This window comes from Eublepharis macularius, chromosome 15 (genome assembly GCF_028583425.1).
Source record: "Eublepharis macularius isolate TG4126 chromosome 15, MPM_Emac_v1.0, whole genome shotgun sequence".
NCBI classification, from domain to species: domain Eukaryota; kingdom Metazoa; phylum Chordata; class Lepidosauria; order Squamata; family Eublepharidae; genus Eublepharis; species Eublepharis macularius.
The window spans coordinates 51,673,149-51,744,496 of NC_072804.1; the positions used below are offsets into that span (position 1 = coordinate 51,673,149).

Below are 71,348 nucleotides of genomic sequence, written 5' to 3' on the forward strand. Positions count from 1 at the left end.
CTTGTTGGATCTTTGAGGACTTTTCCCATTTGTGGTTCCACCTGCAACAGGAAAAAGACAAAGATTAGATGTAGTCTTTGGATACTTACCAAATAGCAGCTGTGTTTTCCTTAAAGCTCCCTTCTTCTGCACTCCTGCAGAGAAATATGTGGAAAGATAGTCCATTCTTCTTATTTATAATTGGACTTATATTTATTGTGTTATACTGAATGTACAACTCTGGCCGACCATTCATATTTCTGTAATTGCTGTTTATTGTGGAGTGTGGATGTATTGTAAGATGTTTTGTAAGAACTTTTAAAGATATTTATATATTCTATATGTATATTAGCACTTAGTCAATTTGCACTTTAAATATATTTACATTGAATTTATACTTATATTTATTCTAACATCTCTTTAATATCCATGGTTGTGGTTTTCCACCTTTAGTTTGAGTTCCGATTCCAAGGGAGCCTCTATAGTTTGGATTTAGCCTCCTGGTGGGGACTGGAGATCTCCTGGAATTACAACTGATCTCCAGGCGACAGATCAGTTCCCCTGGAGAAAATGGCTGCTATGAAGGGTGGGCTTTATGGTATCCTGCTGAAATCCCTCCCCTCCACAAACCCCACCCTTCCCAGACTCCACCCCCAAACTTCCAGGTATTTCCCAAACGTGAGTTGACAACATTACTTTCAGGGAAGTCTCTCCCACCATTACTGCTTTCCTCCTAAAGGAACCTCTAATAAGCTTCTAGGGAGCCCCAGGGGTCGACGAAACACCATTTGGAAACCGCTGGCCACTCTGAAATGTAGTTCGATACAGTCAGGCAGTTCTTCTAGTAAGAGCCAGACTTAAGATTCTGATTGGGGGACAAAAATGGCCCTCTCTCTGAAATGAGGACTGGTAGGCAGTTCTTCGAGTAGGGACCAGATTTGGGGGGACAAAAATGGCAGTCCATCCAATGGTCTGGATGGCTGGACCTGAGACAGAAACTGGTATTGCCCTGAGTGTGAACGCTTCACTGGGAGGACTACAAGAGCAGTGCCGTTGCAGATCGGAGCTAGCAGATATGCCAAGTGCAATGCCTATGAGGAGATTTGTGTTGTGGCTGCCCTGAGGCCCTGTCGGCTGTTCTTTGTAGACCAGTTTCCCTGCCTAGACTTGCGTCTCCTCATCTCCCAGAGTCGAGAGGGAGAGGAGGGTGTCTGTTGCAGTTTGAACTTGGATGCAAATATTTCTTCAAATGTGCCGAGAATGTGAACGGCATTCATGAAATTCAATGAGGGGGCACTTGGCATTAAATATTCTGTTAAGCAATTCCAGAGAACAGAATCCAAGAATTCAATCTGTCGGGAAGAGTCGCTCCCGATGCAATACGAGGCCCTTGTAACTTGAAAGTGAGTAGATGGTATCTGGGACGGAGGTCGGGTAGTGTGAAAGGAGTACCAATATGAACTATAAATAGGGTGGCCAACAGGCCGGGAGAAAAAAAATGTCTCGTTTACTTTAATAGGGGCGTAATGGGTTGTTATTTACCTCCATGCCATGAAAAGCTTCTCCTGTCCATATCTACACACTAATCCTCTATTAAAAAGACATTTTTCTCCAGGCCAGCTGGCAACCCTAACTAGAAGCTTTAGATGTTCTACATATTACTGTATTCCTAGGATATTGTCAAGAGAACCAGGAAGGGTTTTTAATGCCTTTTAAATATAATTGCAAGGGCCTACGCGCCTTGCCCCTTCCCTTTAATCCCAACGGTGTGGGATATTGCTGCAGTTACTCTGCAGGGAGGGAAAATTCTCTGTACAGACTCGGAGTTAGTTTTCTTTATGAGATAATATTACTGTAAAAGACAGACTTGGAAATGGCCTCAGTTAGGAAATGGATGCAGCTACAGTAGAGCTGGTTGGGTCCACAATACTAGCAAGAGACTTTGTTTTCTCTTTACGCCATCAGAGAATGCATACGGCCTGTGTGTGACCTGTTAGAAACAAATGTGCATTTGTTGCACGTAGAATCCCCTCTTGTCCACCCCCAACAAATCCACCCCCTGCCCCAATCTTGCAGTAAGTCCCGTGGTCACTATTTGCAATTTGTCCCCATAAGACAAACATATAGCTCTTGATATGCATCTTGTATTTTGCTCTAGCAGGATAAATCATAGAATCAGAATCATAGGGTTGGATGGTACCTCCAGGGTCATCTAGTCCAACCCCCTGGACAATGCAGGAAATTCACAACTACCCTACCCTCTAGGACTGCCAGCTCAAGGTTGGGAAATGTCTGGAGATTTTGGGGGTGGAGCCTAGAGAGGGTGGGGTTTGGGAAGGGGAGGAACCTCTACAGGGTATAACAACATAGAGTCCAAGCTCCAAAGCAGCCAATTTCTCCAGGGGAACTCATCTCTATGGCCTGAAGACCAGTTGTAATTCCGGGAGATCTCCAGCCACCACCTGGAGACTGGCAACCCTACCACCTCCCCACACCCAGTGACCCCTGCTCCATGCCCAGAAGATGGCAAAACACTGTCAGGATCCCTAGCTGAAGTGGCCTGGGAAAAATTGCTTCCTGACCCAAAAGTGGTGATTGGCATTACCCTGGAAGACTAAGAAGAGGCCACGAGAGCTCAGTATTGATATAACCCTTCCTGCCCTCCCCCTCATGATCTGCCCAGGTTCACAGAATCAGCATTGCTGTCAGATGCCTATCGCTCCTTTGCTTAAAAACTTCCAAAGAAGGAGAGCCCACCACCTCCCGAGGAAGCCTGTCCCACTGAGGGACTGCTATGTCAGGAAGTTCTTCCTAATGTTTAGCTGAAAACTCTTTTGATTTAATTTCAACCCGTTGGTTCTGGTCTGACCATGTGGGGTCATGTCAGGTCAGGGCAGTGGTGTGTGCGCGCTGTGTGTGTGTGTGAGGTTCAAACCTGCTCCCCCCCCTTCCTTCACCTCAGTTCCAATCTGGATCAGGGTCCAGCATGCCGCATGTTTAAAAGAAAAGAGGGGAACTCCTGAGGGGGCTCCATACATGGAATTCTCCGCCGCTTGCCTGGATTGACCTTAAGAGCAGAATTTACTTGTGTGGGCTTGGAAAGGGAACATCCAGTTTGTGTAATAGTAAAAAGCACTCCTGGGCTGCAACCTGTGTTTCCTGTTTTCCATCTTTAGAAATCTCCTCTGTTTGGAACTGAGAAAGGGGCAGCCAGGTTAGGGAGGGTAGCGGAGCTGCAGATGGCTTTGCCTAGCAACGGCGGCATCCTTGTTAGCAGCTTCCTGTTGCTCAGCAACAGTTGCCACGTGGTATACAAGAGCAGATTCTCCTCGTTAACCTAACCCGGTCTCTGTGCTTCCCCACAAAGATGCCTGCAGAGCACCCCTCCGCCGTCTTTTGGGAACGGGAACATCTCTACCGAGTTCTGGGAGTGCTTTGCAGTCTTTGATATGGGGGGCTGGTTATGGCTTCTCACTTGTCAAGAAGAGGCCCTCTGTGTATGTTCAGAGGCACGCTTCTATACGGCCAGCTTGCATGTGTAAGAGGAAGTAAAAAAGTTCTGCAGTCAGGAGGTCCTAGTTAAAAGTTTGTTGTGAGGCTGATGGAAGAAGCTTTTTCTTAAAATTAAGCTCTGATTAATTTGGGCGAATGATCCAAGATATCTAGGTATCGTTTCTCTGACAGCGTAAAGGGCTAGTGCGATGCCCAGGTCTGAAATCTGAACTTCCCAGTCAGGGCCAGCTTTACCAAGATGCAAAGAGAAGCGCTTTGCTTTGGGAAACAGATTTTTCATGGGTGCATTTTCCTGCCTCCAGCTTGAAGCTCTGGTGCATGGTGCCTGTGTCATGTGGACCTTTGGATCCAGGTGTGAAAATACCACCTTTTTTAACCAGTGGATTTTCTCCAGAGGCTCCAGTACTTTTAAGGGTCACCTAGAGGGGAGAATTTCACAGGAAATTCTGCTTTTTCTGTCGCAGTGTTACAACGTAGATACACATGGTTCTAGGGTTGCCAGCTCCAAGTTGGGATTTCCTGGAGATTTGGGGGGTGAAACCTGGAGAAACCTGGAGAAAATGGGGTTTGGGGAGAGAAAGGACCTTGGCATGGCATAATCCCATAGAGTCCACCCCCCAAAGTAGCCATTTTCTCCAGGTGAACTGATCTCTGTGGCCTGGAGACCGGTTGTAATTCCGGGAGATCTTCAGCCACTACCTGGAGGCTGGCAACCCTACATGGTTCCAGTATGATGGAGACAGAGCCCTTGTGCTCCCCGTAAGAGCAAAAGAAGAGCTGTTCTTTCCAGGACGCGTAGTCAGGTGCTGCTGGGGAGACTAAAAGCAGAGAATTAAGGCCACAGCTCTCCTATTTGACCCTCCAGAAATTGGGATTCAGAATCTCTTAACCCAATCGGGCCTTTTTTTAGAAACTAGCCACTGTTTTGCTTGTTTTACCCACAGGAATCTTTTCCCTCTTTACAGTGTGGCTCTGGTGTAAACCCTCCTTGCCAGCTTTGAAGTTTTTCCTCCCCCTTCCAGATTCACAGATGACGCCCCCACCTCCCCTCAGTGAGGGGCAGGAGAGTATAATATGGTTCCCTCTTTGGTAAACCTCAGCTGCGCCGGTTGTCTGTTGAGGCTGAATGAAAATAAATATTAATGCTCAAGGTGAACGCGGCATAAGGACGGGAGAATGTTGCTGACTCAATGCAAAGGAGGACAGGCATCAAGTATAGAGAGGGGGGGCTTCTCAGTTCTTCTGCAGCACCAGCCGTTGGAAGGATGCCCGCAGCCTGGGCGTAGCCGTCACAAGGGGGCACTGTGCTGCAGAGAGCAAACTGGCAGGGCCTTCTGTCCTCTAAGTTACGGGGGTGACAAATGACGAGCTGCGATGGGCAAAAGACTGGCCAAGGGGAAGGGCAGGAGGGTCGGAATGGGACACAGCGTGGCAGGAAGGTCAGTAGGGGGAACCGAGCTGCATTTTGTGTGGGGAGACAGGAAACGAGGTATCCATGGAAGTAACAGTGGGCTCACTGGGGGGGGGGGGACTTGTGCTGTGCAAGAAGTTGGATGGGGGTAGCCGACGGTTACATTGGAGAGCCCAAACTGTGCTAATGAGGTGGTGGTGGAAGAAGGATTGAATGCCTGGGGCCAGACTGGGAGAAGATGCCTACTTGGAAGGTATGTGCAATCCCAGACTGGCTTCAGGCTTTGTAGGGCATCAGGTGAGACACCTGTGGTGCACTTTGTGGGGAAGAGAACTGACATCCCACCACTGAGTGTTTGCTTCCCCTCCCCCTTCCTTCTCCCTTGACCTGTGCTGGTGCAAAAAGAATCTTGCCAGCAGGCAGGGGTAGAAGATTAGGGGGAGCAGGGCTTTTTTCCCGCAGGAACGTGGTGGAACGGAGTTCCGGAACCTCTTGAAAATGGTCACATGGCTGGTGGCCCCGCCCCCTGATCTCCAGACAGAGGGGAGTTTCCCCTGATCTCCAGACAGATCTCTAGACAGAGGGGAGATTGCCCTCCGCGCTGCAATCTAAACTCCCCTCTGTCTGGAGATCAGGGGGCGGGGCCACCAGCCACGTGACCATTTTCTCCGAGGGCAACCCACTGAGTTCCACCACCTCTTTTCCCAGAAAAAAAGTCCTGAGGGGGAGGAATGGGGCAGGAAGGCTGGTGCTTGCAACCTTCACTGCACCTGAGTGTGTAGACCAGTGGTACTCGGTCCATGGCTTGTAGAGAGCCAGGTTTATAATTACCATCAACCGAAAGAGCCACATTTACTAGTGCAGGAGGCCTGAACCTCAGCGAACCAACTGCCAACTACAAGCCTTGACTGGGCACAAGACTTGCTAGAGCTGGGAAAGGTGTTCTGGTGCACAACATTGCTTCTGGCAAAAAATCAGAAGTGATGACATGAGGTTCAGGCCGATGGTCTAGGATCTGCCCAAAATGCTATGGTTAAACCATAGAGTTTGGGATGAATCCTAGAGCGTTGCCCTGATGTAACATCACGTCTGGTATTTTGCCATAAGCGACATTGTGCGCTGGCATAATGGTGCCCCCTCCCCATTTGCCCCCATTAGCCTTTGAAGTGCTGGCAGGGAACGGAATTGCCAGAAGTCTTCAACTGTAGCAGGAGACCCAACTCTCCTGGGACCTTGCCATTCCCACATTCCTGAAATTCCACACATTGGGGAAAGGTAGTCAGAAGAGCGGCATTTGGCATGTCTCAGTATCACCGGTATAGAGGTCATCTCTGGGCAAATCTCTGGCCACTCGAGCTGGCAAAATCTTGCAGAATAGGAGACTAGGCGCTCTGGATAATCAGGCCGTGGGGAACTCTTTTTGCACCCGGAATGGTTCTGTTCTGTTGTTGCTATCGCATCCCTGTGTGAAGAAACTCTACTGAACTCTGTAGCCTCCGTTCTGCATGCCGGAAGCCTATCTCACGTGGGGCATTTCTGTATCCCGCCCACAGGTGGCAGCGCGGAGGCCACGGCCGAACTTTCTCCATGAGGAGGGGTAGAAGATGCCGGCTTTGCCCGCGCTGCTGCTGTTGCTGATTCTCGGCTACGCCCACGAGAGCTTAGAGGTGCTGTCTTCTCTGCGCATGGGTAAGAAGAACTGTGTCGGGGGGCTGAGCCATTGAGGCTGCTCAGTCAAGGTGGCAGAGCTAGGGGGGGAGCGAGGGGCCAAGAAACGGGGGTCAGGATGAACCTGGAGTTGATGGATGGCCTCTGAGTGGCTGGGCCTGGTCTACTTGGCAGCTCCATTTGTTATCCTCCCATCCAGACAGCTGGAGGAGGGGGGAATAAATCAGCGCACAGGTTGGTGGGGAGCAGAATGTGATTTTCGTAGGGTCATGAAAAGTGCTTAAAAAGGATTGCTGTTGACAGGCTGGCAAGATGGGGGGGGGGCTAAGGGTACAAAATTCTAGGGGCCTGGATCTCTACAGGGCCCCACAGAACTAGGCAAGGTGCTGCTGCTGAATAGCAGCAGCGTGCAATTTCTGTTCCAGCATCCGGTGTGTGCCCTTTTGATATAGTGGTGGGGAGGTATGGAACAGGATCCCAGAGGGAATCCTCCGCTAGGGGCCATTAGTGGCTGCCAGCAGCCCTGGCTGTTGAAAGGGGATGGGGTCCTTGAAAGCCAATTCCACGGAGGTGTGAGCAGACTCAATCACGTGGGCTACCTTGTACCTTTAAGTCTTCCAAAGCTGCGGTGGAAATTATTAAATCTTTCCTCCGCTGCTGGAAAGACTGCTTCACTGCCTTTTGTGGTCTTTTCTGGTGCCTGTGAAAGACGCTGAGATCAGAGAAGCAAGCACCGTGGCTGCTGCAGGCAGGGCCGGCCTTTGTCTTCTGGCTGCCTGAAGGGAGAGGCATCCGATGAACCTCCTTCCCCATGCCACCTCGACTTGCACCATAGCATCCTCTGCAGTTTCCAAAAAGAGTTTTGACTGATGGCTGCGTAGAGCTGCCAACTCTATTGACCAGGTTTTTTAGCAGAAGACTTCAGCAAGTTATCAGGCTTATCTAAGGGCCAAGCTACACATGACGAATGACACTTGAACAGCAAGTGTATTTCTCCCTGTTCACTTGCCCTCCACTCAATCCACTTGCCGTTCAAGTGTCATTCATCATGTGTAGCTTGGCCCTAAATGCCATGAAATGTTTCTCTGCTTGATTTCTGCTGACCAAGGTGATGCTTTTTTAAAAAAAGCACAGGAGCAGGCCAGGATGTTATTTTCTGTTCAGTTGGCAATCCTGCAGTAGTGAAGGCAGGCGTATGGTGCTAAGGAGGTGGCCAAGTCTCTCTCCACCGTATTTTTTCTTAAAGAAATAAAGACTCCTTATCCACTGATCATTGGATCAAAGGAGCTAGGAGGGAAGGAAAGGAAGATGCTTAGGAGGCATTGAAGAGAAAAATCTAGGTCAGAGGTTTGCAACCTAAGACAAATGTGGCTCAGTATGTAACCAAATGTTTTTAAAAATTAAAATAAAAAATTTTAAGGTATGGTATATTGAAGGATTAAGTGGAAGGCTGGAATAACCTGCATGTGAAAGGAATGGCAGGCAGCTCTGGGGCTGCAGGTCTTAGAGATTCTTTACAGAAAAGAAAATATAAAGGTAGCCAGTAATCCAAGTCATAGATCCAGAGGAGTTAGCCGTGTTAGTCTGCAAAACAGCAAAACAGCAAAGAGTCCAGTAGCACCTTTAAGACTAACCAACTTTATTGTAGCACAAGCTTTCGAGAGCCACTGCTCTCTTCGTCAGATGCATCTAACCAACAATAAAGACCAGGGCTTTTTTTCAGCCGGAATGCGGTGGAACGGAGTTCCGGCACCTCTTGAAAATAGTCACATGGCCAGTGGCCCTGCCTCCTGATCTCTAGATGGAGGGGAGTTTAGATCTAAACTCCCCTCTGTCTGGAGATCAGGGGGCGGGGCCACCGGCCATGTGACCATTTTCACTGAGGGTGATTTAAACTTTAAAAAACTTCCCCCCTTGTTCCAGCTGACCCAAAGTGACATCATTTTGCGGTCCCAGAAGCTTGCGCACACTTTGCACGTGCACATGTGGTACTAGGGGCACCACCTTCCACCAGGAGTTGCCCCCTGTGCTGGCAACCCACTGAGTTCCACCACCTCTTTTCCCAGAAAAAAAGCCCTGATAAAGAATAACCAACAATAAAGCTGATTAGTCTTAAAGGTGCTACTGAACTCTTTGCTAGTAATCCAAGTGTGAACCATGCACAATTTATGCCAGTGTGCTTAAACAATTGCAAAGGGTGCGCCTGTGCTTTAATGTCATATGGTGAACATTCATTTGTGCCACTTAATAAAAGGACTCGCAAGAATCAATATTTGGGTTACAAAAACATGGGTTATTAATCAGTATGTCAGTTGTCAGTCACATTATCTTGTATGTTTTAAGTTGTAAAAATGTACTTTCTTGTGCCGGGTCTCTGTTGATCTTTTTTTCTGAAATCTGGCATTTTTCGGCTCTTTAATAATAGTCTGCTGGCCTCTGCTGTTAGAAATGCACTGAAAACTCATGGGCCTGGCCTCCCCATCTCCAAGACATTAAATGTCTGTGCCACCACAGGTGACATTTCAGAGCTGGGCTTTATAATGCTTAAATCTTTACTTTTAAGTCTACCACTGTTAAATAGTGGGTTCAGACACCATGTAGTTTAACAGCTCTTTATTCAGCAGGAACACAGACAGCCAGACTGAACAGAAGCCCTCAATATATATACAGCAGCTCCACCCCAAGAATAACTGATAGCCAATGAGAACACATACTTTATAATACCATCATTTGCATAAACTATATACAATGTATGAAGTAGGCAGGCCACTGATTGGCCTTTATTATAGAGGACCGATTGGCTGCTGCCTTGAGAAAGTAACCAGTGATATTGCAGGGATTATGGACCAATGAGAATGCAGGCATTGGGAGCCTTGACTGAACATTAAGCTCAACACAGTATAGTGCATTACAATCAATACAGTAACTACTTTAGAGGCCTTGCTAGGCCAACTCAGCCCAGTACACAACAACCACATAAAAAGCATATCACGTAAAAGGGGTGATGTTCATTAAAGGGACCGTCCTAAGGAAAGCCTTGGAAGTTGCATTGTCAACAGTGGCCGCATAGCCTTTAAGGTCAGGGCTTTTTTTTCTAGAAAAAGAGGTGGTGGAACTCGGGGGGGGGGGGTTTGTCCTCGAAGAAAATGGTCACATGGTTGGTGGCCCCTCCCCCTGATCTCCAGACAGAGGGGAGACCATTTTCAAGAGGTTCCGGAACTCCGTTCCACTGCATTTCTGCTGAAAAAAAGCCCTGTTTAAGGTGATGTAAATAGGTGGCCGATTTATGCTCCCTTCCTGAATTTTGCAGGGCACCCACTTGCATCTCCTTACCTCTGGTGGCTCTCAAGGAAGGCACATAGGTGATGTCTTCTGCATCTATTCTGCCCCTTTTGCAAGGAGGCTTCTCTTAGCGATCAGGTCTAATAGCTGTTGATAGACCTGTCCTCCATCGTTGCAGGAGTTCTGGCATCATGCGTAACCTGCTGTCGAAACTCCCTACGGAGCTAGTGATCTTGATTCTCTAGGACAGGAATGTTTTGGAATAAGGAGTGTTTCCTGGCACGGTATGCTTCCTAGAAAGGATTGGGTAGCTTTGTTTTTTCGTTTGATGGGTGCCACAATAGGTTCCAGCGGCTGTTAATCACAGTTGCAGACAAATACGGAGTAGGGCCACGTTGCAAGGGTCAGGGAGTTTTCAAGGATCATGAAGGGGGCAGCTGAAAATTTAGGGTCAAACCAATTAAGGATGTTCAAGAGCAGGGTCTGTGGAGTATGGCAAGATGGACCGCTTGGTGCTCACAAACAGATGGGAAAGGATTGTTCGCCAAGGAATTAGCAAGGTTCACAAGGGAAGGTTGTCTTCAATTAATAAATTATGGTTGACGTTTTGTCCCCCTCCCCATTCTGTGCCCAGCCGCAATCTTGGACGACCAGACAGTGTGCGGCCGGGGGGAGCGACTGGCGTTAGCCTTGGCACGCGAACACATCAACAGCATCATTGAGGTGCCCGCCAAAGCCCGTGTGGAGGTAGAGATCTTCGAACTGCAGCGGGACAGCCAGTACGAGACCACCGACACCAGTAGGTTGTGGTTTGTGCGTGTGTCCGCATCCCATCCAAAGTAAAATGACCTACGCAAGTACGCGGAGGGGGAGTGTAGTTTTGAGCGCCAAAAGGCAACTGCCACAGCCAAGCCACCCTTGCCAGTTAGGAGAACATTTAGCCACTTTTTAAAGATCTGTCCTCCTTGCCCTGTAAAGCAGATTAGTATAACTCACAAACAGGGGTGGACAGGCTATTTTAACTTACCCAGAAAGCAGAGCTAAAACCCAGCTGCTTCACCATTGTTGCAGAAGTTGCTTGGCATGGGTCCTTTGGCAGCAGCTGTGATGTCCCTCCTCTGGGAGGCAACTGGTGAACTGATGCCCGTTCGGACGCTGCTGCCTGAGTCAAAGAGCCAAGCTACAAGTGATGCCTGACACAGGTTGGACACTTGTCAGCTTCCCTCAAGTTTTGATGGGAAATGTAGGCATCCTGGTCTTGCAGCTGTAATGGAGAGCCAAGCTGTAAAACTGGGACGCCTACATTTCCCATCAAAACTTGAGGGAAGCTGACAAGTGTCCAACCTGTGTAAGGCATCACTTGTAGCTTGGCTCTGAGCTGAGTGACCTCTTGGTGCTGAATCTCAGCTCACTCTTGGGCCGTTTAAACTTCCTAGTTGGTCCCTGTTCACAGATCACATGGGATCCTGCAGCTGGGAGAATAGGAGAGGGGGGTGTTGCCTGAAGCCAGCTAGTGAATTCATGACGCAGGTGAGCTTCAAGTGTGGGGGGGGGAGGGGGCGGGCTTTCTGGTTCACACAGCTCAGTTCTCTCAGCTCCTCTGCTACACTGACTCCTAATGTGTGTGAACTCTTTGGAAGCAAGTGCTAATTTTATTTTAGTAGGGCATCTGCAAGGAGGAAAGGCAGAGGGGGGTTTAATGGAGCTGGGCCCACCCCGTGGGCGGATGGGAAGGTTGTCCTTGGCGCTGGATTTGCAAGGGATTTGTCACGTACTCACTCAGCTGGATCCAGGGATGTGTGTCTGTGTGTGTGTGTGGGGGGGGGGGGAGAGCAACATAAGTAAGTGGGGGGGAAATAATGGGACCTAAGTAATGGGAAAGGGAAGAAATAGGGAGGAGAAGAAATAGGGAATTAAAGACAAGAGGAGGAAATTAAAGGTCCACCAGAAGCTCACATGAAGACAAAAACCTTGTGTTGTTTGCCCTCCTAAGGTACCCAAACTGTCTCTAAACATAGAGATTCCATGTGGCTGGCACAGCAAATAGCCATAGACGGGTCCTTCCCCCCAAATTTGTCTAATACCCTTTTAAAGTCAGTTGACCATCCCCACGTCTTGTGGCGGTGAGTTCCACGTGTTGTTGCTGCAAAGCAGATTTTTGTCTGACAGATTCAGGACGGTACTAACATTTTGAGAACAGGCAGACCAAATTATCTCTATCTGCTTTCTCCACACCATAGATAATTTGTATAAACTTCTCTTGCATTCATCCCCTCTCCCCCACTCTGTTGGTGATGTTAAGTCTTAGATGGTAGCAGTATGAACCCTAGGAAGAAGAGGGTTCATATGAGCCAGGATGGACTGAATGTGGACAAGCTTAACATTAGAAACAAGGAGCAGATAATGACCTGTGTGTAGTAATCTTACAGTGTGATCCTAAAGTTGCACCCTTTTAAGTCCATGAGCGTCAGTGAGTTGAGACGGGTGTGACTCTATTTAGGATTACATTGTCGGAAGGGAACGCTGCCCGCTGGACTCTCAAAAGAGCTAAGCATTGGAAGGGGCAGGGCTCATTTCAAGGGGGAATGCACAGGAATACAGTTCCAGCAGTTCCCCAAAGACGTCACATGTCAGGTGGCCCCGCCCACCTGACTCGGTCATTTTGTGCCCGTTTCATCCTGGATTGGGGCCAAAACAGCCAGGATCAGGCCTCTGACAGGTGGTGGATCACTCTCCCGCTCAGCAGTGGCCCGATCCTGACCATTTTAGGCCCCTTTTTGGCCATTTTCAGCCCATTTTGGCCATTTTGGGCCCAATTTCGGCCCTGAATGGCCAGGATTGGGTCCAAAACAACCAGGATAGATGATGTCAGGGGGTGTGGCATATGCAAATCAGCTGTGCTAATGACACACTTCTGGTGATGTCAAGGGGGGTGGCATATGCTAATGAATTATGCTAATGAGTTCCTCCAGCTCTTTTTCTACGAAATGACCCCTAGGAAGTGGGTAGGAGGGAAACAGGTATGCTTTACGGGGCCCCAGGAGTCCAGGAGAGACCACTTTGAGAGCCAGTTTGGTGTAGAGATTAAGAGCAGCAGGACTCTTATCTGGAGAACTGGATTTGATTCCCCACTCCTCCGCTTGAAGCCAGCTGGGTGACCTTGGGTCAGTCACAGCTCTCTTGGAGCTCTCTCAGCCCCACCCACCTCACAGGGTAATTGTTATGAGGATAATAATAACACACTTTGTAAACCGCTCTGAGTGGTGTTAAATTGCCCTGAAGGGTGGTATATAAACTGAATATTGTTGTTGTTGTTGTTATGTGAGCTCATCACGACCTACCGATGACGTTTCAGAAATAAAACAGAACTTTTCTTTTCATGAGAGAGTTTGGGAGGAGAAGAGCAGGAGAGCGCAACTTACAATTTTGTGTAAGACCTGGAGAAAGGAGATGCGACCTAGCTTTGAGAATAAGCACACGAGGGTGTTCGCCTGCTAATCGTAGGGAGATTAAGAAAAAGTGAAAAGGTGCATTGCACGAGGGACTCATGACTCCTTGCGTCATTTGGATGCAGGTGGGAGAACAGGCAAGCCAGGGGTAAGGGTGCACCTGTTGTCTAAATTCTTTTCTAATCTTTGCACAGTGTGTCAGATCTTACCCAAGGGCGTGGTTTCGGTTCTGGGCCCAGCTTCCAGCCCAGCCTCTGCTTCTATCGTCAGCCACATCTGCGGGGAGAAAGAGGTGAGGACGCCTTCCTTATCCACAAGGGCCCTTCTCAAGGGTCTGCTTTTTGCCTGATTCCAAGCGGCTTTTTACTCCACTCTTATAGTAGATGCCAAAGAAATGAATTCTCCCCCTTCCCTTTGCGGTACAGGCTGAGTTAAGGCTAAAAGAAGAGTCCCACTGGATAAGAACATAAATCAGCATCCAGTACTAAGCAAATAGTGTCAGTAGGCCTACAAAATACAAAACTTTTCCTCTTGTCGTCTTGCCACACAATTGGTATCCAGAGGTATACTGCCACTGAACATGGAAGTTCCATTTAGCCACCAGAACTACTAGTCACTGATGAACCTTATCCAGAGGTACTCTGCTTCTGAGCGCAGAGGTTCCATTTAGTCTCAGTGACTAATAGTAACTGATGAATGTATCCTCCACAAGTTTGTTTAATCACTGTTTGAATCTAGCAACCATCCTCTGCCAGTGAGTTCCACAGGTTAATTAGGCATTGGATGAAAAAATATTTTCTGGACTATGGTATCCACAACTTCCAGTGTTTTGAGAAAGGAAGGAAAAGTTGCTCTCTCTCCTCTTACTCTCTCTCCTTTCTTCATACCATGAATAATTTTATAAACCTGTATCATCTCCCACTTATAAGTCATCTCCCCCCCTGCCCCAAATTAAAAAACCTTGAACTCCTTAACCTTTCCCCATAGGAACAGTATTCTGATGCTGTGATCATTTTTGGTTGGCTTTTTCTGTCCCTTGTCTGTCTTGATGGATATTTCTTCTGTGATGCGGCAATCAGAACCACACACATCAAAAATGTGCTTGACCTTCCACTGGGGAAATCAAATGGCAGCTCAGAACCACCTTTTTACTGCAGGTTCGGGAAGTCTGAAAATACCCAGGCAGGTTCTGCTTAAAGAGTTTAGGAAGCGAAAAATGTCTTATTTGCTCACTGTAGCTTGCAGACTGTCACACACACAAACACAAACACAAACACAAACACAAACACACAAATCTCTGTCCTACCACTTCTACTTTATAGTTCCCACTGTCCTAGATTTTGAATTTTCCTTCCTTTGTTTGTGACCCAAAAGGGGAAAAAATAGTTTCTGCAATCCTCTGAATGTATTATTATGCAACCTTTAAATATTGTACAAATATGCAAAATATATCAGCATTTCCAAGAATTCCTCTCTACGCTGCCCTGCCAGCCACTGGGTAAGAAGACGGACTAACTCTTTTTTTCCTCCCCTAGATCCCCCATATTAAGGTGGGTCCCGAGGAGACCCCTAAGCTGCAGTATCTTCGTTTTGCCTCCGTCAGCCTTTACCCCAGTAATGAGGATGTCAGCCTCGCCGTGTCCCGCATTCTCAAGTCATTCAACTATCCCTCCGCTAGTCTCATCTGCGCCAAAGCTGAGTGTAAGGAAAAGAGGCTGAGCTCTTTGGAAGGGGTGGGGGGTGATGAAGGGCATCGCTGACTGCAGAGCAGAGAGTGCCCACTGGGTTTCACAAAGATGTGACAGGAGTGTGTAACTCGCAAAGCGCCACCCTCAACAGATTCCACCCTTCTAAGTTGGTTGAAATTGAGGTGTCTAACTCCGTTTTGGATTGCCCTGTTGGGACACTGCCACATACATTATTTGATGCTGTTCGGAAATGGGTTTCTGCAGAATGATGGAGCGTGCATGAGTGTCTCCTGGTTTCCTCCAATCTTTCTCAAGCCTGCTTTGCTGCTAAACTTTGGGAAAGGTTGTAACCAAAACTGGATGGCGGTTGCGCGGGTAGAAGAGTTCAAATTTCTCACGGCAGCCCATTTCCCAGCCTTGTGTTGGCCATTTCTTCCCGCTGCCACAAGGGGATGGCTGTTGCCAAGGGACTGAAGCGGGGAAACATGTCATATGGAAGCCCCGTTGCTGCTCTGTTGTATCAGACACCACAGCAGTCACAGGGAATCAACCCCTGTCTCCTCGTGGAAAACCGCCTTGCTGTCTTTCCTACACATGCAAGTGTGCCTCCAAGTCTGGCTATACTGGCGATGTGTTTTATTCAAAAAATGGCCCAGAGACCAGGGTTTGCCAGTCTTCCAGGTGCCCTCCTCTCTTCCAGATAGCGCTCTTTGAAAAAATAAACAAACGGAAAGAAATGAAGCCAGCAATATGGTCGATCTGAATGTGCTGCCCTTTGATTTGAAACTGATTCATCTCATGCCCAGAGGCCTGGCAGTTGGCTGTGCGACTTCCAAGGCAACCCGAAACAGAGCACTACACCCTTCTAAACCCCTTCAATGCTGTGCTTTGCGTTGCCCAGTTATTGCAGGAACAATCGTGCACATACTTGGAGATTCTTTTCCCCTCTAGGCATCCTGCAGGTGAAACTGCCCTAGCTGTTGCTCGGTGGCTTAAAACGGAACGCTGGGGCCACACCAGCGAAGTCTTGACTGCATCTTAGCACAGGGTTCTACTTTTATTTTTGCTCCAGATGTTGTCTCATCTCCTCAATGGCTGCATGTGGGGAGGGGGAACGCTAAGCTTGGCAGGAAGGACAGGGCATAGCCTATCTCGCCTGCGCAAGGAACTCAGTAATAGAGCAACTGTTTTGCACGCAAAAGGTTCCAGGTTTGATCCTCAGCATCGCCAGTGAAATTTTATTCATAAAAAATATTTTTAAACGTGCACGCTCAGGCCCAGTGGTTCTTGAGGATTTCAGGTAACTGTTATTTCCCTGCTGGAGACTCTGGGGAGTTGCCAGTCAGAATAGAAAACAGATGAACCGATAAGACAGCTGGCTGTGCTTGTGTTTTTATCTACAGTATGTAGCTAAATAAAAGCGATGTATTTAGCAACGGGCAGGTTCCTGGAGAGGCAGGATAAAAATGTTCTAAATAAATAAAATAAATGATGGGAAGTGGTGAATTTTACGGGTTGGATCCAACCAGTTTTTCTCCAGGTGAAAGAGGGAAGAGGGAATCTCCTTTGACCACCCCAAAAGGCTATGTTGGGGGGAGATCAAGAGACCTGTATGGACGAAAGGATAGAAAAGGGAGAGAGGTAGTTACAAGGGTTTCCATCCCCTGATCCAAATATTCTGGAGCCAAGTCACAGACACAGAAAGCAAAGTGTAGGGCCAGCCTATGCCTTGAACGAGTTGCAGGAGTCACTGCCCATCCTTTCCCCCACCGCCAGGCCTGCTGCGATTGGAGGAGTTGGTGCGTCAGTTTCTCATCTCCAAGGAGACACTCTCAATCCGGATGCTGGACGACACCAACGATCCCACGCCTTTGCTCAAGGAGATCCGAGACGACAAAATCTCCACCATCATCATCGATGCCAATGCTTCCATCTCCTATCTCATCCTCAAGAAGGTGAGGGGTGGGCATTTACTAGAGGAGTCCGAGATCTGCTTCTGGGGACTCTTGGAGCAGCTGTGGACTGCTTGGGTGGTCTTCAAACCACAGGTTGGAACTCTTAGGTGGGTCGCTGATCCGCACTTGCTGAATCCTGAGCCTCTGTAGCTCCTGGGGTTTATTTTGTTGCGGTTATTTGTGCGTGTGCAGAAGTGCCCTCCCCTATGCCTCTCTTTGCTCGCTTGCTGAGATGACCAGCAGCAAGAAGAATGGGGTAGCATTTGGTGTTGGAGCGGATTCCACCAGGACTCTGTCCCTTGCCTTGTTCCGCACTGAGGTGTGCTTTCTGATGCTCAGCCTGTGATTCCTTTTCCTGGTTTACTGCCCGTGGTCTTGGCCTTGACCCTGGTGAAGCCGTAACTCTGAGCCAAGCTACAAGAGACAAATTACACGAGGAGGAGCACATGAAGGGAGTCGCAGTGTTAGCCGGAAAGCTGAGTTTTAAAAGAGACCGGAAGGCTTTGTCAATTTCCCCTCTCTACAGAGCTGGGGAGATTCTGCTCAGAGGGTTTGTTAATTTCCTCTTTGCCTCCCAAAGGCTCTGTCAGTTTCACCTCCCCTTCTAGGGCTCTGGCTTTGCTGGCTCTGTAGAGAGGGGACATTGACAAAGTCTTCTGATCTCCTCTAAAACTCAGCTTCCTGGCTAACATTGCGACTCCCTTCACGTGCTCCTCCTCATGTAATTCGTCTCTTGTAGCTTAGCTCTCTGGCTCCCCCTCTCCCTGTCACACGGCTGTGATGTCACACAACTGTGACTCAGTGAGTCCAGTGCTGGTTCCTGGGGTCGCCTAGATCTGAAAGATCACTGGACTATGACTGAGGGCACTGGAAGTTGATTCTCTTCCAGGAAGAGGAAGAGTGCTTTAAATTCTACCAACGTTTCAGTTTTGCCTGTGTTTCTGAATGTTGATTTGTGGTAGCTGGTGAAGGAGACTGCGGCCCTTGGGGCAGGGATGTCCCACGAGGAAACTGATTCTCCTTCTGATTTTTCTTTTCCAGGCCTCAGAGCTGGGGATGACATCTGCCTTCTACAAGTACATCCTGACCACAATGGTTAGTTCCGTGGTGTATATCTGCATATCTTATCTATCCACTCAGCAGAATTGCATAGGCAGGTCCCAGCGTCAATGCCTTGTTTCTTCATGTAGCAGGGCTAAGAAAGACCCTTCCCCTAAATCCTTAGAAGCAGAGATCAGCACAGGACCAAAAGTCTGACTCGATATAAGGCAGTTTTGTGTGTCTGTTCGTGAGATTTCCTGTTCCCACCCTTTTCAACCTCAGTACTAGCCTGACTCGTCGGCTGCAGAATCTTTCATCCCACATTCTTTATATAGTTTCTTCTGTCTGCCCAGCCCTGTGAGTGAGACATTGCACATGTGTTTCTTAGATATTCTTCTCTCCAGGGCTTTTTTTTCTGGGAAAAGAGGTGGTGGAACTCAGGACTGCACAATGATGCCACTTTGGGTCAGCTGGAACAAGGGGGGAGTTTTTTAAAGTTTAAATCGTCCTCGGCGAAAATGGTCACATGGCCGGTGTCCCCACCCTCTGATCTCCAGACAGTGGGGGGTTTAGATTGCCCTCTGTGCTGTGGCGTGGAGGGCAATCTAATTCCCCTCTGTCTGGAGATCAGGAGGCGGGGCCACCAGCCATGTGACCATTTTCAAGAGGTTCCAGAACTCCGTTCCGCTGTGTTCCAGCTGAAAAAGGCCCTGGTTTCTTCTGTCTGCCCAGCGCAGTGAGTGAGACATTGTGCATGTGTTTCTTAGACAGTCTTCTCTCCGAACAGTGTGTAAGAGTAGAGAGGTGTTCTTACTGAGAACAGCAAGCCCGGTTTCCCCCGGGAGCTCCTGAAACTTGCAACGTTGTGCGCTGCATCATATGGGGGGGAAAGGAGGCACGAAATGCAAGGTTGCTCTCTTTGGTGGCAACTCTGTGTTTGGCCTCCGGGGTGCTTCCTTGGGTCTGGGGCCTGGCACTTGCTTCAGAAAATGGATTCCTCGTCATCAGCAGAAAAAGAGAGGTTGGATTTGGTTCAGCAGTTGTTTCAGCAGTGATGAAAGGTGACCCTGCCATAGAAATCCAGCCGGAGGGTCTGTTGCGTTTCTGATGTGCCTCGCGCCTCTCTCGGCGATGGGATGTTCAGGGCAGCCTTTTCAAAGGGTCAGGATGTTTTTTTTTCCCTTTGAAGGAGAAAGTATCGAAGACTGAACAGAAACCACGAGCAACGGGCAGCACCAGGGCTGCTTCCTCTTTATTATAATGATTAATATTATTAGTAGACTAGTAATAATATCATCTTCATTTATACCCCATCACTGAGAGTCAAGGCAGGTTTCAAAATATGAAAAACAATTCAACCAAGCAGCAAAGATCTCTGATAAACAAAATAAGGCTGCAACAGCAGTGTAGATCGCTTCTGGCTGTTTTTCAGTCATTGTTAGTAAATGTTAATAAAGATCTGGCAGAAATTTTTGCCCAGGCCTTCCGTTCCAAGAGCCGGTTTGGTGTAGTGTTTAGGAGTCACAGGACTCTAATCTGGAGAGCCGGGTTTGATTCTCCACTCCTCTGCTTGAAGCCTGCTGGGTGACCTTGGGTCAATCACAGCTCTCTCAGAGCTCTCTCAGCCCCACCCGCTTCACAGGCTGATTGTTGGGAGGATAATAATAACACTTTGTAAAACACTCTGAGCGTGGCATTAAGTTGTCCTGAAGGGCAGTCTATAAATTGTATGTTGTTGTTATTGTTAGTAGATCCTGTTGACACCTGTAGAAGACCTTGTATGGGGTAGTGAGGAAGGTTTTTTTTTCTATGATGTGATCTTACACAACTGTGGTACTCATGCACATAGAAGATGGGACAAATAGATTGGGTTGTACTATTTTAAATGGTTTCAGTGAGTGAAGTGTTTTGTTTTTCAATACTTAGTTGTTTCCGTTGTTTTATTATGCACCATTCTTGTACTCCTTGTGTGCGGTAAAGAATACATCACGTTGGTTTGCCTTCAGGGTGCCAAAACTGGGCCAGAGGCATAGATGACTCTAATCTGTCAGCAGGTTCCTACAATCTGAATACTTTCAACCTTAAGGTGAAGATGGCTTTCTCTGGCTTCTTAGGATGGAAATAGCCAGTCTGGGTATACTCTGAGCTACAAAGGGGGTGGGGTCCAAAATCCCGTACCCAAATTCTGTGCTAAGCAAAGCTGGATTCTGGATTCTGCAACCAGCATAAATTATGCAAATGAGGGCAAGGCTTCTAGAGCAGAACCCAAGAATCTCATTGTGTGGAACGCTGCACTGAATTCTGAGGTTGCACAGCGTCATCTCGGAATATGCACAAACACCCTGGCTGTTCTTTAAGTATTACCTTTCCTTGAGCCCCGGGGCACAGAGTGGTAAGCTGCAGTACTGCAGTCCAAGCTCTGCTCACGACCTCAGCTCGATCCTGGTGGAAGCCGGGTTCAGGTAGCCGGCTCAAGGTTGACTCAGCCTTCCATCCTTCCGAGGTCGGTAAAATGAGTCCCCAGTTTCCTGAGGGTAAAGTATAGATGATTGGGGAAGGCAATGGCGAACCACCCCGTAAAAAGTCTGCCAAGAAAATGTTGTGATGCGACGTCCCCCCATGGGTCAGTAATGACTTGGTGCTTGCACAGGGGACTACCTTTACCTTTAGCTTTTTCCTTGATGCAGGACCCACTAGTACAGATGGGTTCAATTCCACATCCTTGTATGCATGTCCTCGAGAACAGGATGTTGTAGAATTGCAAGCTGATCCTGGGAGCGAGGAGTCGAGCTCCAGGGAGGCCAGCCCTGCAGCGTGATGGATGCCGTTCCTTTGTGATTCAGAAGGAATTACCCCACCCAGTGGTGGTTGTGAGCCACTGCCTCTAACGATGCCAATTAACTCGTTCACCCATTCAGGGATTGACCGGGGCTGACCCTTCTTTGCCTTAGCAGACGTGGTGGAATCGCAGCCGGAGGCATACGGCTCACCAGATGTTCCCAACGTAACTCAGCCGTGCTCAGTTCAAGCCACTGGCTGAGTCGGCTGCTACCTTACAAAACAGCACAGCCGTTCCAGCTCTTGGCTGTGCTGAGCACAACCGAAGAAGGGTTGCGCCTCCTTTCCTCAAACGCCACTGTGAATCCAGAGCGAGAGACCTCCATCAAGGCTGCTCCATCTGGATAGACCCCAATGGCCCCGTAATTCTGGAGAGCAATAGTAATTTCCAGGGCTTTTTTTTTCTGGGAAAAGAGGTGGCGGAACTCAGTGGGTTGCCCTCAGAGAGAATGGTCACATGGCCGGTGGCCCCGCCCCCTGATCTCCAGACAGAGGGGAGTTGAGATCGCCCTCCGCGCCGCTCCAGTGGTGCGTAGGGCAATCTCAACTCCCCTCTGTCTGGAGATCAGGGGGCGGGGCCACCGGCCATGTGACCATTTTCAAGAGGTTCCGGAACTCCGTTCCCCCGCGTTCCCCCTGAAAAAAAGCCCTGGTATTTTCTGTGCTAGAGATGGGCCACTGTTATCCTGTCATTCTGCCCCTCCCTACAATTTTATCTTTCCTCTGGGGTCCCCACCAATTTTTCATCAAGTGTAGTAACAGATCGCTTCTGCTTCATCCCAAAGGAAAAGAGAAAATGTTTTCAGCTGTTAATCACTCCATATTTATAAAGAGCACTGAACTGAATATTCACCTTCATACACCTTGGAGGCAAGGGGAAAAATATTCCCCCGAACTTTCCTTTGTACTTTTTTATTGCATTTTTTGCATTTTTTTTTACTGTTCCCAGCTGTCACTCCCCCTCCATTCTCCTACCTTCAATACATTTTTGTCCCCTAGCTGTCCTTCCAGGAGTAACACCAGCTAATCAGGGATCAGGTAGTAAACACGATGACGTCACGTTGCCGTATAGCCAATCAGACCTGGCGATGTTGTGATGGCATAAAGCCAATCGAGAGCAAGGGCGAGAAAGCATTGACTCACTGTATACAGGGGTCGGTCAAGGAGTTGTGACGTAAACACTGTTGTACCTGACCCAGCCCCTCTAAAAAAAAAAAATGTCAAAACAGGGAGTTGCTCTTTGGGGGGGCATGTGTGAAAATGTTCACAAAAATCCACCCATTTTGGCTTAACCTGTTTTTTAACATTACTTCTTTCTGCTTTGGAATTGTAAATTGTAAACGTACAGGCTTCTAAGTAACATCGTGTCTGTGCTTCTTCATTGTGAAGCAATTTGGAGCAAGGGGACTTTGTGCATCAAACTCTATTTCTAAGCCCCCCACCCCCAGTGTCTAGGGAACATAATGGCTTTTGGGAATACAGGTACCAGCTGGCCTAGGGAGTGCAAGCTCTGTGAGAGAGCTTTGGTCTCGTGTTCAGCGCCTGGGATCTTGAGACCCAGTGTGGCGTAGATGATAGATTGCTGTTCTTAGACCAGTGAAGGCAGGCAAGAAATCCCAACTCTACCATGAAGCTCAATGGGTGGCTCTGAATAAATCACTCAGCGCCTGGGGTTTTGGAAGGATCAAATAGCAAAATCCAATCTATGCTACCCTGAGCTCTTTCGGAGGGCACCATACAAATTTGATCAATGAATAACGCCTCTGTTTAAAGAATTCAAGGAAGCCGAGCTGAAGAAGATCACTCGTGGACCAGTGGCCTTTAGGTTTTCCAGATTGATCTGTTTGTTAACCACAGCCTGTGAAATGTCTTTTGGACGTTTCTCACATTCATATCCTGCTTGGCTGGTGCCTCGGGCCTCCTTTCTTCTCCCAAAACGTACCTTTCATAGCCTCTTTCCAGATTGGCTTTAACGAACTCATTTCAGATGGGGGACTTAAGACAGCAACTACAGCTCTAGAGAAAAGTGTGGCTCACTAGGGAACCAAATGTGTCCCTTTTAAAAAAAAACACCATTCATGCAAGCAGAAAGCAAGCACATCAGGGAAAATGAATCCTAATAGAGCTAGTTTTCTGCTTGTGGGGAGATTTTGTTTCTTTTCTTTCCTTTTTTACCATAGAGCACCATTCAAAAATGTGATCAGTCTCTGCAGTCTGAAGTACTGCAATCCTTTTTGTGGCCTCGGGGCTGACTTTTAGATCCAGTCACTGACTGGAAACATGGAAACAAGAGAGTGTAGTAGCTGCTATTCCAGAGTAACTATTGTGAGGGGAAGAACTGTGTGTGCTGTTGCAAGTGCCATCTGGTGTTTTACTGCACTTTTCAATGGAAAAGGCTCCTGTACCTTTAGGAGTAGAACAGAAGGGAAAATGCCATTAGCATTTCTCGCCGTCTCTGCAGCACCTTAATGGGGGGAAACGGCATCTGTTAGAATTTCCCCCTTTCTGAAGGAAACAGGATCTAGAATTCCCTGTATGTATGAAACCCCGGGCAGGAGCTCATTACAGTTCACAAATGATTAGAGTACAAGTGTGGCTTTTCTATATTCCTAATATATGGGAATATTCCTAATATAAGCAAGAATAACACGCAGACTTTACAGGCTTATTTGAAAGCTGCCAGTCTACTGGCAAGGCTGGGACTCAGGGAGGAGAAGTTAATTTTACTCTCAGCCCGTTTCGCATCTGTATCTGGCAGGCCCTGTTTTCCTATCAGCGGCATATCAGTTGCAACACAAATGGTCTTACCCAGATGGAAACTGAAAGGGCGTGTAGTAAGTCCACGTTGCAAATATGAACTCTTGAGAAAAGTGAACCCTAAAGAGCTCCAAATGACAGAAATCAGACCAGTAGAGGTGTAGATGCATAGTGGTTAGAGTCCTGGATTAGTGAAGCCCAGGTTCAAATCCGTCAGTGCACTGGGTAGCTTTGGACCAGTCACTCTATCAGCCTAGCCTGCCTTGGGAAGGGGAAGATCACACAGGCTGATTCCGCACACGTTGGATAATGCACTTTCGATGCACTTTATCAATCGTTTGAGGTGGATTTTTTGTTCCGCACACAAAAAAATCCATTCCAAATGATCTATAAAGAGGATTGGAAGTGCATTATCCAACGTGTGCAGAATTTCTCACAGACTGTCCAGCACTCCTCAGGAGAGGCAAGACAGGATGAAAATTTAATAGGGTCTCTCCTATGTATTTCCCTATGTAAAAAGGAAAGGAAAACGTTTCTTGACAGCAAGAGGGCTCTGCTAGGAGCCTTTGCCCTGAAGTGCTAACTTTCTGCTTGCATGTTTGTGGGTATTCTCCACCTCTTCTCATGTTGCTTTTCTTCTCTCCCTGCACTTTGCCCCATGGTAGGATTTCCCAATCCTGCACCTGGAAGGGATTGTAGATGAACACTCCAACGTCTTGGGCTTCTCTATGTTTAACACCAGCCACCCATTCTACCTGGAGTTTGTCCGTAGCCTCAACATGTCATGGCGGGAAAACTGTGAAGTCAGCCCCTATCCCGGGCCTGCGGTAAGTCTGCCCCGATGAGACTGCTGTCGAAATTTCATCCAAAGGGAAAAAATGCGGAATGAATACGTGTGGCGTCCTTTTTCGGCAAAAGCGTTTAGATAAGAATAACAGCAGCGCTGTTAGGAAGAGGTTCCATATGTATCTTTATGTATTTTGCTGGGTCTTGAAATGCAAAGGAAAGGTCAGGTGTTTGAAATGCAAAAGGGTCCCAAAGGAGCGGTGATGAGCAAGATTTCTCAGTGGGACTTTGAGCTTCCCTAAGGCATCCAGATTTTTGAGGATAATGTATTGGAGAAGCTGAGCAAAGACCTCCCCAGGGGCCACACACTGGTATAGGGCCAATTCAGAGCCAAAACACACGTTAAGAAATACCCAGGTTCAGCACGTGTTCTCTTACCTCAAGGTTTGCCGGGTAGGAGTCCTGGAAGCTTAAAGTTTAGCATTTACAGAGCAGCAAAAAGGGGAAGGGAAATACAGGCGCCTGTATTTTAAGCTTTAAGCTTCCAGGACGCCTTTAAGCTTCCAGGACGCTTACAGATCCTTTAAGCTTCCAGGACTTTAAGCTTCCAAGATCCCTACAGATCTTTAAGCTTCCAGGACGCCTACTTTAAGCTTCCAGGACGCCTACAGATCCCGGCAAACCTTGAGGTAAGAGAACACGTGCTGAACCTAGGTATTTCGTAACGTGTGTTTTGGCTCTCAGTCTCTTTCTGCTACCACTGGCTGCAGGGATGCAAACCGACACAGCGACAGGGTGCAGGGCCTTAATTAAAGCAATCACGTGGCCCCTGGCACCACCTACTGATTAATTATCACTGAATTATTTGCCCTCTCCAGCTGTCAGCAGCATTGATGTTCGATGCGGTGCATGTCGTGGTGAGCGCCGTGCGGGAGCTGAACCGCAGCCAAGAGATCGGGGTCAAACCCCTGGCCTGTACTTCGGCTAACATCTGGCAACATGGCACCAGTCTCATGAACTACTTGCGCATGGTGAGAGATGGCTTTGCCTGCAAAGGGGACACTCCATTTCCTGTGGCACCCGTACTATTCGTACAAGATGGGCAATGGCCTGAGCTTGACTAAGATCCGTCCTCAAAGACAACACTGAAGTTGACCTGGATTAGAGAAAAAGGCATATTGTACTAAGCCCCACGAGACAGACTTCATTTTATTTATACCCTGCTTCGGGACTTTTTTTCTGGGAAAAGAGGTGGTGGAACTCAGTGGTGGAGTTCAGAACCGCACAATGACATCACTTTGGGTCAGCTGGAACAAGGGGGGAGTTTTTTAAAGTTTAAATCGCCCTTGGCGAAAATGGTCACATGACCGGTGGCCCTGCCCCCTGATCTCCAGACAGAGGGGAGTTTAGATTGCCCTCCACGCCACTGGTGCGGAGGGCAATCTAAACTCCCCTCTGCCTGGAGATCAGGGGGTGGGGCCACCGGTCATGTGACCATTTTCAAGAGGTGCCGGAACTCTGTTCCACTGCATTCCAACTGAAAAAAAACCCTGCCCTGCTTTCCCCCCCCCCCAAAGTGATGTACACCATTTCCCCCTCCTCCTTTTCCATCCTCACAATTACCCTGTGAGGTAGGTTAGGCTGAGAGAATCTCTAAGGTCCTCTAATGAGCTTCCATGGCAGAGTGCAGGATTTGAACTTGGGTCTCTCAGAATCTAGCGTGACACAGTAACCACTACACTATGCTCACTTTAGCCCTGCAGAAAACACTCTTATTAATTGGCTGATTTCTAAGCTGTCAGTCTCTTTTCCTCAATAGAAGTAGCACAAGAGCCATATCAGGAATGTCAAGCTTCTATAAATGACATACCAAATATCTGTAACTTCCCCTTCTGTCACTCAAGCCCCTGCACCTTCCCCCCCTTGCCTGTGGTGACTGGGCCCCTCCTCACCTTTCTGTGCTCTTTTCCACCTAGAGTACATAGTCCCTCCTATACTTAGGCTCTTTGTGCTGTCTCTGAGAAGTTAGTGTATTCATGAACATTCTATGACATTACTGCAACCCAGCCAATGAATGGCAGGCAGGGGTCATTTCACTTGGCAGGTTCTGTGGCATTGCAACTCTGCAGCTAATGCCTAGAGAGGTATCGCAGGCAACTGCCAGCTAGTGTTTTATCTTGGGGGTTGGTCCTTTTTTACATACCTATAGTGTTCTGGATCGTGTAAAGCCTATTTCTTTTGAGTAAATGAGCATGTTATGCTTTAATGCTTAGTTCATATGTCCACTGATAGTCTGGGGATATCCAAAAGTGGAATGTGGGCAGACTTCTCAAGTTTCCACATCAGAGGATAGCAGTTGCAGTTCTAGATGCCAGTCCTGGCAATTCCTTTACCCTGGCACGCCTCACTATCTCACAGCTCGCTATCCCAATTCTGCAGCCTGTATCTCACATACACAGTGGTCATTTTGTGGAAAAAGAGCTGGAGGAACTAACTCATTAGCATAACTCATTAGCATAACTCATTAGCATATGCCACGCTTCTTGCCATCGCCAGAAGTGTGTCATTAGTCTAATTGATTTGCATATGCCACACCCCCTGACATCACCTATTCTGGCTGTTTTGGACCCAATCCTGGCCGTTCAGGGCCGGAATTGGGCCCAAAATGGCAAAAAGGGGCTGAAAGTGGCTGAAAAGGGGCCCAAAATGGTCAGGATCAGGCCACTGATGAGCAGGAGAGCAATCCACCACCCGTCAGAGGTCCGATCCGGGCCGTTTTTGCCCCAATCCAGGCTGAAACGGGCCCAAACTGGCCAAGAGCCAGGTGTGTGGGGCCACCTGACATGTGACCTCTTTGGGGAACTGCGTTCCTGCGCATTCCCCCTCGAAATGAGCCCTGCAGCTCACTATCTCACATACGGTACCCCAGCACACCTCACTATCTCTCATTCTCTTTTCCTCTCTCTGTCTTCCCCCCACTCCAACCCCACATCTCTGTCTTCCAATCCCTGGCCAGGTAGAGTATGACGGGCTGACGGGGCGTGTCGAGTTCAACAGCAAGGGTCAGAGGACTAATTATACCTTGCGAATCCTGGAAAAATCCCGTCGTGGTCACCGGGAGGTAAGTGTGGGGCTGCGTGTTTCCTGAGCCCCCACCCCGAATCCAGATGCCGATCCTGGAAAGCCCAAGGTGTGCAATTGAGGGAAAAGGTGATATATAGTTCCTTACATTGCATAACTACTATAATATCACCGTCTTGTATTTTGCAGGAAAGCGTATATAGCAGATACAAATAATATCACATTCCCAGATGAGTGCAATGCATTAGAAAACTGGTGTTTCTATTTATAGAATGATGGACTTGAGCGCATGATGGAAATCTAAGAGCCCGTCTAGATGCGACAAGAGGTGGCTGATCCGCCTATGTTTATGCACAAATTCTCCATAAAGTTAAGAATGTGAAGTGGTCTGTTTTTAACAAAACCAGAGTGTACAGATAAAGGAAACGAAACCCTGACCCTTCACCCACCTGATTTCACTGGGTTCCTTCGCTTTTGGCCCTTTTTTCCAAGCTGGCTTTGATATTGGAAGGTGAGCCAGGCTCAGAAAAAAAAATGTGAAAGCCAACAGAGCTACAACAGCTGAAGAGGCAGAGTTTAACTCCCCTCGCCTACCTTTGCTTTGTTTTTCTTTAAGATGGTAGCTCCTTTTCTTGCATTAGATGTGAAGGGGTGGACACATGGACTGTCGCCACTATTACAGATCATACTAGTAGGCCTAACCTCTCCCAGCCTGGATCTGACCCATTTGCTCTTCCATGCCTGCATTTACACAGGATAAGTCCATTGGGACTTCTGCCATCTTCTCCTCTCTCTGCAGATTGGGGTATGGTACTCCAACAGGACTCTTGCGATGAATGCCACAACGCTGGACATCAACATCTCAGAGAGCCTTGTCAACAAGACCCTGATTGTCACCACCATCTTGGTAAGTATCCCCCTCCTTTCTAGACTTTACGTACAGGTTTTAGGAGTCCTGGAAGGCCTTTCTATCTTTTGAAATCCATCACAGTGGCGAAAGTTTGCATGTGGCTATGGTTGTACAGAGAGAACTTTAGCACATTTGGCTTTTTTTTAAAAAAATTGATGATGTGATGATGTTGGCTTGTTTTTTATTGCTTGTGTTTTCATGGCTTTGGATTTTTAATGCTTGTGTTTTGTTTTATGAGTTGTAAGCTGTCTTGAGAAGGTCTCTGGAGAGGCATCGTATACATTTTCTGAAAAAGTAAATAAATAAATAGTCATGTGAGGAAAAACAGGACTTTATTTATTTTCATTTACAGTCTACCTTGTGAAATTCCTTCTCTAATGTTGATCTGCCAAGCTGAATGCACCTTAAGCCCCATGTACTGGGATTGTGTTTCATCGTAACCTTGCTTTTCCTCCAATTCCAGGAGATAGGCACCCCAGAACTACGACAAGTCCTGAGTCACCGGAGGGCTACCTTATATAGCTTTCGACCTTCAGTTGGCTCGATGGCTTGAAAGTTGTGTCAGCTTCAGAAAGAGGGATGTGATAAAAGTTTTTTGAACAGCACGGGAAGAGTGAGCAGAGGGAAATATTTTGCCTCCTCTCATAGCACTAGAATCTGTGGTCAGTGAGGGCCAAGCTACAAGTGACGAATGACACTTGAACGGCAAGTGTATTGCTTCCTGTTCACTTGCCGTCCACTCAATCCACTTACCGTTCAAGTGTCATTCGTCACTTGTAGCTTGGCCCTGAGTTAATCTGGTTTTGCTCAGAACTGGCCAAAGCACGAACTTCATACAACGCATGAGTTTGTGGAATATTCTGCCACAAGATGGTGACGGATTCTAGATGAGAGATTTTTAAAAAAATTATTAGACAGATGGAGGAAAGTTCTATCATTAGCATAAGGGAACTGCCATGGGCAGAAGCAATATACCTTTGAATGCCAGATGCTGTGGATAGAAGTTTGGTGTAGTGGTTAAGAACAGCAGGACTCTAATCTGGAGAACCGGGTTTGATTCCCCCCTCCTCCGCTTGGGTGACCTTGGGTCAGTCACAGCTTCTCAGAGCTCTCTCAGCCCCACCCACCTCACAGGGTGATTGTTGTGCAGATAACAACACTTTGTAAACCACTCTGTGTGTGGCAGTAAGTTGTCCTGAAGGGAGGTATATAAATCAAATGTTGTTGTTGTCATTATTGTTATTCATGCCTCTCTGTGAGCTCTCAGAGGTATTGGAAGAAATGGTGGGTTAAATTAACCTTTGGGCAAGATGATATACCTACTGTTCTCAGAGTGTCTCTACACGATACTTTGAGACGTGTTCTTCGTGTGTTGGCAGATGCAATGTTAGCTGGGAAGCGTAGTTTTAAATGAAAGAGCCAGCGGAGATCACTCTGGAGGGGATGGATTCTCTCACAGCCCTCTGCTGCCTCTGACATCACCCCTTCCGGAGCCTTTGCTCTGCCGAGGCTCGGTTAATTCAAAGTTTTAAGCAGCAAGGACGGCAGGGTTAAAGCTCCAGAAGGGGAGACAGTCTGGCACTCTAGAGGTGGCGGCGGGCTGTGAGAGAATCCGTCCCCTCCAGAGCAATCTCTGCTGGCTCTGTCCTTCAAAACTATGCTTCCTGGCTCCCTTGCACAGCACAGCACTGTACACAGTATTACATGCTGACTTGCCCATCTCTTACAGGAGAACCCCTATGTGATGCGCCGTGCAAACTTCCAAGAGCTCTCTGGCACAGAACAATACGAAGGCTTCTGTGTGGACATGCTTCATGAACTTGCCGACATCCTTAAATTCCGCTTCCAGATTAAACTGGTGGACGACGGGCTCTATGGGGCGCCGGAGCCTAATGGATCTTGGACTGGCATGGTGGGAGAGCTTATCAATAGGGTACGGCTGTTGAGGAAACCCCTGTGGGGCTTCTTGTTTTCCCGGAGGAAAAACCCCATAGCCTCAGAGTGTACTGAGGACAAAACTAAATGAGAGGTTGGAAGATGTAGGATCAACTCTCCAGTGCATTTTTATAAATATTTTATGTTATGATTTACTTTTATTTATAGTCCTTCTTTCTTACTGGAAGGCAAGGCGAATCACAGGATTTAAAACATTGCAATTTGACAGCATGCCCTGACTTGGATAGCCCCGGCGAGCCTGATCTCATGAGATCTCAGAAGCTGAGTAGGGTCGGCCTTGGTTAGAATTGGACGAGAGACCTCCAAAGAAGACCAAGGTTGCAGAGGCAGGCAATGGGAAACCACCTCTGTTAGTCTCTTTCCTTGAAAACGCCCAGAAGGGGTTGCCATAAGTCTGCTATGACTTGCTTGCATTCTCCACCACCAATCAGCATAGGATAACCAGTGAACAAGACAATTGGACTAGGGTTACAGAATTAGAGAGCAATAGAACAACAAACTGTCTAAAGCAAGTGGAGTGGCCCATTCCGATAAGGGCGATGCAGAGGGGCTTGAATTGTTTCCTTGGCACTGTTTTCCTGACCTCAGACAGCTCACCAGAGTTGATCTTTGATCTTTCAAAGGAGACATACAAGTTGTATGTTTCCTTTAATGGGACAAATGTCACCTTTTCTTGAGTTTCAGGTGGGTTGCTATGTAGATCTGCAGTAGAATATCAGGATTTGAGTCCAGTGGCACCTTAGAGATCAACAAAATTTTCAAGGTATAAACTTTCGAGTCAAAGCTCCCTTCTTCAGATACTTCTTCGTGGGCTTCCTTGAAGTCAAGAAAACAGTGAAAGGGGGGGGGGGATTTAGACACGCCAGTACAAATACACGCCAACTCTGTTTCCAATAAAAATTGGTGCATCTGTTAACATAGGAAAAATACACTGGACAACTGACCTTCCATCATCTTGTCTGGTTTGAATTTAATGTTGTATCTCAAAGACTTTCTCTCCAGAACTAGGATATTCCCAGTGTTGCATCCTCTAGGATGAACATCCTTTCAGGCTGGCAGGAGAAAGCAGTGTATCTGGGCATATACAGAGTGTCTTTCCATTTCTGCTGGGTCACCACATTTCATACAAGATGCTTCTTGGATTCTAGATTTCTTTGAAGGCTTCGAATGCTTGTGCTTTAAAAAAAAAAGAACTAAGCCCAAATCTAACACTTATTTGTGGGAACAATAAAGAAGCAGTAGATTCTTTGGAAACCTCAACATTTTAACTCTTGAGACCACAAGACGTTTTAGCAAGGGACAGAATGCTATACAAAACATAAGGACTGCAGGGAGAATATCCAACTATTGTGGTCTTGGATTTTCCAAGAGGTTGCTTCCAAGTTCTCAGTTTTTCAGTTGAGTGAGTCCTCCAGTCCATTAGGGGGTAATAAAGGGAGAAAAATCAGAGTTGATTTGCCCTTTCACTGCATGAGCACATAAGCACACAATAATATTTATAAATTAAATATGGAAGTATTACAGGGATTTCTAACCTATGGCTGCCCTCACCTGGATAGCCCAGGTGAGCCTGATCTCACCAGATCTCAAAAGCTAAGCAGGGTCAGCCTTGGTTAGTAATTGGATGGGAGACTGCCAACAAAGACCAGGGTTGCAGAGGCAGGCAATGGCAAACCACCTCTGTTAGCCTCTTGTCATGAAAACCCCACTAGGGGTCGCCATAAGTCAGCTATGACTTGAGGACACTCTGTACCATCAACCTGATGATTAGAAAACTGTAAAATAAATGCATAAACTCACCCTAATTTTGGCAGCATAGGGAACAAGTCACGCTTTGTGTAAAGTTAATAAAGACCTGCAGTCACAAAAGTGTCTGGATATGTAAAGTTTGGTGATTTCCCCACCGTCAGCTTGTCCTTCCTGGCCCACAGCGATGATCGCGTGCCACCGTTTACGAGGTGTCTTCCTCTCCTCCTAATGAACTGATCCTTGCTCAGTCTGCTTGTTATCTCTTGCTGACCCTTTCACCCTGAGCAGTTAGAATAGCTGGTGGTGGTTGGCCATGGCTTCTTCGTTCAGCAGAGGGAAATCTGGGGAGCAATTCTGGCTGGGCTGCACCGTTTGCTGAGTACCAACCAGAGGTCGCTGTGCTTTGTTCTGCAGAAAGCCGATCTTGCAGTGGCTGCTTTCACCATCACAGCCGAGCGGGAGAAGGTCATCGACTTCTCCAAGCCCTTCATGACCCTGGGAATCAGCATCCTGTACCGTGTACACATGGTACGTGCACTGTGTCGGGTGGAATTTGGGGACAGGACCAAGAGATTAGATAAGGCAGGCGGACAGTGCTCAGGACAGAACAGTGTGGTAACGTTTCACGTTGCACAGGGCAGAAGCCACGCTGAGATAATTGATGATCTCATTTGTGATCTCAGTATTGGAGAAAAGAGTTTGATTTTTTAAAATTTAACCTCAAATGCAGTTATAAAGGAAAACTCTGGTTAAAGGAACTCTTTTGCCTTCAGCTTGGTCCCTCTTGCATGGAGATTGTGCAGCACAATTGCTCCAGGGATTGTGGCTTGCAAGAGGTTCGCATCCTACCCTTCGGTCATCCCAGAAATTCAGCAAAAAGGGATTCTGATCCAAGTTTGACTGTTGCTATCCATGGTCCTGAGATTGCTTGAGGGGAAGAGTTGTGCTGGAAGCAACAGCGAGTTTATAATCTCTGGAATATAGAGGAAGTTGGAATGCAGACTTTTTCTTTAAGCTTTCGGTAATTTATGGAAGACCCAACAGGGGAGTCATGGGACCATGGAAGGAATGCCCGGGAACACCTGAATTGTAATGCTTTTTCAAGATGCCAGTGCAGTAGATAAAGGGAATGGCATTAAGAACCATTGTGTGGGTGTCTTGCCTAGGTAGTTACAGGTGGAATCATTAAAGCTGTTTTAAAGGAGGCTCTAGTTAAAGGAATATCAACTGTGCTTCCTGATTGGCATCTTTCAATCAGAAGACACTGTATTAGGCTTTGGCTGCTCACTAACCCTAGGGAAACACTGTCCATTCCCAATGTGGGAAGAGAATTCTATGTTTAGGCTGTGTTAAGATGGGGAAGCAATTGGAAATATGCTCCAGTATAGCACCCTTTCTGTTGTCATGTTTTTCTTTGCAGGGACGCAAACCGGGGTATTTCTCCTTTTTGGATCCCTTCTCCCCAGCAGTTTGGCTTTTCATGCTCTTAGCATATCTTGCTGTCAGCTGCGTCCTCTTCCTAGCTGCTCGGTAAGTTATCCCGGTTTCCCAAAATCTGGAATTGCTGTTTTGTGATGTATCCCCTATAGCAGGAGTGGCCCATTTTCTGTATTCCCAGCTGTCCTTGTTGCTGTATTTCAGGTATATTTTGTCACCTTTAACAAGCCCTGTAAGAAAAATGCTGCCCATCTAGCAGTGAGGACTTTGGAATGGCAGAGCACGCGTGCTCAGGAGTAATATTCACACATGAATAGGCACATTGCACATATTTTCATGGTATGTGCCAAGTCAAGAAGAGAAATGCAACACAGTGCCTGAGTTAGTTCAGTTTCTGACAACATTTCTCCTTTTTCTTTATGAGGGAAACTATAGGCAGACTTGGTTTTTTTTTATCACATCTCAATTTGGCAGGACAGCCCAAAAGCCAAATAATGCAGCTTTGAGGATTGAATCTTGCTGGGCAGGTACCAGTGTCCCATCTGCAATCTCTAGGTTAGGGTCACTGTGATATTCCTTCCCATTGTTCACATCTTACACTTGCAGCCGATTGAGGTGAAGGGGTAGTTGAAGCAATCTCTGAACCCTGCAGTGGTGATTCACAACTATCACCATTTAGGGCTAAATCTTTAAAAAGTTAGCTTTTCATGGGATTTCATAAGGAACTCTAGGAATTCTTAGTTAGCACTGAGAATTCCCTCAGAACACCAATGTATTCACTGTGACTTAAGCCTTGTATCCTTTATTTCTGCAGCCTGAGCCCCTATGAATGGTACAACCCTCACCCCTGCCTCCGGGAACGTCACAACATCCTAGAAAACCAGTACACACTTGGAAACAGCCTCTGGTTCCCCGTCGGGGGCTTCATGCAGCAGGGGTCTGAGATCATGCCCCGGGCCCTCTCTACCCGCTGTGTCAGCGGGGTCTGGTGAGTACCAGTGGGCTGAACCCCTGAAAGAATTGGGGAAGGGGTTGGGGAGCTGGCCTCAGTGCTCAGAAGGTACCCCGGCTGAAGAATGTGTGAGTGTGGGGTATGAAGTGAATCTGGAAAAGTTCTGGGCACCTGATGTTCTCAGAATGTGCTTGTGTATTTGGATTTTTTTCCTGGCCCTTGGAAAAGCTGCCTTGCCGGTGCCTAAGATTTTGAAATTTTTTCCACCCCTGGAAATTGGAGAGGCATGCCTTGGTGTTGGGGAAGTTCTTAAATTCCTCGGCGTACCAAATTGAGGTTCTCCTCTTTCTTAGTCTGAATGAGTACCCAAGGCTTCAAAATTGATGATCTCAGAAATAAAGTTTATTTTCCAATAAGCCTGATGCATATAGCAGGCTGCAAAGTGCATACCAGAGTTTGGTACCATCCACTTTTATACTTTTCAAGAGGTAAACAATTTTGTTTACAGAACAAGAAATTATTAGATGAATATATAAACAGTCAAGTGAAAGTTACATGACGTTCAAACATGATGGATTGACATAATAACCTACAGTTCATAAACCAATACAATAATTCCTCATTGGCAGGCAAGGGCATCTTTCATATTTTATTTTTCATTCTCTATGATAAGAGCACACTTTGGGTCAAATACCATAAACTAACTATTAAAATGCCAGTAATATCTAGACATGTCTGGGAAAGGATATACCAAGGGCTGAGAGAGAGGCGGGAAAGAAAACATCCAAATCTTTATTCAAGGAGAAGAGGCGTGTTACGCTTGCCATCTTTAACTTGGCCTTCAGCTTATACTGACCAAGTACAGGAAGAACCAAGTATAATGAAATGATAGGTAAAGGTAGTCCCCTGTGCAAGCACCGAGCCATTATTGACCCATGGGGGGATGTCACATCACGACGTTTTCTTGGCAGACTTTTTGTTACGAGGTGGTTTGCCATTGCCTTCCCCAGTCATCTACACTTTACCCCCAGGAAACTGAGTACTCATTTTACCGAGTTCAGAAGGATGGAAGGCTGAGTCAACCTTGAGCCGGCTACCTGAACCCGGCTTCTGCCAAGATCAAACTCAGGTCGTGAGCACAGCTTGGGCTGCAGTACTTCATCTTACCACTCTGCACCACGGAGAAATGATAAACACAGAGTATGTGTGTGCATATGTTAATCTGAGACACTTTAGTTAATCCAGAGCATAGCAAAGATGGGAGATATTTCAAAAAAATGGGTACCCCAAAATTCCGTAAAGGGGGTGTTAATTCGAGCTGCAGCCTAGGAAGTCATCTTACCCTGAGTCAGACTGTTGATCCAGCCAGCTGACGGTATCAGGCAGAGAAAGACATTTTCCAACATCTTCTACCAGACATTCTTTAACTAGAGGTGTCAGGGACTGAATCTGTAGCCGCTTGCATGCACGGTCAGTTAATTAACTTAAGCTTTCTCCTTGGGGGAAAATTTTAATTGATGCAGACATTTTTCATCTGTGGGACTATGAATGGAGGGCACATTTGCTTACCATTTGTTGAGTTGTTTCGGTTCTCATGTGCTCTTGTCATAGAGAACGAAAAATAAAATATGAAAGATGCCCTTGCCTGCCAACGAGGAATTATTGTACTGGTTTATGAATTGTAGGTTATTATGCTTCTTCCTGTAGCTCAAAGATGCTTAAGTATAGGTTTTGGTAACACGCCCATTTATTAGATTAAGCAATTGAGTAATCATTTACAGGGCAAGCGGTTAACCAAGTACATGTTCTTTAATCAGTTAGCGGCCCTAATATAAATCCATGTCTGTCTGCTCCCATCTCTTATCGGCGTGTATTTTTTCAGACACTGGAAAGTGTGTTCTACAAAGACACACTAGCATTTAAAATGGAATTGATGTGCCTTCAGAGACATCTGTCCACCAGGGAACGGATCGTAATAGCTGGTGGCTACCCTCGATTGACAGAGTCTATCTGTTGGATGGGGATTTGAGAGAAACAGTTTGGCAGTTGGAGTATAGCTAGAGGAAAAAATCCAAGGTTTGCATATGGCTAGAAGTCAAGAAGCTGCCCTTTTTTAAGGCATGGGGGAATGGCAGGGCTACAGTGGAGGCGTGCCGTTTGATAATGCTAGCCTGTAAATCAAGCGAGCGGAGAGCTTGCCTGCTTCACCATCCTCCAATCTGTAAATAAACCAGAAAGACACAAAGTCTCTGCTACCCTCCTAACACTCAGAAACCAACTTTGCCTGCTCTTGGAACTTCCTATCCCTGGGGGAAGGCGAGGGACACAAAATGGGAGAGCCCGTGAAGTAGAATTGGAAATGGCATGAAGCTTTGAAAGCTGATTTGGGGTGGGGGCTGTCTCTCAAACTTGGAATCTTGTGTATCTTTTGTTAGTGAGGGCCAAGCTACAAGTGACGAACGGCACTTGAACGGCAAGTGTATTCCTCCCTGTTCACTTGCCCTCCACTTGCGCTCCACTCGATCCACTTGCCGTTCAAGCGGCATTCGTCACTTGTGGCTTGGCCCTGAGAAATTATTCTTTGCGCTGGTAGGATAGGTGGAAAGGAATACCTCTGAGCATACACAGAATGCCATTGACCCACCATAGTCAGCTTCTGTAACTGGGTTTTAGAGGACAGGGCGTGCCAGGAAATTTGAGTCCTCCCGAAGCTTATCTTGTTAGCAATTCAACAACAGTTGTGCTTTCCGCCCCCTCTCAGGGCCAAGCAACACATGACGAAAGACACTTGCCTGGCAAGTGGATTGAGTGGAGGGCAAGTGAACAGGGAGAAATACACTTGCCATTCAAGTGTCATTTGTCACTTGTAGCTTGGCCCTCACACACACCTTTTCCTGCAGGAAAAACAAACATCTTCTTTCCCCACCTTCATGCGAAACCAGTCTTTTTGTTCTTGCTGCCGCCACAGGTGGGCGTTCACCCTGATCATTATTTCCTCCTACACGGCCAACCTGGCTGCCTTCCTCACAGTGCAGCGGATGGAGGTGCCCATCGAATCGGCCGACGACTTGGCTGACCAAACCAATATTGAATACGGCACTATCCACGCCGGCTCCACGATGACCTTCTTCCAAGTGAGCGTCACGCCCCTTGCCGGGACTCAGGGCTTCTTCTGGTGTAAATGAGCAGTTGTGTATGTGTTGTGCCCCTGTGGGCCGGGAAATACTTGTGCATGTGTGTGGGGAAGAAACAATGAGTTAATTTAAAATGTATTTTTTTATCTACTTCATTCCCACCCTACTTTTCTCCCCAACGGGGCCCATAGCAACTTTACATTGTTCTCCTTACTTTATCCCAAGAAAGATCCGTAGGCACTAGAAAAATGTTAAAAGGATAAAGAGGTCTACTAACAACTGTAATGGGATGTGACCCACTGTTCCCTGCTGGGTTAGATTAATTCCTAGAAACCCGTCTCCAATAATGGACAGTCAGATTGTTCTGGACATACCTCAAGCAGGGAATAAAAGCCAATATCCTTCTCCATTGCAGTCATCCCGCAAGCAACTGGTATTCAAAGGTAAACAGCCTGTGAATCTAGAAGCTCCATTTAGCCACCAAGGGTAGCAGATCCAGAAGAGTTAGCCATGTTAATCTGTAGTCGCAAAATAGTAAAGAGTCCAGTAGCACCCTTAAGACTAACCAACTTTATTGTAGCATAAGCTTTCGAGAACCACAGCTCTCTTCGTCAGATGCATCATCAGATGCATCTGACGAAGAGAGCTGTGATTCTTGAAAGCTGACAATGCATCTGTCGAAGAGAGCTATGGTTCTCGGAAGCTTATGCTAGAATAAAGTTGGTTTGTCTTAAAGGTGCTACTGGACTCTACTATTTTGTGACTACAGACAAACACGGCGAACTCCTCTGGATCTGATGATGCATCTGACGAAAAGAGCTATGGTTCTCAAAAGCTGATGATGCATCTGATGAAGAGAGCTGTGGTTCTCGAAAACTTACACCACAATAAAGTTGGTTAGTCTTAAAGGTGCTACTGGACTCTTTACTATTTCATGGCTAGTAGCTATTCGCCATCTTTGTGTCAAGTCTCCTTTTAAAAGCCATCACAGTGCCCCGTGGCTGTGAATTGCATAAATGTAGTTTTGTGTTGGAAAGTCTAGAAGTGGGCCACTGTTTCAAATCTCACCTCAAACATGAGCTTTAACCGAGTCACATTTCCTTCCCCCCCTACTTCCCCCTGCAGTGAAAAGATAATAATGATGTGTCTGTTCTAAGAATGACTGAAATCACAAATGAGTTTTTTAAAGAATTCCATGCCAGCTCTCATTATAGTTAGTCATCACAGATAAAAATGGAGCCTCCATATATAAAGGCAGTTTAACTCTTAAGTACCTCAGGCTGAAGCAAATAATGGGGGGAAACAATCCTGACCCTAATCTGACCCTTGGGGCATGTGTCCAGTCACAATCCGGCGCTGCCTGGATTTTGAGTCCAACATTTTCCTTTCCGAGATATGCTGCCCTTGCCAAAATTTCCTGCATCATGCAACTATGGAAAAAGTAGGACCCCTGTCCTTCTTTTCTGGCTGTTGCTATCCATTGTGGAAAAACCCTATCAAAGAGGCCCTTAATCCCATAACCGCTGGCTGTTTTTATTTCCTCTTTCGGAAACACTGTCCACGAAGCCGGAAACTTGGTGGATGGCCGAGGTGGCCCTCATCCATTTCTCTGCTTATCTTGCGCATTCTTTCCCAGGTCTCGATCCCCTGAGCCTTATCCATAGGCCTGGCCCTTGCATTGTGCTGACCCAAAGGCTGATTCCTCAGACAATAGTCACAGTTCTTGAGCACCACATTGGGGGGGGCTTGACTTACGGGTCTGAGCAATGGCGAGGAGGAAGGTCAGGGCTAGAGGTTTCTATAGCAACAGTAGCCAAGGTGGCAATGACCGGTCTATTCAGGCCTTTTTTCTCCCCCAACTCCAACCTGCTCTTGGTTGCTCCGGCAACCCGTCTCCACAGTAACGGCAGTCTCTTCTCCAGGAGATGGTTAATGAAGAGAAATCAATCAACAAACAAGGTGGCGAGTCCAGCGGCAGACAGGAAAGCCCGCTCCTTCCTCCTGATGTGAAGCCACCACGGTGCCATTTTCAGGGCCTTGCAAAATCTTTTCCTCGTTGCCTAAAGTCCCCTCCCATCAAAGCATCCCCCTGCTAAGAAGCAAGGGTCTTGCGTGAGTTGTAAAGATCAAAGCTTTCAGAATCAAATCCAATACAAGCCTGTTTCAGACCTTTGACTTTTAATTAAGAAATAAAACAACTCCCCCGCCCCCATCTTACTCATAAAAGGAGGCCATCAGGGAAGCAAGCCAGGGCCCCTGCATACTTGAGAGGTTCCCTAGGTATGTAGAAAAAAAATATATTCGTTGGTAAATTTAAAGGAAGAAAAGAACCGCACACCCCTAAAACGAAGAACCAAGTGTGTGTCTTTTGCCTTCTGACTACCCCACAAATGTTGTCCCTCCAGAAACCAGAGGAAGCTGAGATAGGGGAAAAAACGGAAAATTGAATGTGTGGCTTGATGAAGCCATGGCTTGGTTATCGTAGCCGGGAGGAAAGGAATTAGGGTCAGAGGGAATGTGCTATGACGACCCGAATTAGCCATCCCTGGTCTAGAATGCGATGAACTTTTAAGGGCTCTTAACCACCCCAAAGCTAAGAATAGCCTTGGGCGAAGGGGGTTAATTAGGATCGGAGGAAAAACACTTCCTCCTAGTCTAATTAATCACCCCTCCCAGGACATTTTAAACTAGGGGTGGAGCACCTTATAATATCTTGGAATGCGGAGCGGAGTTAGGTTCAGGGAATGTCTGCTGTGAGGCTTGCATCCTCCGACCTCAATATATATACCCATCGCTCCCAGAAAGGGTGGGGAGGGAGAAATAGAAGTGACCCCTTTGTGCACTGTGCTGGGGAGATGAGCAGCATCCGGTTCATTTAGGCGAACTTTGGCAGTCTGCATTTTAAAACCATGGCAGTGTTGTGCTAGATTGCGGAAGTTCAGGGGTAGGAGATCGAGGAGTTACTGGTCCCACCCTGGGTTTTCAACTGGTTTATCCCCTCTGCCCCTTGGATTCTCTATGGTCCCCCATGGATATGTATGTATATTATAGTTCACAGTGTTTTGTCACACTCCGAGCATCACATCAAGAAAACAGAAGCTGGGGTGGGGATATGCAGATGGAGGAGGTGGGGCTATGCAAATAAGAGGTGGCTCAGTTCTTGAGAGCTTCCGTATTAATCTAACAGGTGATTTGTTGTGCACGGGTTATCTGCCCTGGGTTCAGAGCTGTTGATAAGCGTGCTCCCCCCTGCTGTTCCACAGTATTGTGGTGCATTCATGCACCTCCCAGGGTTTCCCCAGCTTTTCTCTGATTTTTTTCAAACCTGCTGCTGTGTGATTGGGAAAACTGGATTTGGCAGCCATTTTCCCTGATCCTGTTCCCGCAACAGCCCTTTCCTCCCCCTGCCATTATTTTTAAAAAAATAATCAGTGATAAAATATAATTAGATCAACATACCGTTGCACCAATAGGTGTAACAGGTTCCGTAAATTCCCAGCTGTCAGTTTTTTTAAAAACTCTCTAGCCCTTTCCCTTGTGGAGTTATAAGAGGAAAGGCATATCTCTGCAAGGGTAGGGGCTAGAGATTTTTTTTTTAAAAAAAACAAAAGCTAGGAATTCACAGAACCTATTGTTACAAAGGTATATTAATATACTAGTGTTAATATCAAGAGTTCAGGTGGCCACTGCTAGGAAACTGGGGCAGGGAAATTGCAGGGAAACCAGTTATGTGGAAACCCCATTGCTATTGCCCTTTATCTTCAGCCCCACTAGCAGTGTGGAAAGCACATGCGCTCCTCCCTGTGTGGAAACTGTAATCTGGGACCCAGTTGAAAAGGAGTGAACCGTGACCCGGAACAAAGGCACTGAGATTGCCATGATCAGGTTCAACCCAGTGAGTGTTACCTTCTTCCATAGGTGTATATGGCTACCATTCACTCTTGAATAGAAAAGAACAACAACAAGGCATTGCATTAAGCACAACATTGCAGTGGGCCAAAATTTGCTTGTTACCTGGATTCTACCAGCACGGAGTTGATGTGTGGGTACAGCGTCCCAGTACGTAACATGCAGTTCCTCCCCGCACATATTATATTGCAGGTCCTCACAACGTTTGGCTAGCAAGAAAAGGGAAAAACTAGCAATCCCCCCTCCAAGCAAAGAAATCAGTGAATGTAGCCCCTTGCAATGTCTTCGCCCCTTCTTTCCCCCATTTATCTTGCCCTTTGCCTCCCATCCCTCTCAACCTCTGCCCATCTCTCTCTGTCCATCAGAATTCCCGGTACCAGACGTACCAGCGGATGTGGAACTACATGCATTCGAAGCAACCTAGTGTCTTTGTAAAGAGCACAGAAGAGGGAATTGCACGGGTGCTGAATTCAAAATATGCCTTCCTGCTTGAGAGCACCATGAATGAATATCACCGGAGGCTCAACTGCAACCTCACGCAGATCGGGGGGCTACTGGACACCAAGGGCTATGGCATTGGGATGCCGTTGGGTGAGTGGCAGAAGGTGGGGCAGGATGACAGAAAGAGCCAAAGGGGTGGAGCAGAAGTGGCTCTCTGGCACGGGGTGCACAGAAAATATTATTTATTTGTTCTGAACTGGATGGTCCAGGCTAGCCGGATCTTGTCAGATCAGCTGGGCCAACCTTGGTTAGTAATTGGATAGGAGACCTCCAAGGACGACCAGGGTCAATACGCAGAGGCAGGCAATGGCAAACCACCTCTGTTAGTCTCTTGCCTTGAAAATCCCAGCAGGGGTCGCCATAAGTCAGCTATGACTTGATGGCACGACTACCACCATTATTTATTTATTATTATTATGCCAAAAATGTTAGTTATACTGTGCCCAAAGGAGGAAAACGAATAAAGGCAAGGTGCTGTCCTCAGATATCTGCTGACAGTGTAATAAGAGTAGGTAGATATTTATTTATTTACCTCCGTTTATTTGTATCCCGCCTTTTCCCCCAATGAGGACGCAAAGCGGCTTACATAGTTTTCCTCTCCTCCATTTTATCTTCACAACGATGTTTGGATTGATTGATTTTGGATATTGATATCCTACTTTTTCTCCTCTGTGGGGACCCAAAAGTGGCTTACAGCATTCCTTCTTCATTTATCCAGACAACGACCTTATGAGGTAGGTTAGGCTGAGAGCAAGTTGTCCGCGATCACCCAGCACACTTCCAATGCAGAGCGTGGATTCGAACCTGGGTCTTCCAGGTCCTAGTCCAGTACTCTAACCTTTACACCCTGCTGGCTGTCCACCCCTCTTTTCTGTTTCAGCCCCACGGCAGTTTTCAATCGAAGTCACAATAGACCAACAAACCACATTAAGATACATTTGGACTAATAACATGCGATACATTCTGAATCCAGAGCAGTAGGTTAAGGGACAGACTGGTACCGAAACAGTCAAAGACCCAGTTATCAGACCACAAAAGACAACGTGAGGTTGGATGGAATTTCACATGCCTTTTGAAAGATGGTGTCTTGAGCACAGTCTCAGGCGACTCCATTTCACAATGTGGGTGCAGTGATAGAAAAAGCACACAAATGGATCGAGAGCAAAGATTCCCCCCCCCCAGATGTTTGTTAGTTGAAAATTATGGGCGTCCTGGGGGAAAGGGCTCTTGTGGGATTGGGTCAAGGATTGTGGAGGAGGGGAGAATGGTGTATTAAGTTGCTTTGGGACCCCACTTGGGGAGCAAATCGGGGTATAAGTATCTAAATAAATTATAGGGGCTGAGCTGGTTGTAGGAGCAAGGAGAGATGACCAACTGTCAGCTATCTGGGTGTTACATTGCCAGGTGGTGTTTGGAGCTTTAAACGTCCCTGGATTTGGACATGTGGTATAGTGGTTAAGTGGCTGGGCTGTGAATCAGCACTCTGCTGGTTCAACTCCCACTCCTGCCTGCCGTGAGCTTAGCAGGTGGCCTTGGATAAGCCACTGCTCTCAGCTCCAGCTCCCCGGCTGTATGGTGGGGATAATAAATAACACTGACCTTGTTCGCTGCTCTGAATGGGGCACTGATCTGTCCAGAAGAGCAGTATATAAGTGCAGTTATTATGATGAGAGCTACTGTAGCACAGTGGTTAAGTGGCTGGGTTGCAAATCAGCACTCTGCTGGTTCGACTCCCACTCCTGTCATAAGATCAGCAGGTGGCCTTGGATAAGCCACTGCTCTCAGCCCCAGCTCCCCGGCTGTATGGTGGGGATAATAACAACAACATTGATTATGTTCCCAGCTCCGAGTGGGGCACTAATCTGTCCAGAAGGGAGGTATATAAGCACACTGTCGTTATTATTGAGAACCTCTGCTAAAAACCAAACTGCCCACTTAAAATCGGTTGGTGGGCCAGAGTCACAAACATACTTATAAGGAGGATACTCTTTGTGTTTCTCATGAACTCACCTGCTCCTGCACACAGGCTTAGGTATAAACAAATAGGCAGAACTGTCTCTCTCTTTCACAGCTGCTTGTGACCCTGATTTCCTCAATCTGTATCATGTTGGTTTCATGTCAGAGTTGCTCCACTCAGGTCGTTTGCACTTGAACAAGAAGGAAAATTGCTAATTTCCCAAGCAGCGGATAACTAAGAGCGAGAGAGACTTCCCGAGAGTTTATATTTTGTGGAAGAGGAGCGTTATTGGCAAGAGTTCAATTTAATTTAGCAGCTGAGCTCCTGAAAGCGTTCTCTTGCTTGCCGACGTGTCTGTCTCCTTGGAAGCTTGTTTGCTTGGGTGCCTGATAAGGGATGGATGGGTTCCTCATCTTCTACACACCTTGTGCTTGCTCTCTCAACTTCTTGTAGGTTCTCCGTTCCGGGACGAGATCACTCTCGCCATCCTACAGCTTCAAGAGAACAACCGCTTGGAGATCTTGAAACGCAAATGGTGGGAAGGAAGCAAATGCCCGAAAGAAGAGGACCACCGGGCCAAAGGTCAGAGGTCAAGGATTAAGGGAGGGGAAGTGCTGGCTGTTGCCAACCTGAGATGGCCAGTAGACAGAAATCTCAATGAACGTGCGCCTCGTCTCTTTGATGCGGATGTCTTTCTTCTTCTGTGCACATATTGAAACGAGGCAGGATTAAAAACAGCGTGGCAAGAAGCTGGCGGAGAAGTCGACCTTTATTTTTTAAAAAAAGGCAGGTCTATACATAAGCATCCACAAAAGATCTCCAATTATCTAAAAATAAGTCCATATGCAATTGTTGTCTATATGCCATACATTCAAATAGCGGCTGATTCCGCACACATTGGATAATGCACTTCCAATCCTCTGTAGAGATTATTTGGAACTGAATTTTTCGTGCGTGAAACAAAAAATCCACTTCCAAACGATTGCTAAAGTGCATTGAAAGTGCATTATCCAACGTGTGCGGAATCAGCCAGCGATAAAGCTGTAAAGTTTCCTCTCTGTGTTCTGATTTATATTTTGTTTCAAATTTTCTGCTACCATCCCCTATTGTATCTGTTCACTGAATGTTCTAACAGTTGATCATATTGTATTTTGCTCAGTGAATGTCCTAGCTAGTGATTATATTGTATTTACTTGCAGTATGTAATCTACCTTGGATCTAAGCAAGATTTTAAAAATCCATTGAATTATGGGAAGTAGTAGCAGGATTTGAATCCAGTGGCAGCTTAGAGACCGACAAGATTTTCAGAGTCTAAGCTTTTGACAGTCAGAGCTCCCTTCTTCAGACACAAATCTACGGGAGGTAGACATTTGTCTCTCCTGTAATAAGTCTTTTAGCTACAATAAAGTCATGGAAGAGTTGAAATCTGGCCTTGAAAACAGTTCCAGGGCTCAGCGCAGGCTTACATTAAGCCATACATCTATGGTTGCCAACATCTAGATGGGGCCTGGAGATCTCCAAGAACTACAACTGATTTCTAAACTACAAAGATCACTTGCCCTGGAGAAAATGGCTGTTTTGGAGGGAGAACTCTAGAGTTCATTGTACTCAGCTGAGCTCCCTCCCCTCCTCAAATCCCACCCTGCCAGCTTTCATCCTCAGATTCTCCAGCAATTTCCCAATCTGGCGTTAGCAGGTAGGGGAGCCATTCCACCCCCCCCAGGGTTGGGAAATCCCCTGCTTCCCCTTTCCCCCCCGTACCCACTTACTTGGCTGGCGGAGGGGTGCACTCCCTGGGGCATCCTCCCGGGTGGCACGTTGTGCCTCCCATGCCCACAGTGGCAGAATTCGGGCTCAAACGCGCCCCTCAGTGGGCCCATTTCAAGCCGAATCATGGCTCACAGCAGGTCGATCCAGCCCGCAGGAGTGCTCCCAGCTGCCCTTTGACCCCGTGTGATGAGGTCACTTCCCAGAAGTGATGTCATCGCACAAGCCGGGAGTGTGCGCATTCTGGGCATGTGAAACAAGCACCCAGGAAGCAGCGAGGTAGGTGCCAGGCTCCCAGTCTCCCGTCGGGGGAGTCAAGGGATCTGGCAATCCTGTTAGCAGCCCTACATAGCACTGCAGTTCTATTTATTAAGTATTTTCATGTTATTTATAGCCCACTTTTGACTTCCATAGAATCACAGAGTTGGAAGGGGCCTTACAGACCATGTAGTCCAACCCCCTGCCCAATGCCGGAACAGCCTAAAGCGCCCCTGGCAAGTATTCATCCAGCCACTCCCTGAAGACTGCCAACGAGGGGGAACCCACCATAGCCTTAGACAGCCGATTCCACTGTTGAATTACTCTTAATGTGAAGAAGTTTTTCCTAATGTCCAGCCACAACCTTCCCTCCTGTAGTTTAACCCTGTTGTTTCAAGTCCTATCCTCTATTGCCAACAGGAACAACTCCCTTCCCTCCTCTAAGTGACAGACTTTTAAATACTTAAAGAGAACACTCTCGTCTCCCCTCGACCTCCTCTTCTCCAAACTGAACATTCCCAGGTTCCCCAGTCTTTCCTCGTAGGGCTTGGTCTTCAGGCTCCCGATCGTCCTGGTTGCTTTGTTCTACACCTTTTCCAATTTGTCCACATCCTTTTTGAAATGAGACCTCCAGAACTGCACACAATACTCCAGGTGGGGCCTGACCAACATGGTATATAGTGGGACAAGGACATCCTGTGATTTGGATGTTATGCCTTTATTGATATACCCCAAGACTGAATTTGCCTTTTTTGCTGCTGCATCACGCTGGCTGCTCATATTTATCTTCCCATCCATCCCTATCCCAAGATCTTGTTTACACACACACACACACACTGCTTCCCAGAAGTGTATCCCTCATCCAGTATGCTCGCTTTGCATTTTTATTACCCAGGTGGAGAGCCTGGCGCTTACCCATGTTAAACTGCATCTTATTCAAATCTTCCTACTTTCCCAGTTTGCTCCGATCTCGCTGAATTCTATCCGTCTTCAGGGGTGTTTGCTACTCCTCCTAGTTTGGTGTCATCTGCAGATTTAATGGGTAATCCTTAACGAGTAATCCCTCTGGACCCTCGTCCAGATCATTTATGAAAATATTGAAAAGCGCTGCGCCCAGGACCGAGCCCTGCGGCATTCCACTGGACACCTCCCTCCAATCAGATGTGAGGCCTTTGACACATACTCTTTGGGTGCAGTTATCTGGCCAGTTTCCTATCCATCTAACCACCCTAGAATCCAGTCCACAGTCTACCAGTTTACCCGTCAGAATATCTCGAGAAACCTTGTCAAAAGCTTTGCTGAAATGCAGATAAACTACATCGACAGCATTCCCGCAATCCAGTAAGCCCGTCACTCGACCGTAGAATGAGATGAGGTTGATTTGGCAGGACCTGTTGGGGACAAATCCATGCTGACTTCCCCGTATCATCATGTTGTCCGTCAGATGTGATGCCTTTAATATCTGTTGCAAACTTTGACTGTGTGTGTGACATCTGGTCTTTAGTATCTCTGGAACTTCCACAGAGCTGTTGTGGCCCTCGTTTGGAATTAATTTCCAAGTTCAAATCCAAAGATGGTTTTGTACAACTATGTTGTTTGTTCCAGCTATTAAATGCTGCATTTGGGGGAGGATTGCAGATAGGTTGTGCACAGTGACCTCTTCTGGCAACAGAGGAGATTGCAGGCAGCCCAGATTTATTTATTTATTTTCTGGCCACGGGGCTATCGTGATAGTTGAACTGATACACAGCTGCAGTGTAGATGTGACCTTACAGCAGTTCAGCATTGGCATTAATTGTGTATATTAAGCGTTGCACGCACTCTCCCTCAAAACTAGGTTCCGACAATTGCACAGTCAGTTATTTGCATTCTTGGTTTCCTTTTGCAAAATTCATTTTGCTTCCAGTAGGCATAGGAAGGGGCCTGAAAAGGTGGACAGTATTCATTTTACACGTGCATACCTTTATTTAGTTCACCTAATTTATTCTGCTTTTGCTAAGCATGGGAAAGGAAAATGCTAGGCAGGTTTCTGAATTTCCCCTCCATGACTACCAGATATCTTGTTCTGCTGCCCTTCTGGTGTCTGAGGGTTCCTCAGGCATTGCCCTTCCCCCTCAAAGGCTTTCTTTTGTCACCTTAGGGGCTAGAAACATAGCTGTGGGTCTATGTGTAATAGCAGGGCTCATTTTGAGGGGGAACGCGCAGGAACGCAGTTCCAGTAGTTCCCCAAAGAGGTCACATGTCAGTTGGCCCCGCCCACCTGACTCTCGGCCATTTTGGCCTGTTTCAGCCTGGATTGAGGCCGAAACAGCCCAGATCGGGCCTCTGATGGGTGGTGGATCACTCTCCTGCTCAGCAGCAGCCCAATCCTGACCATTTTGGGCTCCTTTTTGTCCATTTTCAGCCCCCTTTTGCCATTTTGGGCCCAATTTTGGCCCTGAATGGCCAGGATTGGGTCCAAAACAACCAGGATAGGTGATGTCAGGGGGTGTGGCATATGCAAATCAGTTATGCTAATGACAAATTTCCAGTGATGTCAAGGGACATGGCATATGCTAATGAGTTGTGCTAATGAGTTCCTCCAGCTCTTTTTCTACGAAATGACCCCTGTGTGATAGGGAGCATCCAGGGCTTTTTTTCAGGGGGAACGTGGGGGAACGGAGTTCCAGAACCTCTTGAAAATGGTCACATGGCTGGTGGCCACCAGCCATGTGACCATTTTCTCTGAGGGCAACCCACTGAGTTCCACCACCTCTTTTCCCAGAAAAAAAGCCCTGGGAGTATCCATAACGATACACTTGCATGGCAAGAAAAGGAGCAGAATTTCTTCCAATTTGGGGTGCTGGATGTAGAATGGGAGCCAAAACAGCAAGAGAGTTTATGTGGATATTTTAGCACCCTTCAAAAAGTGTCAGCAATTGGTGTTTTTCAGGGTGGGATAGGAACTGAAATATCCCCTTTCGAGGTCAGGGAGAAATACCTGGCCAAGGCAAACAGGCCCAAACTCCTTTTGTTGAGCTGTGCTGAATTTGCTGCAGCGCCTACTTGCTTTGGCGAGTGGAACGCGTTCCCTCTTCTCCTCCTGTTCAAAGGGAGGGTAATGAAAAAGCTTCATGTAGGGTGGAACAGAAGAGGAAATGCGTTCTCTCCCCTTGCCTAGACAATGAGGTTGATTCCCTGTTTTGCTGTTTCTTTGCTTCGTCGACAAAACAGGGAGCATTGGTCCGTCACGCGGGCCACGATGGCACACTTCCTCCTTTCTTTCTTTTCTCGGTGCAAAAACTTTCTCCCTGTGAAACTGTCGCACAGCCCAATCTGATTGGCTGCCTGGCGCCATGACATAATTGTGTTCATAGCACGCTCCTTTACTGGATTGTGTTGTAAGAAAGGGTGCCTGTAAAAAAATGGCACAGAGGGAAAAGCAAAGCGGGGGGTCATAGTGGCTGTGAAGACCAAGAGAGGGCATTCTGTGAGCCCCCCAAAAGCTTGGCATTGATAATATGATACTGGTCTAGTCTGATGAATCCCAGCCTACCTCTAACAAAGGACCTGGTCACCAGTAGCTGTATTGGTGAAGGGTTCAGTGAGCAAGCAAGCAACCTTAAGGACAGAGTTAAGGGTCTTTTTTGCTCACATGGGCTGCAAAATAGAGCCATCGGAAGCCTTATTGCTTCATGTAGGTGATAGAATCTGGGCTCCTAGGAATAATAATAATAACATTTGATTTATATACTGCCCTTCAGGACAATTTATCACCCACTCAGAGTGGTTTACAAAGTGTATTATTATTATTATCCTCATGACAATTACCCTGTGAGGTGGGTGGGGCTGAGAGAGCTCTGAGAGAGTTGTGACTGACCCAAGGTCACCCAGCTGGCTTCAGGTGGAGGAGTGGGGAATCAAACCTGGCTCTCCAGATTAGAGTCCTGCCGCTCTTAACCACTACACCAAACTGGATGCCTTTTGCCCTGTCAGTGCTCTCTACCCTTTCTGGTTCCAACAGGGCTGGGCATGGAGAACATCGGCGGCATCTTTGTGGTGTTGATCTGTGGGCTCATCATTGCGGTCTTCGTTGCCGTCATGGAGTTCGTGTGGGCCACACGCCGCTCAGCAGAACATGAGGAGGTGAGGTGTTGGGCCCCGGGGTAAGGAAGGAAGAGGTTGGGGTAGAAAATGTTTTTTACACTTTCTCCTGGAGGAGTCCAAGCGGGTAAGAAAAGAAGACAGGAAAATGATCAGTGCCCCACAAGGAGGGTGGGAGGTGAATAGGGTTGCCAGCCTTCTGGTAGTGGCTGGAGATTTCCCGGAATTGCAACTGGTCTCCAGGCCACAGAGATCAGTTCACCTGGAGAAAATGGCTACTTTGGGGGGTGGACTCTATGGAATTATGCCATGCCAAGGTCCTTTCCCTCCCCAAACCCCGCTTTCTCCAGGTTTCTCCAGGTTTCACCCCCCAGATCTCCAGGAATTTCCCAACTTGGAGCTAGCAACTCTATAAATAAATCAGATAAAAAATACCTTTACAGTCAAATCCTAAGGAGACACGGGCTTAGACTTGAGTAAGCCGTTTAGGGTTTAATTGTTAGTAGGATGTTTTGTGAGTCACAGTTGATTTCTCTGGTACAGTAAACAAGGGGACGAAGAGTACACCCCAAAAGAGAGACTTCTTCATGCCTTCTTTGGGAGCTGCTTCACAAAGATACTCTGAACTAGGGTTGCCAGCTTCCAGGTAGTGGCTGGAGATCTCCCGGAATTACAACTGGTCTCCAGGCCACAGAGATCAGTTCTCCTGGAGAAAATGGCTACTTTGGGGGGTGGTGTGGAATTATACCATGCCAAGGTCCTTTCCCTCCCCAGACCCCTCTTTCTCAGGTTTCTCCAGGTTTCACCCCCTTGATCTCCAGGTATTTCCCAACTTGGAGCTGGCAGCCCTAGAGGTGAAGGAGGGGATTTCCCCGCAGGGATGAACGAAAGCAGCGATCGGTAATGTGGTGCCCGCCAGTATGTTTGCTGGCACCCATCTTCCTCAAAGCAAAGAGCCGATCCTTTCTTTCCTTCATCTCACTGGAGCAGGAGGTATCTCAGAACCCCGCAGGATGCATCACCGTTGGGTTTTCAGGGGGAACCCATTCAAAAACATTTGCCACCATCATAAAAGGACGTTTAGCTCGGAACTGTCTGACAATCTATGGACCTTCCCAACATTTCATGCTTAGACTTGGCTCCATGGCAGCCATTTTGTTATCGATGCCACCCCAACCTGATGGCAGCCATTTTGTGGTGGTGCCCGCTAACTGTTCTCAAAATCCCATAAGTGCCCCACAGGCTTTATGATTTTGGGGGACCCCTGAAGTAAAGGGGAGTTGGAGGGGAGAAATATATATCTATGGCTATTTGGGGGGGACACTTGGAAAGGGAAGTGCAGTCGGGGGCCCAAATCCTATCCCAAAAGACCATCCAGCCAGGCCTTTTCTCACAAAAACCACTTTCTCCACACCACACTTTTGCTTCCTGAGGTGGGAAATGTATCCCTCAAAAATGTGGTTTGGCCTGTGGGTTTTATTTGATGATCTTTTAGTCTTGAGTTATGTGGATTCTAGTGTGGCACTACTCGAAACCTATAGGTTAAATGAGTAATATATAAATAAGTAAGATCTTCATGTGTCAGTGGCTGGTCTGGGTACCACTTTTTCATTCCTCATCCCATCTCCCCTGTAGATCTCGGTGTGCCAGGAGATGCTGAGAGAGCTGCGCCACGCCGTCTCTTGCCGCAAACCAACCCGCTCACGCCGCCGCCGCCGCCACTATACGACCCGAGGGGCCCTGTCGCTGCGCTCCGTCCGTGAGATGCGCCTCAGTAACGGCAAGCTGTACTCGGGGACTTTAGTATCGGAGCCTGGCCCGCAGCGCCTCCTGGAGGATCCCCCCCGGCCTTGCACCCACGTCCGCATCTGCCACGAGTGCCGGCGTATCCAGACTCTTCGGGGAGCACCCCCGCCGCCACGGGGGCCCCCGCCCCCCGAGGAGGGCACTCCGCGACGGGGAGTCCCCCGTGAACTCAGCGAGCAGGAGTGACCGCCCCCAACTTGCTTATCACCCCCACCTTGGCCCTGCCTTCGCTGTCTGGTGGAGGCGCCTGCATTTAGACATGTACGCTATGCGTATGCCCTGACTTTGGGACCCCTAACTGGGAGCCCCCCCCTGCCCTCGGAGGGGGAATCCTCGCAGCACCCAGCAACTCTGTTGAGAAAGGTCCACAACTCGCTCTGAGATGCAAAGGAGTCTCACTCCTTGTGGAAAGCGACACCCCCCACCCCCCCGCCCTGTTGCATCCTGCCATTGTGTTGATAGATGTTTAGCTGCCTGTGGCTGACCTTGGAGCAAGACAGACTCCGGGAGTCAGCTACTGTGTGTGTGGAAGGGAGATCCAAAGCCTTTATAGGAGAGCAATGCTACAGGTGACCATTCCCTGTGTTGACCTTCCCCCCCTCCAACTCCTCCCCCTTCCACAGTACAGCTGAGCCCTTTTAGGCCCTTTGCGCTGTCCCTGCATCCCTTTACCCCAAGGAGGGAATTGCTCGAGCAAATGCACCAGCGGGGTAATAGGTGCCAACCTGCCCCGTATCATGTGCCTCGGGGAAGCCGGGAAATGACACCGCAGCCGTTGCGGCCGGGGGGCTTATGGAGACCCCTCTTTATGCATGTGGCATGAAGGCTGGGTCTGCTTTAGGAAGATGTGCAGAGAGGGAGCCCCCAAAGTGTGGGGCTTGTCAAACCACGCTGTGGGGACTGGGCTGAATTTGGGGTTTCTAAGCGGTAAAGGAAAGATGCCTTCCACGGTGCTCGTTCAGAATCCACAGTTTTTAGCAAATGGGCCTGGAGCGAACAGGGCCAAGATCCAAAGGGGGCGAGAGGAAGAAATGGACGGAGGTAAACAGAACAACTCGAAACCCTCTTCCTCGGGGGTGGGAGTAGAGGACGTGAACCACACAGGACCTGAAAGTGGGAGATGGCGGGGGAGCGAGGGTGGGTCTGTGGGGCCCCTCCCCACAATGTTTTGTCTGTCTTTTTTTAATTTTTGTTTCATTCTTTTAATTTTGTTTTCCTTTTTTGGAGAAATTTCTATAGAAGCCAAAAACTGGAGACTTTAGTGGCAACCCCAAAAGACAAATAAACACGAAGATACTTGATTCTTTTATGCGACTGATGAGAGGGTTATTATGGCTGTGGGGGGGGCGGTGGGGAGGACTTCCTCGTCCTAACTTTTGTTTTTGACATTCACACGGGCACATTCTCTGCTCGGTCCACTCCATATTATTGCTTTTTACTGACACTGTTGTGCAGCAATGAATAAAACGAAGGAAGGCAGAGTGTGCACCAGTTCTAAACATCTGGGATTGTCATTGGACAGGGAGGAGAACCGAAAAGATATATACAATTATTAAAAATCACAATTGATTGTCACATCATGCAATTAAAATGTAGACCCCCCCCTTCCTTAGGACACTCTTCTCTCCTCCATTTTATCCTCACAACAACCTTGTGAGGTAGGATATGTTGAGAGTGTATGACTGGCCCGAAGGTCACCCAGCAAGCTTCCATGGAAGAATGGCGATTCGAACCCAGATCTCCCTAAGCTGACATGCTTAACCACTACACCATCGTAAACAACACAGCAACTGGAATACCGACGTGACACAGTGGCTGCCAAGACAGCAGACAGTATGTGTTGCTGGCGGAGGTTGCTCAGGTGCGTGACGTGGTGTTGGCTTGCGTAAAGAGTGTATCAGGCTTGCGCATGTGTGCAGCTGTATGACGAAGCGGCTCTCAAGGAAGGGGGTCTGATGTGGTCTTTTAAGCCCTTGTCAATCTCATAAGGCCATAGAGTGCTGAAGAGCTCAATGGAAAGCAGGGTACACGGAGCTCGATAACCACCTCCTCTTTGGTCCTTGCATTCACAGGTCACATTGCGGTAGTGATGATCCAAAGCCATAAAGGCAGAATCTTTGGTTTCCATTCAACTCTTAAAGGGGCGGCAGGGCTGTCAAGGTCTAGACCACCTCATCCTATGCTCCTAGGGGTTGCTGGCCCACCGTTACTAGCCCTCCCTCCCTTAACGTTGCTGGCAGGCCTGGTGAAAAATGCTGTGTCCCTTTAATAGAGACCTAAAGGATGTGGAACCGGGCAGTTGAAGCTTTTTACCAACCCAGAGTTCACTTGGTAAATAATATCCCATTATGCCTCTAGAGAAGAGCCCCGTGGCGCAGAGTGGTAAGCTGCAGTACTGCAGCCAAAGCTCTGCTCACGACCTGAGTTTGATCCTGGCGGAAGCCGGGTTCAAAGAGCCGGCTCAAGGTTGACTCAGCCTTCCATCCTTCCGAGGCCGGTGAATTAATGAGTATCCAGTTGCCTGGGGGTAAAGACTGGGGAAGGCAATGGCAAACCACCCTGTAACAAAAAGTCTGCCAAGAAGATATCATGATGCGACATCTCCCCATGGGTCAGTAGTGACTCGGCACTTGCACAGGGGACTACCTTAACCTTACCTTTATGCCTCTAGGAAAGGCACAGGATGTTTTTCTCCAGACCTATTGTCAAGTGTCATAGCGTGTATAGTGTGGAGTGTTCCCTGGTGCAAAGGAAGTCCAAAATGTGAGATTTTTTAAGGGAAATGTTAGGATTTTGAAGAGCATTTCAACAGGGCAGCCTGTCTGAGATGGTTTCCGCCAACAAGAAGAAAGCCTCGAATTACAACATTGATTTGTAGCCAGTGAGTCAGTTTTCATTTTGGATCTTTTCTACAGGGGGACATTTTTATGGATTGACACTTATTATTGATTGACAAGATCATTAAGCCATGTTGCTTTGCAATTAAATTGTCCTTCTGAGCAAGATGTAGTACATTTTTTCAATTTTGGAGGGCATACTGGAACTCAATACACTCCTTGATCAACAAAGGAAATGCATATGATATAAAAACGGAGAGTAGCTTCCACTGCTGTGCTTTTGTTCCTAATAGGCAGGGGTTAGCTCAAATGGGGGAGGGGGACAGAGACAAAAAGCTCAGAGATTCAGCATAAACCACAATAACAAGTGAGGCTGTGTCTCATTTGCAGAACTTGAGCTGTAAGCTAGCAAGTCTTTGGTTTACATCTCAGCCCCTCCAAGAACACTCAGGGGCCTTTAGAGAGGCGCAAAGCTAATAACACTGGCCTACCTAGCAGGGTTGTTGCCGGGATTATTAATGGTGCAGGTGTAGCATTTGTGCACTAACAATAAAGATGATGCAAGTTTTGCAAGGTAGAATTTGGGAGGCGGGGTTAAACTGAACAGGCAAAGTTGCCCTTCCTTGCAGTTTGTTTCAAGCGGGTAGCCATGTTGGTCTGTAGTGGAAGAGCAAGATTCAGGTCCAGGAGCACCTTGAAGACCAACTGAAAATCTAGTTGGACTTTACGGTGCTACTGGACCCAAATCTTGCTCTTCCTTGCAGTGTGGCCACATTGTCATTCCCACCATGGGCCACAAAGTGGCGTTCTCTTATCTGACCACCAGAAGGCTTGTGTTCCCACCCAATCCGTTCCAATGATCCCAGTCTCCGCAGCTGGTGACTTCACCCTTTTCTTTCAGGCTAAATGGGAATTTCTTTCTGATGATCTCTCCACCTTTTAAACAATGTTGGTTTGATTGGGCAAGAGTCTGCCCTTTTATTGCACATTTCTTACCCACAAGGAGTGTAGCGTTCTATGATGAACCGCCTCTTTACTGGGACATCATGGATCATTTTAGAGCTTGCTTGCATGCAGAAGGTAACAGACGCGTCTCAGGAAAAGTTTGCAGAGCAAATGCCTTGAGATCGCACAAGGAGGCCAAGCCACAAGCTCTGGAGAAATGTTAAAACATGCAACAGAAGAACTCAGAAATCTGACTTGGACACCCCCCACCCCAAACTATAAGGTAAGCTGCCAAACTCCACAATCTCACACAAATTTTATGCTCTGCTCGTGGTATTTCCCTGAAACCACCAAGAGCACAGATGAAAACTGTTCAGAGAGGTGGCCTGAGGGATAGACATGGAGCATGCCCCACAAGATGACCCCCTGAATACATTTGTTAGTGGTCAGTATTTATGAACCCTATTTTCTCAGGCATAGAATTACCTACCCACATATGTGTTATGTGACATGCGAAGTCAAAAGAAGAGTTAGATTTGGGCCCAGCCACCTCTTAAAGACCAACTAGATTTCCAGAGTATGAGCTTTCGAGAGTCAAAGCTTTCTTTGTCATATATCTGGAGAAGAGAGCTCTGACTCTGGAAAGCGCATATGCTGGAAATCTAGTTGGTTTCTAAAGGACTTGATAAATAAATCTTATGCAGGCCCCAGAAACCCACTTAAAGGATCCCATGATTGGGCTGTTAGCAGAATCTATCGTTTGGCATAGGAAGCATAATTATAGGGGTGTGTGTGAGCTCGTTCTGTTGGCTGGTGTGTTTGCAGGAGAAAAAATAAAAGCATACACTTTATATTTAGAAAGGAAATGAGAGTTCTTTATTGTAGGAACTCCATACTCTGATAGGAAAGGAGGAGAGACAGATCCTAACTACCTATCTAGTCTAAGAAAGGGCATGGATGGCAGGACAAGGCCCGCATCCATGCTACCAAGGTGGAGGGAGAAGAAGGAGAGAAGGAATGAGAGGGAGGAAGTCAAGAGGAGGAAATCCTGGGAATAGCAATCAACATATCAAAGGACTGTCAGAGCAGTAAACAGAGTGCCCTGACCTCTCTGTCTTTCTAACTCTTTGGTTTGTTCCCCTCTAAAACCCGAGGAAAGGGACAGCGCTGAATCCTCCTCTTCCAACAGGACTACCAGACCCCAATCTTGCTCTTCAACTACAGACCAACATGACTACCCACCTGAACCAAAAAGAGTTGTAGCGCTGAATGATGGGCTATCGCTGTGTCTTAAAACTTGAAAACCTTTTCCATCAGGAGTGAAAGTGGGCAATTTTAAACAAACAAACAAACCTCAATTAAGATTCGGTGGAACGGCGGGAAGTACTTTCACAGCAGAAGAGAAAAGGGCCTTGTTCAAGAGAGAAGTGTTTGCCAACCACTGGGCCAGAGGAGACATAATTACAGTTTTTTTCTTCGTAATTTTTGTAATGCCCCTGAAGAAGGCCACATCGGCGCTCAGAAGGCATCCGGACAAACAACCTGGAGTGCTTCAGACTTATTAATTTTGTTGATTGAATGATCTTTACGCTGCGTTCTCAATTAAATTGACTTTTGAAGCACTTTCTCAAGACTCAGGTTAATACATAATTTAAAAAATAGCGACAAGGAAAAGATAAAAATGAAAATGAAGCAATCAACAAGACTCCAGCGCAGATGTTAAAATCGCAAAGCAGCGGCGGCAGCCGAGGAGGCGGGGCGGCTTAACATTAAAAGAGCAGCCAGGGTCATCTTTAAAACAAAGACATTATTAGAAACGCAACAGCGGCCGTAATAACGAATTGGCAGCCCAGTGATCTGGCGCTCAGTTATTACCATGAATAATTGCTTAAGGAGCATCAGTGAGATACCGGATGCAGTGTTCAAACTTAATTAGATTGGAGGACTTATTAAAACTCATTAGGCAAAGACCCAGGTATAAGCAAGGGTTTTGAATAGGTGCCAAAACCACAATAATGTTGGCACCAATTGAATAGTGGTTTTCCGCCCCCAAAGCTAAGGTGCCCCCACAAAGAAGGCTGTGCTTCTAATATCCACCCCTCTTTCATGGGGAGGGGGGGATGGAGCAGGGAGGAAGAATTGAACAAATGAGAAGGTTCATATGGGGGCCAGCAGTTCTTTAGATACCCTGGTCTCGCAATTTTTTTTTTAGAATCACTTTGAAGATTCACCCCCTCATCCCTTTCTTGGGTCCTTCAATTGCGCAGATGAAGTCAAGAAAATAACCCTATTCCACATTTCATTCTTTTAGACTCCTGAAAACGGTCAGCAGTTCACACGAGTCCCTAGTGGCCGAGGTGCCTGTCAGGGACTGCCAACTTAGCTCTCAGTAACTTCACCGCATGCGTCCATGGATACATGAGTTAAAGCTTTATTGAGAATCTACTAGTACAGCGCCACAAACATTTCTTGTCAGGAATAACTTTTCCCTCCCCCTCCACTCTACTCTAACCCCCTCCCCCTTAGCTAGGTTCCTGTCTATGCAGCAAAAGAAAGTAAAGTAAAAGGAAGTAGAATTTTTATGACTAGGAATCCAGTCCTTCTCAAGCCATCTGGCCACGTCTCCTTGGCAACGCTGATAACCGTATTCCTTCTTAGCTTCTCATAGCTTCTCAAGCGGCTTTTTCAGGTTGAATATACAGGGCCCCAACAGTACTCCCAAAGTATGTCACAGAGGATCAGCCCAACAGTGACCCCCCAAACCCCCAAAGTATGGCAGGGGCCGCAACCCTGACAGTGCCTTAGCTGTTAGAGCGTTAGCCCAAGTTGAAATTCCTCGTCTCTAAGAAATTCTCTGGGTGGCCTCAGGCTGCTCCTTCTTCAACCTAACCTGTGAAGATAAAATGAAGCAGGGGTATTCATAGACACTACTCTGAACTCCTCAGAGGAGGGAAATGTAACGTTAAAGATGTAATAAATTCTATTTCTGACACTAATCTGGATCTCCACATTTCCCTCCTGTCTTTTGCATGGGATTATCATTAACATAAAGGAAGCAAGGTGGCCAAAATGGCAAAGGATATAGCGTAGACGTCCAGGGCAGTAGAAGACGGGGGGGGGGGGGACTGATAGGCCTGTAAGATTTACTTTGTTTTTAATGAAGGAAAAATCCCCACCGCTTATTTTACGCATGTCTGTCACTGAGAGCTACTACTGTAGTATACAAAGTCTCTAGGACATGCATCCATTCCCTATCAAGGCTGAGAGATCCAGTAAGATTTCTAGCGGAGGGTGGATTTGAACCCAGACCCTAGCCTGACACTCTAAAGGTGACACTCACACAGGGCTTTCTCCAGTGTCCTGTCTGCTTCCTCCTCCTGAGCTTCAGCACTGTGAATATGCAAAGGTGAAGGACATAGAGCCCTTTTCAGAGAGAATGGCATGACTTGCCAACCTCCAGGTGGAACCTGGATATCTCCTGGAATTACAACTGCTCTTGAGGTGACAGGAATAATTCCCCTGGAGAAAATGGCTGCTTTGGAGGGTGGGCTCTATGGCATTATTCCCCACTCCCAAAACTTCCAGAAATTTCTGAACCCTGCGTTGGTAACCCTAATGTTAGCAAAATAGGCTGTCAGCTTTTAAATCTTAGGCAGGAAAATGATACATCCAGGGAAATAACTGGTTTCAGAACAGTATGTAATTATTATCATTATCATTATTATTATTATTATTATTTATTTTTATTTATTAAATGTATAGTCCGCAAGCAGGCTCAGAGCAGATAAATCATATATAATAAAATCACAATAAAATCACATTGAAACATAAAATTCAGCAGACATGACTTATGATATTTTATTGATATATATGCTTAACTAGAGCTTGTCCCCTCCATTCACATGAGAGAACTTCCACAATTCACCAGCTTCTCCATTACAAAAAGAAATTTCAAGAATACACCAAGTTCTTTTACAGTTTCACAGTCCATTCAAAAAACAGGTTAACAATCTACATGGCTTGGAATACTTGACACTATCTATCTGACTCCAAAATCTCGAATGCCAGAAGAACTCCTTATTAATTCTGTTGTTCAGTTCTCAAATTCCTAGTTCTCCAGTATCACATCACTTTAATCATAGAGCCTTACAGAATAAGAAAATAGTATTTAGTGCAAATGGGATTTTCCCCCACCGCTCCAAAACTTGAGTCTTCAAACTGTCATTACAAGATTTTCGTTTGGTACGCTTCCTGATCTATTCTCTCCTAGCTGCTCCATACTCCCTCAGACCTTATCATTGATGATTAATTACTGAACTCTGTGATTTTTCCAGTCTTAAAGTTACTTAAACACCCATATATATGTGTTATGTGCTGTCAAGTTACCCCCAACCTATGGCAACCCTATGAATGACAGACCTCCAAAACATGCTGTCATTAACAGACTTGCTCAGATCCTGCAAACTGGAGGATGTGGCTTCTTTTATTGAGCCACGCCATCTCGTTTTAGGGCTTCCACTTTTCCTGCTGCCTTCCACTTTTCCTAGCGTTATTGTTTTTTCCTGAGAGTCTTGCCTTCTCATGATGTGACCAAAGTATGATAGCCTCAGTTTTGTCATTTCAGCTTCACTCTAAATCTTCAAATTTAAGTTGTTTTCTGGTTTGTGCACCTTCTTCCTTCCAAGCCCATTCAAGGAAAATAAATGTTCAAAGGATTAAAGAAGAAAACAGCGCATTCACATTGCTCCAAGACCTCCCTACTTCCTGTTTGGTTCCAAATCAGTATTTCAGCTCAGGGCGGTCTTTTGGGAACTTTATTGCAATCCTGAACAGATTGATTCTAGCCTAAGCCCATTGATTTCTATGAGTTTAAACTGGAGTAATTTTGTTTAGGATTGCACTGTTTGACACTGCTGAAAGTAAATATTCTGCCTGTGCTAGTTAGACAATGTCGGATTGATTTGACTTCTGGCAGCCAGATGCAAAACTATCTCTCTGAGTTCTGTGTATCATTTCTTCTTTGACTTGGGACTATATATTCTGAGATCTGCTGTTCGGGCCCAAGGAAGCAGGAAAGCAAGCCGGGAATCAGGTAGAAAAATCTGCCCTAAGGTATGTTCTAACAACTAGAATTTAGCCATATGCTAGCTCATACATTTTTGTCTAACACTAGTGCCAGCCAATTGTTCTTTTTATTTAGATGGTGTTTCCCCCCTCCCAGTAATTGTTCTAATTCAAATAATTGCTGGATTATAGAGGCAAATAAAAAAGCAGCGATGCATTTCGAGATTGCTTTCCTTTCCTTTTCAGCAAGAGCTGAAAAGCGAAGCAACGAGGTAATCTCAGACGTGAACACACGGGGGCAGCATTGAGTTCAATTCCGCCCTCTATGCTCTATTGAGCTTCCAGTATAATGAAATTAAAAGGTTTTTTTGTTGTTGTTGCTATTTAGGAACAGAGAATCTTAGCAAAGGGGGAGGGGCTGAAATGGGAGGCACAATCCTAATTGGAGATATTAGTTTAGGGTGTAGACCACAAGGGCGGGATAAAAAGGGGTTGAGACCTATTCGAGAATATTGGGGGAGGAAAAACAGGTCTCATGGAGTGAGAAAGCGGCTTCTCTCCTTCTAGCTGTATCAGAAGAGCCCAATTTTCCTATGCAGAGTGCTCCCAAGGAGGGGCTCCCAGCAGGCATTGCTCCTGGTGAAAAAGTAGAGGGCGGGGTGGAGTGTGGATATACATTTTTCAGCCTCTGCAATTCTCCTTTTAACAGGGCTTGCAAACCTTAGCAGGCAGGTTCACGTACTCAGATGTGTTGTTAAAAGCACTGCAGCAGGCTGGGCTATTTTTTCTGTTCATTTGGCAACGCCAGGGTGCCCCGTGGTAGGGTTGCCAACTCCAGGTTGCGAAATATGTGACGATTTTGGAGGTGTAGTCTGTGGAGGGTGGGAGTTGGGGAGTGCAAGAGCTCAGTGGGGGTATAATACTGTGGAGTCCACCCTCTAAACCTGCCATTTTATCCAAGGGAACTAGTATCTGTTGCCTGGAGAGCTTCTGTAATTCCAGGAGATTTCCAGACCCCACCTGGAGGTTGGCAGCTCTAGCATTGGTGACCTCCAAGAGGTCAACAGCAAGCAGGGCTAACCCACCCTCTACTGACCTTTAGTACCTAAAACGGCTTGGTGTGAGGGCTCTGTCCTCATCTGCAACCCCCCCCCCCCGTAGAGAGGCACGCCTTCTTCTAAGGGGTCCTGCCCTATTGAGGTGCAAGGATTGAGGTGAGGCCCCTGATCCTGGCAGGCTCCCCCCCCCACCCTAGCTGCCTTCTTTGCACACACACCAACTTGTATAATGGGGCTCAAATGATGCCAGCTGGGTTGGAGGTTTGCCAACCTCCAGGAGGTGGCTAGAGAGCTCCCACAATTACACCTGATACCCAGACTACAGAGATCAGTTTCTCTCGAGGAAATGGCTGCATTGGAAGGTAGGCTGCATGCCGTTATACCTCACTGAGGTCCCTCCCCTCCCTAAACGCCCCCCTTCCCCAGGCTTTACTCCTAAAATCTCCAGGAATTTCCCATCCCGGAGCTGACAGCTCTACATGCACCCCACCTAGCCAGCCCGGCTGCTGGCCTGGCAGGAGTGGGAAAATTCCAGGCTTTTATTTTATTTAAAATATTTATTTGCTGCCTTTCCATCCAAATAGGATCTCCCATGGCAGCATTCAATTCTGTAACTGGAGAATAATAACAGTAATAACTATTATTTACTACTGGGAGGGCAGCCTGGTTGATACAGAGCATGTAGGGAGCTGGAGGGGGTAAAAAGGGTCTCTGGAGTAAGAAAGATGCTTGGGGATGGCATGTGCTAACCAGTAGACCCCAGGAGTCCTGAGGCCTTCTGCCCAGAATGGGAAAGGGCATCTCTGGCTGAACACCCAGGCGCATGCCGCAGCCTCATTTCTGACAGCAAACCCCAGCCCCCTTCTACTTACCCCTGTTCTGGGGCCAAGTTACAGCTGCCAACTTTTCCAACAGCCTCTCTAGCTCTGCCTTTAATCTGCAGACAGTGGCAGGCAAGTGGCATTCTTTCCATATCATGGAAAGCTTTACTTGCTGCCTTCGGCTCACCATGTGACGTTAAAAGCATAGGAGCAGGACAGGGCCTTTTATCCCTGGTCAGTTGGCAACCCAGGGTCCCCAGTTTCTCCTCCGGTTGGGACTCAAATCTTGCCCAGCCCTTCCCCCCATCTCCTACTAGCTGAGTCTCCCCTGCGAAACACCTGGAACTATATGCAACCAGAATATGGTGGATTCTCACCCAGAATACAGGTAGGCGGGAAAGCTGTCCTGGGCTGGGGGAGTCTGGATGGTTCCAGGTAGAATGCCCACAGCTGTTCTAAGAAAGAAATGGGATCTTGATCTCAGGCCAGTGATAGACTAGCTCACATTTGGCAAAGGCTAGTTGTGGGGAACTGTAGAGTCTGGGGGGTGCTTAAAAAGATGCTTCCCCCCCCCTTTTGCTAAAAAAATTGTCCACATTTCCAGGAATAAATTAGAGAGACCCCCCCTGCATTAGATGCCTCCCCGCAGCTCCTCCTCCTCTCCCCCCCCCCACAACCCCCACCAGTCAGGGAGCACTGCCAGGGGAGGAATTAACATCCCGACGTCACAGGCTCATCCCAGCCTCTGTGGCAGGCAGCAGCAAATCTATGGGATTTCCCTCCCCCCTCCCCCTCCCCCTTCAGCCGCCCGCCTCCTATGTAGGGCAGGAGAAAAATGGGTATGTGTCGCCAGAGAGGCGGAGGGGTGCCTCTTCCCTCTTCCTGCCCCTTCCCATCTGTTTCAGACAGGAGGAGAGAACTCAGGCATCCGAGAGCTGAGACCGCCCCCTCCTCCTCACTGCCTTTCCCCTTTCCCTGTGATCTGTTTGGTAAGAGAACCCCCCCAATGCTTCCTCCACAGCCAGTCTGTTGGAAAGCATCCCCCAGAAAACCATCTGCCAATCAATGGTTGCTGTAGAAACCAGATGTGACCTTCAGCTCTCAATTGGGAAGGGCAAAGGGACATGGAGTTAGTTGGGGGGAACCCCCAGCAGGATGCCTTTTCTGTGCATGAGGGTGTGCGCCCAGGGCCCTTCGACACAGACCAGGTATCTCATGCGAACTAATCCAGGGTAGGTAGAGAATCCCTCCCCCCACCCCCACCCCGTCTGCTTCTGTTTGTGTGCTGGAGACAGAAATGGCTTTTACGGGGACCAAAAGGGGTTTGAGAGAGGAATCTCTTCCTCTGGTGTGCACCTTTTGTCCCATGGAGGTGCACATATCCCACACCACAGACTGGAAAGTGAAAGAGCTGCTCGTGGTGTCTACACTCTGGTAAACTGGATTGACAGGTCGATATAGTCTTCTAAAACACTCTACAGAAATCATTTGGCCAGTGGCCCAAGCTTCCATGGCAGAGAAGGGATTCGAACTCGAGTCTCCCAGCTCCTAGGCTTTGACACTAACCACTACACCACACTGGCTTGAGACATTGCTACCCATTTTATAAACAGGCCCCTGAGATCCACCACAGTGGTGGATCTTTCAGAGAATGCTTTCCTCCCTTCGGCAGCCTCGACCTTTGCCCTGTCCTCAAATGTTGCCTGTGTCCTCTAACCTTTTCCATGCTTCCGGAACTGTGGGGGTGGAACTCAGTTTAACTCTCTCTTTCCCAAGCCTCTTAAGGAGGGCTTAGTTTTAGATGACTCACAAACGCCCATCCTGTCTGTTTTCAACCACTGGCCTGGTGCCCGGAATGGAAAAAAAATCCATAACCATAACAATAATAATAAAGATGAAGATGCCCTTGAGCATGTGCAAAGTTTTTTCCTCGTACCCTTAAAAATCCTTCTCCCTGCAAATCTTAGATAAAGAAGCAAGGATTCCAGGTCAAATGACAGAGTCTCCATGCCGGTTTGTCTCAGGTTAGCAATTAGCTGCTAGAGAGCTTCCTAGCCCTGTCCCGCCCCATCTCTGCCAGCTGCTAAGAACGCGGATCACTAGCTATTTTTAATTATTTTCCCTTGGGGTATTAGCAAAGCACAAAGCCTCTAGTCTTCTTGGCTAGGGAAAGGGACTGCATACAGCCTTTCTGATTGCAGAAGGGAACTCTTTTTTTTCATCCCGTGTCCCACACTTATTGGTCCCAATAAGCTCACGGCTGAACTTGCCCCCTTAAAAGTCACAGATTTTTGAGTTAAAACTGGGACAAAACATATACAGGTCAGATGTTCCATGGAGGGAAAAACTTGACCGTGGACCCAGGAGTCCTGGATTCTGGTGCTCCGTTTGGGATCTTAACAGATCCTACTTTCTTCTCAAGCTTTGCTAAGATCTAAGAGGCTGGAGATGTGGTGGAATGCAAAGCAAGTGAGTTATGGGAGTCTCCAGTGTGAATCTAGCCACTCGCTAGATGGCTTTGGGTAGTTCGCCCTTCGTTAGGCTCCTCTGCAATATGGGGTTAATAGCCCTGGCCTCCTTTATTGGCTTGTTGTAAAGGGTTACAAGATGTTCTCAAAGGGTGCAAAGCGCTGTACGAATGCCAAGAATAAGCATGAGGTTCTGATATGTGTCCCTCTTTCCCACCACTTTCTTCCTACTGTCCTTTTACTGGGAGGTGCCAGTTAAGTGCCAGGGCATGGAACCCGGGACTTTCTGCATGCAGATGCTCTTTGGGGATTCAGGACCGTGGGCTCCCCTTCTTTGGAGGTTTTTAAGCAGAGGCTAGAGGGCCACCTGACAGCAATGCTGATTCTGTGAAACCTGGGCAGATCATGAGAGGGAGGGCGGGAAGGGTTACATCAGTGCTGAGTTCTCGTGGCCCCTGCTTACATGCCCAGGGTAATGCCGATTGCCACTATGGGAGGGGTCAGGAAGCCATTTTCCCCAGGGATCCTGATGGTGTTTTGCCATCTTCTGGGCATGGAAAGAAGCACAAATGCGCCACGAACAACAAACCTCACAAAAAGATGTAGATCTAATCAAAATGAATAAAGAACATCATAAACAGTGTCTTCAGTCTCATATATTCATTATCCATACATAATGACTGCCAAAACAGTATACAAAAAAACTCAAGAGGTTAGCACAATATCAGCCGGTAAACAATAACAATGTAGGTCCCAAGCTTACATTAATCAAGGGAAGTACAACGATAAAGTGCAAAATGCTCATATACAATAAATATCCACAAATAACAGTAAGGAAGTGACCAGTGCTTATAGATGTAAAGAGACAGTGCCTCGAGTTACAAGTATATTTCGAAATACAGATTATGCCATATATACAGAATTCATAAGGAAATGTCCATCAAATCCAAAAAGAGGGGCTATTGCTCCAAAAATGAAACATAACTGCAACGGGGGTACTAGTATTTCCATCCCATTTCTGTCATCCTTGTAATAGAAATTACAATTCAAGATAAGGAACTTTCCCAATCCATCTCAGGCATACATCTCGGGGGAGTTAGTTGTGAATTTCCTGCATTGTGCGGGGGGGGGGGGGTTGGACTAGATGACCCTGGAGGTCCCAGCCCCATGATTCTATGGTGTAGAAACCAAGATCGAAGGAAGCTGCCTTCTGCTACGCTGTGCCCGTAGGGCATTCCAGCAGATACTCTTTGGGGACTCAGTCAGGGAAAATTCTTTCCCACCATCTTTTTCCTACTATCCTTTTACCTGGAGGCGCCAGTTAAGTGCCAGGGCATGGAACCTGGGCCTTTCTGCATGCAAAGCATGTACTCTGCTACCGAGCCCGCCATGGGCCCTGCCCAGCCAACTGCTGCAGTTCTAATTCCCAGATCTACTCCCCCCCCCCTTCAGTTCAATACCCAGCATTAAGATGACTGATACACAATACCTCCCTGCTCATTTCCTCTCCAGACTCCCTGGCCGTGGCCAGCCCCTCCACCCCCGCAACCTATTCTTCTTGCAGAGGTGAAAGCAGAGCTCAAGGGAGGGGTAGGGTTTGGGGGCTGGCTGACATCTTGCAAATTGTGTGCAGGGAGAATGGATAGTAGGGCTGCCTGTCTTGGGGGGGGGGCGGGATTTGATTTTCCTTTCTGTGCCTCCGGCTAGCTGGGCCAGGGATTCCTGCTGGCCACCTGATTTTTGCTTTGTAACCACAGGAGAGGGAAGGACGAATCAAGGTGAAAAGGAAGGAACACCCAGACTGAGAGAGAGAAAGAAATCGAATCCTTGCCAGGCCCTGGAATAAAAGGAGCCCAGGTGGTTGCATTGATGGGCTGCCCCACGAGTAGTCAATCTCCCCCATGTACATTTATTTTCATTTGAGCCTTCACTGTTCTTGCTCTTCTTTGTGGTCGGGGAACCTACTATCCCTTAATGAGGAAATAATTTCACCTTCCTTTTCCTTGGGAACGAGAGGTGCCCTGTCTCTCTTCCACCTTTGCCTTTTCAAGCAAATTGATTCCCGCAATGCAAAATTCTGCAGCTGCTGCCTCAGCAGGTACTGAAGTTTCAGCAAAATGAAAATGTAGAGAAGGACTCACCTCAACCCAAACCCATGGGGTAGGGGTGGGATATAGAGGAAGGCTGTATGTGTGTGGCTTGCTCCAGAAATTAGATTCCCCCCCCCTTTCTGAACACAGTGCCACCTTTCTCCCCTCTGCCCAGTGTTTTGAGGTTTGGGCAGAATAATTTGCTTTCCTAAGCCTTAAAGTTCTTTGCTCAAGTCACATTTCGTATGCAAGAGACATTTCCATGTAAAAAATTGCACATGGTGCATATTGCCTCTGGGATGACTCACACATGCAGATCCCTTGCATGGGGTCCCACAGCTGAATGCGTGAATGGTCTCCATTGAGAAGTGAAGGAGGTTTGACATGTTCCAGCTGGAATGGATGCTTCGTGCCTGTGTGTCATCTCTTGAAGAACAAACATGTGCAAAATCCTGGATGAATGGCTCCAGGCCTGGCATCTGTGGAGCTGGGGCAGGCAGGCACTGCTGAGGTGGGGGGCTTGTTGCTGCTTTGGCACACAGTGCCCATCTAAGCATGTGAGCATTCATCATACATGACAAATCATGTGTTGGATTCCTTTTTCTTACATGCAAGCAAATTCCACAAAGGAAATACCTGGGTAAAGAGTTAGGCACTGCTGTCTATGTCTACACTATGGTGTATAATTCTGTTGTTGTAAGTAGGATTCTATTGTTTCATTTCCCCATCATTTAACGTATAATACTAATACTTAGGTTTTGCTTCAGTTCTGTTAGGATTCTGGTTGGTTCCAGATTCCTATAATCCAAATCCTATGGCATTGTCCATTGGATGTCCCAGCCTTTTGATTGCACTGACTTATTCTGTATAATCTGCCTTGAGTCCCAGTGAGAAAAGCAGACTATAAATAAGGCAAATAAAATAAATACATTTCCTCTTGGGTGAAGTTGATTTCTATGAAGACCAGAATCGAAAAGAGTCCAGTAGCATGGAGTTAGCCGTGTTAGTCTGTAGTAGCAAAATCAAAAAGCGTCTAGTAGCACCTTTAAGACTAACCAACTTTACTGTAGCATAAGCTTTTGAGAACCACAGTTCTCTTCATCAAATGCATCTGACGAAGAGAACTGTGATTCTCAATGCATCTGACGAAGAGAGCCGTGGTTCTCAAAAGTTTATGCTACAGTAAAGTTGGTTAGTGTTAAAGGTGCTACTGGACTCTTTTCAATTTTGCTACTACAGACTAACATGGCTAACTCCTCTGGATCTATGAAGACCAGGACGCTCGTTTCCTTGTTAAAAATGTGTTAGGAGTAAGGTAAAGGGAAATGTGGTCCATCTGTTTAGATGGCTTTGTGTTCAATGCATTGTCATTTTGCTGAGAATTGGTGGCTGCAGAGGATATTAGAATTGGAGAGTTGACCGACCAAGACGGCTTAGAGGGGAAGAAAATGCCTTCAGGAGACAATAAACCCGCTTTGCTTGGGGAGCTGTCCGTTTCAGCACCGCCAATAAGGATGGAGCCCTAGCAGCCACTTCTGAATGGGAGCCAATTTAGCTCCAGAAGAGCAGGCTGTGAAGGGAGGTCGATGGTAAAATGTCACTTTAAGGGACTGAGGAGGAGGAGGATGGGAGGTAGCTGGGGAAGCAGAAGGTATGAGAAGCGTGGCATGGGCGTATGAAGGGTTTGGCTCCTGTGGTTAGAACCAAGGAGCCCGAACTAGGAAAAGAGCGAAGCGGCACAAGTCATTGAAACTGAATTGGAAAGGAATTGTTATTGGCATAATGAAGCGATTGTCATTTGGCAGGATTTCAACGCCGGTGACCAGTTCTCCTCTGAAATCTGCTGAGGATAAGAACCACAGCACCCAGCAGGCCTCAGGATCGGGAGTAATAATAATAACCAGGGCTTTTTTTCAGCGGGAACGCGGTGGAATGGAGTTCTGGCACCTCTTGAAAATGGTCACATGACCGGTGGCCTCACCCCCTGATCTCCAGACAGAGGAGAATTTAGATTGCCCTCCACGCCGCACAGGATTTTTTGAGCAACCAAAATGCTTTCTGCACCTTATCTCAGTCCTCCTATGGGCGGATCCAACCATTCTCCAAGTAGCCCACCCCTAGCCACTTACGTTGGAGGAAGGGTCCCAACTCACTCCCAAAGGAAAAGCTGGGGATCAAGATTTTAATAAATAAGCATTTAAAAATTAATTAACGCTGCTCAGTGGAGTGGTAGGATGGGGGTAAGATTCCCTCTTTATCCTTATACAGAACTTGCACAGTGACTGAGGAAGGAGTAATGGGCAAGAAAGCACCCACAGGAGCACATGTTTTTTGATACATGAGATTTAAAGTGCGACTGACATCAGGAACGGTTGGTATTTCTTTATTGGTGCCCCCAAATGAATTTTAGCCAATTCATTCTATTGGTAGAGAAGAGTACCTTCAATTCTCAATGATGTTGGGGAGAGAAAAAGGATTTAACCCCACCCCCAAGTTCCTCCTCAATTATTTTACAATTGAGTAGGGGGGTTGATCCCTAAAAATCACCCCCCACCATCAACTTTGGCTAAACCCTCTGCATTGCGAGCTAGGGCCAATCTTTCCTTTTCTTGCCTAGTGATGCTATTTCCCTCGCTGCCGTGGAAACCCCTTCCGTCTGTTGCCACAGTGACTCTGGGTCACATGGCCTTCCCCCCTTGCCCAGTTGCTATGGAGACCACATGAAGGATGAAGGAGGCTAGAAAATGATACTGAGGCCTGCATAGCCCCAATCCTAGAAGCCTAGAGATGGTGTTAAGCCTGAGAATACACAATGCTAAAAAGAATTAGCAGGCTATTGCTAAACAGATAATGCCGTAAATTCTGTCTGGTTTTGTTATAGATGATGTTCACACTGGACAGCATCGATGGGATGGGTGGATTATGATCTGATTCATTATGGTTTGATTTGACTTCAGCAGGGAAGATGGTTTTAAACTCTTCTTGAGTTCTCAAGTCCTTTGTCTGCAAACCCCCCCCCCCATTTTATCAGGTTAAGTGGATGATTTGGGGTCATTTGATGCTACAGCTAAGCAGATATAGGGAGGAACCAGGGGTCAGAGGCTACTAAAACCCCACAGAAGCTGTGTTGTGTTTTTCAAAGGGAAAGGAGGATCTAAGCATAGAAAGGTCATTTAATTATCTACTCTAATCTAAAACTTATATCCTGCTTGTTAACCCACATTGGAAAAAAAACCATGCACACACAGGCATTTAATGGAAAGCATGAACAGCTTGCAGGGAGGTGGGATGAAATGAAACCAGGTAAGAACGAAACACACATTAGCAGAAATTCATACCGGGCTGCAGACATCTTGAGGTGGTGACGCACGGAAGAGCCTCGCGGGTAGTTCACAGAAGCAGAAAAGAAAGAGCACTCCTTTGGATTAGAAGTATCATCAATTAAAAATGTGAATCATAAATAAAGAAACAGTATGATGCAGCAGTTAAGTCAAAAGGGGTTGAAATAAACTATGTATGAGCTGGAACAATCTGTCGACTTTGTGTACGTTGGAACGGATTCGTTCTGTTCAGCTGTTGCTGGAAATGCCTGTTGTGGTATGAGGTGCGTTTTATTTATTGACTTCATTGATACCCTGCTTTTCTCCCTAGTAGGGACTCAAGGTGGCTTAGATGATTTCCCTCTCCTCCAATTTATCCTCACAACAACCCTGTGAGGTAGGTTAGGCTGAGATGATGTGACCAGGCCACAACTTTGATGGCAGAGTAGGGATTCGAACCTGGGTCTCCCAAATTCTCGCCCGACACTCCATTTGTAGGAGTGTGTAGCAAGGTCACTTACAGTGCAATCTTATACTTACCTACACCTTCCTAAGCCCATTGACTCCAATAGATTTAGAAGGGTCTAACTCTGCTTAGAATTGCACCATGAAATGGGCTGTTTAAGTTCCTGTGAAATTGCTTCATTAGCTGAAATCTCAGGTCTTATCCCCCCATGATCGTAGGAGTCAGTTCACACATGCATGTATTGCTCATTGCTCGATTACGCCAACACGTAACAGCTCACTGCTGGCTGCATGAAAGGGTGGCATTGCAAAAAGTACCTGCTTTGAATTGACAGAAAGTGCGGAAGTTCTAGCTGTGGTAGTTCATCTGCAAAAATTCATTCACACATGCAAGTTGTCCCTTGATGAACATG

At 47.2% G+C, this 71,348-nt stretch overlaps 1 protein-coding gene across 1 annotated transcript; it reads left to right on the forward strand.

The window, feature by feature from the left end:
• Positions 1-6,507: 6,507 nt before the first annotated feature.
• GRIK5 (glutamate ionotropic receptor kainate type subunit 5) lies at positions 6,508-52,053 on the forward strand. The gene is made up of 19 exons (XM_054998941.1): positions 6,508-6,592; positions 10,488-10,652; positions 13,497-13,594; positions 14,838-15,003; positions 16,767-16,945; positions 17,987-18,040; positions 24,247-24,408; positions 25,246-25,398; positions 27,384-27,488; positions 28,248-28,355; positions 30,088-30,291; positions 32,478-32,591; positions 33,484-33,593; positions 34,315-34,488; positions 37,421-37,586; positions 41,861-42,086; positions 44,407-44,535; positions 49,982-50,103; positions 51,697-52,053. Exons 1-19 carry the CDS (start codon positions 6,508-6,510, stop codon positions 52,051-52,053), a joined length of 2,877 nt encoding a protein of 958 aa, XP_054854916.1.
• The last annotated feature ends 19,295 nt before the right edge of the window (positions 52,054-71,348 follow it).

Coding starts and splice junctions, on each gene's coding strand:
- GRIK5 (XM_054998941.1), top strand. CDS start 6,508: ATGCCGGCTTTGCCCGCGCTGCTGCTGTTGCTGATTCTCGGCTACGCC. Junction 28,356..30,087: donor TGATTGTCACCACCATCTTG/GTAAGTATCCCC, acceptor CATCTCTTACAG/GAGAACCCCTATGTGATGCG. Junction 34,489..37,420: donor CGCTGTGTCAGCGGGGTCTG/GTGAGTACCAGT, acceptor CTGCCGCCACAG/GTGGGCGTTCACCCTGATCA.